The sequence below is a fragment of the Argiope bruennichi genome, chromosome 9 (assembly GCF_947563725.1).
Source record: "Argiope bruennichi chromosome 9, qqArgBrue1.1, whole genome shotgun sequence".
NCBI classification, from domain to species: Eukaryota; Metazoa; Arthropoda; class Arachnida; order Araneae; family Araneidae; genus Argiope; species Argiope bruennichi.
In genome coordinates, this window is record NC_079159.1 from 103,347,698 (window position 1) to 103,419,786 (window position 72,089).

At 31.3% G+C, this 72,089-nt stretch overlaps 1 protein-coding gene across 1 annotated transcript; it reads right to left on the minus strand.

Annotated features, from left to right (window-relative positions):
* Positions 1–13,967: 13,967 nt before the first annotated feature.
* LOC129984566 (helix-loop-helix protein 1-like) lies at positions 13,968–50,019 on the minus strand. Its single transcript, XM_056094481.1, has 2 exons — positions 49,941–50,019; positions 13,968–15,378 (listed from the first exon to the last, which is right to left on the minus strand). Exon 2 carries the CDS (start codon positions 14,556–14,558, stop codon positions 14,079–14,081), a length of 480 nt encoding a protein of 159 aa, XP_055950456.1. The 5' UTR covers positions 14,559–15,378; positions 49,941–50,019; the 3' UTR covers positions 13,968–14,078.
* Positions 50,020–72,089: the final 22,070 nt, after the last annotated feature.

The window sequence follows — 72,089 nt, forward strand, 5'->3', positions numbered from 1 at the left end:
TGATATCTTTGACGCCATGTTTCCTCTGATTGTTTTAAGAGATGCGGTGAGCTCTAGCCAGAGAATTTTTATTATTAATTTGAAGTTTCATTAATGAGCGAAGTGGATTAAGTACAGATGTAAAAATGTTTAATGAAACAGTCTGAAATTTCACATAATGATTTGTTTATATTTGATTACCGCCATTCAGCAATAAGTAATAGGAGAGATTTCTGTGCCACATGGGTAAGTATTTTATATATACAGATAGTATTTTCTCATTTCTTCGTTGTCAAAAAAAAAAAAAAAAGTCGTTAGAAGTGGCTAATAAGCGCTAATACTTTACTTCCGAGATGACTGGACCCCGGAGCATCTTAACCCTTGTCCCTTGTTTCTCCTTCATTTCCTTCTTTACGCCATATTCACATTGATGAATGGAGGCCCATCAACGCACAAACCTCGTACGTATCAATAGAAAAGTAGTAACATCTAAATTGTTAATAATAACAGAGTTCTCTACTGAATGCAGTTAGTGAGATTTTTTAAAATTCTTTTTACTTTCTCGTATATGTAGCATAAAGAAAGTATTTTCATCGTCAAAAAAATTCGAACTCAAGATTTTGACGAATCTTCATGTTTCATACCTTCTTGAGTTCCACAAATGCATTTTTAACATTATGTCTATCTATCTGTCTGCTGTAACAAAGATAACTCAAAAACGCTTAGAGCTACATAGATTAAATTTGGTATACAGTCTTTATACCAAATTTGTAGATTTCTGTCAAAATTTTGTGCAAAATCCGTTCGGACGAAGTCTATCGGTCCGGTTGTTTCAATATAAGTTAAAACAATAACTAAAAAAAAAAAAAACACAAACGAAGAGAACTGGATGGATAAAATTCGGTTCACATATTTAATATTTAAAGTGTAAAAACCTATCAAATTTTGGGCCAAATCCAACAAAAGGTTGACTATCTGTCGGTCTGTAGTAACAGAAATATGTAAATGCGATATGTTAAAAACTTAATGACTTAAATATATCAAATTTGATAGAGGATTTGTGATTACAAGTGTAGCTTGTGCCAGTGTATTGTTTCATCTGTTGGGAAAAACGAATCTAAAACAAATTCCATTTTCGGATACTATTAATCGCATGTCAGTATTAAAATCGCCAAAAAATTCACCAAGGATGATATGATAGATTCACTAAAAACGTGAAATTCACGTCAATAAATATTTCGTAGCTATTTTACACCAGGTGCATGGAAGGCGTTTTCTTGAATAACTTATTAGATTGTCTAGAAGAAAATGTTGGAGAGATCGTTCTAGGATTCTAATTTAAGCAAAGAAAAACCTTGCCAAATGCTAAATAAGAAATACATAAGAAATAAAAAAATTTATTTCATTAATGAAATTGTTCTACTTTTTTTTTATTGTTTTTATATAGAAAGCTTCAAGGTATAAATTCAGATATTTGATTTAAATGACTGTGTATAAAATGGTTTTCATACAACTGATTGTCATAATTAAATTTTAATATTAGATGTGAAAATATACAGAATTGAAAAATACCGAAATTCAGTTACAAAGAATATTTTTGAAATTAGGAAATAATTTGGAATATATTCTCATAAAGCATAATAATTAGCTTAGCAGTGTAAAGAAAATAATTAGCTGTTTAATGATAAATTTTAATTTTAATTGTTTTTACTTAAAAACGTTAATATATAAAGAATATAATTAGCTGAATTTAAAGAACGTTAATATGCAAAGAAAATAATTAGCTGTTTAATAATAAATTTTAATTGTTTTTACTTAAAAACATTAATATATATTAGTTGGGAAAATGTTATTTTAACACTCTTTCAACTGCTCTTCTAACGATATCATGTATTTTATGAAATCGAAACTTCATTAATTTAATTAATTTCATTAAATTTATAAAAGTAATTCATTTAAAAAAAACTAAGCTGATAACATGGATTAAAACTCTTACTGTTTATTTCGAATTAAAAAGAAATTTCATGAATTGAAGCTATTTTTGATTGCTACTCTTTATTTGAAAAATCATTGAATGGAGTATTAAACTTCGGTATACCAAAAACTTATATATTCATTCTTATGAAATTCATACCATTATATCTTAGGACATTGAATTTAGATAATTAAAATTTAAATTCATATTGAAATATTTACAGTGAAAAATATTCAAAACAAAATTATACATTTGTCACATTTCATCTTCCAGCGAGGGCCTCCCAATGACAAGATTGAACGCTTCCCACGAATCCACATTCGGTGTTTCTAGCTGAGACATTATATGGGAATCAGCGGAAATTTTAATTCAAAACAAATTGTATTTTCAAAAGGATTTTCGAGCTTTCGTGAATGTGTGATTTTTGTCGTAAATAATATTTTAATTGTATTTTTTGAAAAAGTTCTCTTTTTTTTAATGTTTTTTTGGCGGGGAGGGAGGGGGGAGTAGTATATATTTTGCTTTGTATTACTTGAATGGGAACAGCTCGTATATGACTGGTAAAATAGTCAGAGGCGAATTTGCCATCACCAATAAGTGTTGTACTAGTATTATAGCGGCCTACTCTTTTTCTTTTTTTTTAGAAGGCATTTTTTTTTTCATTGATTCTCACTTTAGTCATTGAGTTCTCAGTTTCCATCCATGTTCCCAAGGTTACTAAGTAAGCGTCAACTTATTATTATTTTGACTTTGCACCAAGAGAGTATTGATAACATTAAACGAAATTTAAATTTGAATCTAAAAAACATTCCAAATATATTTCAAGGTTTTTAAAAAACCATTTTGTATAAGTATTTATACGTGAAAGTATAGTAATAATCGAAAAATACGAACTCAAGATTTTGACGAATCTTAACGTTTTAGATCTCCCTGAGTTCTAAAAACACATTTTTTGAAAATGTCTTTCTATCTGTGACAAAGATAACTCAAAAACGTTTTGAGCTAGACGAATTAAATATGGTATACTGTCGTTTTACCAAATTTGTAAATTTCTATCAAATTTGGGTGTGAAATCTACTCAGTGAAAGTCTACCTGTCTTTCTGGCTGCACCAATATAATTTAACACGATAACTACAAACCGAAGAGAGCTAGATAGATAAAATTTGATACACAGAATTAACATCTATAGTCTAGACACCTATCAAATTTTGAGCCAAGTCCAGCAAGGGAATGACCGTCTGTTGGTTTGTACTTTTAGAAACAATAACTCAAAAACCTAATGATTTAAATATATCTAATTTGGTATGTGATTTTATGATTGCAAGTATAGCTCTGTATCATATTTTTGTTTTAATCACTTGGGAAAGACACGTTTTAAAACACAAATTTGATTTTTAGATACTGCTAACCGCATGCCAGAAGTTAATCGCCAAATAACTCGCCAAGGGTAATACGATAGATTCAGTAAAAGTACTGAACTCACGCCAAAGGTCAATATTTCGTAACTATTATGAGCCATTGTTATGCAGCTGTTCCCTGGGTTAATGCATTTATTAGAGTGTATGCGAGAAAGTTTTAGAGAGATCACTACCACTGGTCCTTTTCGTTATTTTGCAGTGGTTTGTAGACTGGTCAATTTCGGACGACATGGTCTCAGAAATGGATCTATACTTTGATTGCTTTCTTTTGGGAGATCCTGGATTTCGCTCTAAATTAAGTGGTTAGTTAGGAATTTATGTCATCACTGAATTAGAGAAAGTACGAGTTAATAAAGTAAATAGTACTTTTATGATTGTTGATTCATGGCATGAAAGTATAGTGCTATAAGTAATAATCAAGTTTTGTGCTTTCTGTGCATCAACTATTTTGAATTTTATCAGACTTACTCCCATAAAATCTCGATGTCTAGTCAATTCATCTGCATTGATCGAAAGCTGATATTTTTAAGAGTTGAATAGAGAAAGTATGATCGTGTTGTCTAGTATTCAGACATTCAGTAATGAATACCTCTTTCTATATTCTTCGCATCATTTATTGGTTCGTGTTTGTAAAGACGGAGTTTTCAAATCAACTTCTCAGTCTCTTCTTGATGAACTAGATTATGAAATTCTGCAGAGTTGAAGTCTGAGTTTGTGGTTTTTATTTTATTTTACAAATTTTTCGGATTTCTTAGAGTATCTCCTGCCTTTTCCTCCAAACAGTGTCCCATTTTGGTCTTACGAGTTTAGCCTAGATAATATTGTTTTACTTCAGTTAGACTCATTGCTACAACCAATAAAACACTTCTTTCTAGGCAGCACTGACATTCCGTCATGAATCTTCAAAGCCGCCTCTTTCTATCTCTCAAGGATTCCAAAGAGGGGAAAAACAAAACAGTAGATTCAACTCCGGGCGAGAAATCACAACAAAACTAATGTAATCACCAAACCTCGGTCTAAACACCGCATCACTTCCTTTCCCCAGATGGTCAATCGTCCACTCGAGCATCGGAAGAAAAACGACACCATTATCCACTCCTTTCACGTCCACTTCTTAAACCTGGTCCCCCCCCCCTTGCACCAGCTCCAGAATGTCCATTTCACGCTACAAGGATTTGATTAGACTTTGACCCTATCATCCGACGGCGTTTATTTTGTGCCTCTCACTTCCCTGTTTCACCCGCGGTCATTCGTCTTTTCCAGTGGGGAAAGGGAAAAAACGGGAGAGGGAAGATTCCCTTGGGTCCGGTCAGTGAGGGGGGAGGCATAGGAGGGTGATTACTCACCCCCATTCCCCAACAATGTACTCTCAAGGGCTATTTTATTCGTAAAGTGAGGGAAGTGAGTGGGCAAGTGGCAGTAGAGATTTTATTGAAATGCACTGGAATCGGAAGTTGGACAGTTGGAAAAGCACTGTTTCGTAATCGGTACGTTCCTGCTAGTCGAAATCATATAGAAGAAAACGACCTTCTAGTTAAAAGTGGAAATTATTTGCTGAACTGTGCTATGAAGGAGAATTTAGATTCCTAATACTAAAAAATTAAAATAAAACCTAAATTACCCAACATTTCAAAACGCTGGTATTCGTTTACATTAAAAAAATAATTCCAAACTTGATTATTAATGGATAATTTTGAGATCTATATCATGCCAAATGACTATGTTTACAAATCAGGGTGAAGGTCTTTAAATTTTAATTAGAAAAAAATGTTCAGATTCATGTATGATTGAGAATGTTACTGATAATACATCTCATAAAGGAAATTGGTTTTGATTGTTTTCTTAGCATGCTGCTCTGTTGCATGCATCAGAGAAGACTATGCATTGTCCGTAAAGCTCTTTTCTTCTGCTGCTTTCATCAGAGAAGATTGTGTATTGTTCGTAAAGCTCTGTACTTCTGTTGCATGCATTAGAGTAGACTACGCATTGTCCGTAAAGCTCTTTTCTTCTATTGCATTCATCAGAGAAGATTGTGTATTGTTCGTAAAGCTCTCTATTTCTGTTGCATGCATTGGAGAAGACTATACATTGTTTGTAAGGCTCTGTACTTCTGTAGTATTTCGATTACATCGCATTAAGAGAAAAAGGTCAATGTTAACACAGGATCCCTGACACTAATAAAAATGTATGGTTTGAACCTGGTTTGTTTGTTTCTTAGCACGCTGCTTTGTTGCATGCATCAGAGAAGACTATGCATTGTTCGCAAAGCTCTTTACTTCTGTTGTATTCATTAGAAAAGACTATGCATTGTTCGTAAGGCTCTCTACTTCTGTAATATTTCGATTACACCGCATTAAGAGAAAAAGGTCAAATGTTAACACAGGATCCCAGACACTAATAAAAATGTTTGGTTTGTACTTGGATTTTTTTTATTGATTTTGACTATATGTTTATTTCAAATATGTAAATAGTTTTTTCCCCTCCAGCTCTCTTTTTTGGGATATAATTAGATAACTTAAGAGTTTAGAATTTTATAAAGTAAATACTATCTCGAGCAAATGAAAATAAAAAGAGGCAGAGAGAGGGGTTTGTTTCTGTTCTCACATGAAATGTCTAGTAATGAATTTTAAAACGATATGATAATAAATCTTTAATAATAGAAGAAAATAAATTTATATACTGTTCAGCAACGGATTGTAAAACCCTTCGTGCTTTTGCGCATGCGTTAGGATGGGTTTAATCCGTCAAAATAGGAGTGAAAGGAAAGATGAAAGGAGATGTTTACATTTACTAGTATCTAATAGGGAAATCCAAGGTCAGAGGGAATACCGGAAATGCACTCATCGTTCTGCGTTTCACCCTTTAATGAGATGGAGTCGAAATGTGGTCGTCTCAGAATCTGTTGACGAACAGTATAATGGATTAACTGTGTGACCATTAAAATGGTTAACTAACCCTTGGTCAACAAGCTGGTCATATGCACTATCATTGCCTCTTGTCATTAAGGAATAGCAGAACAAATAATATAACTGTTTAAGAGCCTCAATATTTAACTTCAACCATACAAAGCTAAAATCAAAGACCTCCGTAAAAATTCTTGACCAATGTAGTCATTGTTTTTTGTAAACAGGACAAAAATAAAAGGTCTGAAATAAGTAGGAAATTCTTAAAATTGGAATTTTTCAGGACAAAAATCAAACGGCCCATAAACAGTCCTCATTTCGTGGATTCCTTGAATCAGACAGCGAAAAACGCGGATCCCATTCGTCTCTGCTATTAAGAATTTCCTGGGTGTATTGAAGGCTTAAAATTATTTAATTAACAGCAAATTTAACGGCTTCAGAAACCTTACTAGAAATATTAGCATGTTCTTATTCTCACAGCCATTTAGACAATTCTCTTGAAAATATGGATAGTACTGGCGAATCATTGTGAGAGAAAAAATTTAAATATTTCCCCATGGAGAACGGAGACCAAATAACAGGGAAGATAAAATAATATGTAATGGGGAATTGCTGTTATTCAACGAAAAGATTATGTAGATAAAGTTTACTTAAAAATTCCAAACTTGCTGCAAAATATTTAATAAGAAGTGAGGTGCGGTTTTTAATAATAGAGATAGGGATTACTAAGTACTGTTGCCATGATTCAGCAGTGGAGTGGTTTGACCATTGTAAAGGCAGCAGTAAGTTATGTTTGTACCAATAGAATTTGAATGATATATTTTTTTTCCATTTATTTCTAGATAACTAAGAATTGTGAAGTAGTGTGTAATTCTGTTTTCTTGATGTCAACACACTATTTTGATATTTTCATAATTCAGCAGTTCCTCGAGTCATTTAAATAAAATATTAATTTTATGCTAAAGATTTAACTAGTTCATGAATTTGAAAAAAAAAAAAATTATAACAAGGCTTGCTAATATTTAAAATGACGTATTATAAATTGAAGTCTAAAAACCAATGGTAATGGTCTCCCTAAAACTTTCTCATATATTCTCTGAAAAGACTGTTATACTAGAAAACGCCTTGTATAGTATTAGCATACCATAATTACGCAATATTAAACTTTGGCGTTAATTTATCATTTTTACTGAACTTATCGTGTGATCTTTGGCTAGTTTTATGGCGATTAAACCCTGGTAACGGTTAATAGTGTACAAAAATCGAATTTGTATTTCAGACGCATTTTCCCCAAGCAGTTGCAACAAACATTTGACATAAAAGTGTATTTTTAGTCAAAAAAATCCCATACTAAATTTAACTTATTGCCTTTTTGAATCATTACATTTACATGTTTCTAAAAATACAGACTGACAGACAGCCAGCCAACGCTTTGTTGGTTTCAGCTTAAAATTTGATAGGTGTCTATACTATAGACATTAAATATGTATACCGAAATTTTATTCATCTAGTTCTCTTTCTTCTGAAGTTACTGTGTTAACTTATATTCAAACAGCCGGATAGACAGACTTCCTCCGAAGAAGGGATTTTGTTCAAAATCTAATAGAAATCTACAAATTCGGTGTAAATACCACATACCAAATTTCATCCGTCCAGCTCAAAGACGTTTTGAGTTATCTTGGTCACAAACAGATGGAGATTTCCCAAAAATGTGTTTTTCGAACTTGGGAAGGTGTGAAACGCAAAGATTCGTCAAAATATCGAGTTTGAATTTTTTTTTGACGATTACACATTTTCCACTGTACTGCGTAAACGAGAAAGTAATTAGAAAAAATCACTTGTAACTATATATTCTCTTTTTTATGATTGGGAATACTATTTTTTTATTTAAGAATGTAGAAACTACTGCTTGAAAAATGAGGTTTTTAAGTCTATATTTATTACTCACTCCAGTTTTTTTCAGCCAGTTTGTTTAACTAAAGCCAGTATTAGTTATTGTCAATAAATCTTTTTTAATTGCAAAACATATTTAAGAAAAATATGATTTTGTAAAGCAATTTTCCCAAGATTTATGCAAGATATAAAAATTAAGAAATGTTTTAAAATCCTTTTTTACAATTCTTAGCAATGTAAGGATTGAAATTCCTAACTTCTTGTGTACTAAATTAAAATAAGCATTTTTATGAATGCACAATGTTCTTAAGCATTTGTTCCAACCTCAAACTTTTCATAAGAGTATAATAGTCTACTTTTTAGTTCTCAGAGAAAAGCGTATTTATTAAAATATTTTTTTATTGTTGTTTCTTTTTCCGTAACATTTTCTGACTTTTTTTTTTCTTTTTCTCATTGATAGTTTGATTCTTCAATTAACGATTTTATTCAATTAAAGAAAGAATTTAAGATTTAATTTTAAGATAAGATTTAATTCAATTAAAGAAAAAAACTCTCCTTTAAATCATTGCTTAACATCTTAAAACTGCTATTACTTGTGAGTTTTGAAGGAGCTATGGCATTCTGTTGCCAAAATAATACGTAAAATCGTAAGAAAAAGTATTTTTATCCCGTCTAATTAATCTTATGTAAGCCAGGATATTTCTGATTTTCGCTTACGCTGACGTAATATGGCATCTTTTCTGCTTCGTAGAACTGTGAAGAATGCCATATATGGTTTCTTGATTCCTTCAAAAGTTGATCCATATGTACATTTTTGGTCTCAAAATTGCATGTCGGGTTTTATTTTTTAAAGGCATTGAATTTTTGTGCCATCCTATTCCCATGCATTTTAATAAGTAAATCAGCAGAAGTACAACACGTTGATGATTTGGTTTGAATTTTGAAGCACATCTACTTTGTGATCATAAGTTTAATCGCTAAATCTATCTCTTGGCGCTTAGAGACAAACGGACGGAAGAGATAGTTTTTCTGTAAATGGTTTTCATCCAAAATTTGACAGAAATTTAAAATTTTGGTATTAACACTAGATTACAAAATTTTATCTCTTCAGCTCATTTTATTTTTGAATTATTATATACAATGACCCACCGACAGACAGTCATAATTTTAAAATTATTATTTGGGGGAAGCAGGGGAGTTAAAGGGTACCGAGTCTATGCCTGAAACAGAGATTAAATAAAATTTCGAATTCGGAATGTTGATTGTTACAATATTTTCTCCGTGGATATTTCGTAAACAAGAAAATAAAATAGACATTTTCTTTTTTACCCTTCGCTTAAGTCTAGTTTTCATATGGTTTTTTTTCATTAATACTTTTTTGTAGAATTCGGAAAAGAAATTATTTCACATTCAAAAAGTATTAATTTTCTTTTATTTATTTACTACCTGGTACCCGGCGCGTTGCTGTCCCCAAAGAAAAAATTTTGGAAACATCGTTAGAAATTTCAAATAGCTGTCTTGTTTAATTCGAAATGATAGAAAGAATGATAGTTGTTTTTTTATTTGCAATGAATATATTCATTGAAATGGAATGATATGTAAAGGAGAAGTACAAATAATATTTATTCTATTTTTTTTATTTCATCATTCAAGTGCTTTAAGGTAGATAATATTTTTTGTTTTATCGTCTTCAGCAAAAACAAATAAATTTCTTGGCTGTCCGACTGGTGAGCATCCAACTTACAATTGGGCATGTGAAAAACATGGATGTTCTAGGTTTAATCCGCACACTTGAAGTGATTGCACCTTGTTGATGGTCATAGAGAATGCAAGTCGAATGGGGAATTGCAGTCGTTTGGAATCAAAAGGCATGTCAGTGGGAATAATGGGAATGTGTGAAATAAGCACATCTTCTATTGTTGGCTTTCCGTTAAGAATAATTGCCTCTCTTCTCGCCGCATATTGGTCTTTTGATTCTGATGCGCGTGATCTGGTAGCATATAAACGTTGTCGTTCGATTCTTGCCGCATGTTGATTTTGAGATTCTGAAGCACGTAAATTTGCAATTCATAAACGATCTACTTTATTGCTCGCTTGACGTTCCTCGTTTGTTTGAGAAGCTCAGCTTATTTCTACGTGCTACTTTGGTAGATCTATTAAGTGACGAACATTTGGAGACATATTTTTTGTCGAAACAATCAACACTATATACACTTGTATAACCGAAATATCGTTTGTCGATTCACTGAATAAATAGAAAAATTACTGATTGCACTGGAAAATTTCCATTATATGTAACTTAACTTGATTGGCATCGATAATAATAATTCCATTTTGTATATGTCAGATAAACTTTGAATAATATGTGCGGTTTGCCGTAGATAAAATACTGTGCAAGCTGAAAGACAACATCGTGTGTAGATGACTATTCATTAATGAGAAGGGGAAAAAATAATAAATATTTTCGATTTCATTTAACTCACATTGATTGGCACAAATTATAATAATTTTATTTTGTTTGATATATATGCGATTAACTCCGAATGATATGTTTCCGGTTTACTGTTTGTCTTTTGTCAAATTTAAAATATAACCTTCGCGCAGGTGCAAGCAATAAGTTGACCAAGTTTCAGCGCAAGTGGTTGAACGGTAAGGCAGCACATAAGATACGAACAAACAAAAATTAATTTTTATATATTAAATATGATAACTGCACTATACCTATAACCTTCACGCAGGTGCAAGAAATAAGTTGACCAAGTTTCAGCGCAAGTGGTTGAAAGTATGGCAGCGCATAAGGTACGAACAAACAAAAATTAATTTTTATATATTAAATATGATAACTGCACTATACCTATAACCTTCACGCAGGTGCAAGAAATAAGTTGACCAAGTTTCAGCGCAAGTGGTTGAAAGTATGGCAGCGCATAAGGTACGAACAAACAAAAATTAATTTTTATATATTAAATATGATAACTGCACTATACCTATAACCTTCACGCAGGTGCAAGAAATAAGTTGACCAAGTTTCAGCGCAAGTGGTTGAAAGTATGGCAGCGCATAAGGTACGAACAAACAAAAATTAATTTTTATATATTAAATATGATAACTGCACTATACCTATAACCTTCACGCAGGTGCAAGAAATAAGTTGACCAAGTTTCAGCGCAAGTGGTTGAAAGTATGGCAGCGCATAAGGTACGAACAAACAAAAATTAATTTTTATATATTAAATATGATAACTGCACTATACCTATAACCTTCACGCAGGTGCAAGAAATAAGTTGACCAAGTTTCAGCGCAAGTGGTTGAAATAATGGCAGCGCATAAGGTACGAACAAACAAAAATTAATTTTTATATATTAAATATGATAACTGCACTATACCTATAACCTTCACGCAGGTGCAAGAAATAAGTTGACCAAGTTTCAGCGCAAGTGGTTGAAAGTATGGCAGCGCATAAGGTACGAACAAACAAAAATTAATTTTTATATATTAAATATGATAACTGCACTATACCTATAACCTTCACGCAGGTGCAAGAAATAAGTTGACCAAGTTTCAGCGCAAGTGGTTGAAAGTATGGCAGCGCATAAGGTACGAACAAACAAAAATTCAATTTTATATATTAGATTATATTTTATTTGTTTTGATAATGATAATTGTTTTTAGGAGGAAAACAAGAATACTACGAAGATAACTTTTACAGGAGAGGTGAAAACGAATTAATTGCTTTTTGTATTATGAGTTAAAATGCAGTACACTGACATCTTACACGAATGTTTGAATTTCGGTTTATTAAAGTCTAAAAAAAAGCAATTTTGAAGTACAGCTCTTTTTAGTATTGTTGATGCACCACTGTTTAAAATCTATTGAATCTTGAATGTTTCGTTAAGTGCATGCGTTCTTTCCGCATGAATGAATTGTTTTATTATTATGAATAAATGTAATAAATACACTTTATCAATGAAATAAAAAATAGTGTAATTTTAATTTCATATTTTTGTTTCAATATATTATTAATATCTTTCAATATTCCACATTATAGTTCCTAAATTATAATTCACTATCATAAATACTATCGAATACAAAAATCATTTTTTCCTCACATTCAAGAAACTGGTGATGCCATTTATATGCAACTAAAATTTTAAAATTAATTTCCCAAGAAGAAATGTACAAAATTTCAAAACTCTACGATTCGAAAATTTTATTTTCACTAGCATGAAATAAAATAACTTAAATAAAAGCTTTATATAATAAAGTGTTTAAAATTAGAAAATTGAGAAACGAAAATAAACCACACCAACAATATTTCGTTGTTATTCGTTTATTGCTTTGACTTGTTTCTTCAAGAGTACATGACTAGTTCTTGAAGCTGTACATTTCATATGATATGTCTGTAGATAAACAATGACTAAAGAGTTTACACAAATAGTCACCAAATGAAGCATTAAAATCTGCTCTCCTTTAAACGACAAACGTACTTACATGCAAGGAAAAATAAAAAAAAATTGTATTAAAAAAAATTTGAACATTTCATCTAGAATAAAAATGAAATCATTATATGAAACTAAGCATTATGTTTCTTTTTCATAAATTATAAAGAAACATAGATGGTCTTCTAAAAAGACAATTATAATACATTTTAAAATATCTATATACAAAAACAAAGAGAAATTTAAAAAATAAAAATTTAAATGAAAGAAAATGCAGGCCAATTTTAGAGAAAGATTTAAAATACATTGTAGTACTTAATAGATTCAAAACGTTTTTGAGCCTATTTTAGAAGTAGAATTAACTATCGAAGATAACAATAAATTAAATATTAAAATTTATTAGATAATATATCTTTTGGAAAGAGTATGCTTAGTTGTCCAAAAGCTAAAATTATATTTTTAGAAATTCTTAACAGGAAAAGATTATCTAATTTTTATTTAACAATGAATGATCATTCAAAATTGATTTAAAATTATAATAAATACTTATAAATTCATTATTATTTTAAAACTTTTAATAATATATTTCACCACAGACTAAGACAACAATAAAGAAAACTTTTTTTGATATTTAAAAATTCACATTCGAGTATTAAACTTTCTTTTGAAAAATTCAATTTTAAAGAATCATTTTTGCAAAATAAATACTTATGTAGAAAATAATATAAAGAATAAATATGCTTTTGTCTGCTTTTCAAATTATAAAATGCCAAACTAAAGACAGCGGGGGAATTATAGCTTTCACATTACTCAAAAGTTAACCAAGCGATTTATTTTATCCAACATATTTAAAATGAATTTATCTGTTTATCCAATGCGAATCCTTGCAGTTGATAAATATTCAATATAGAATTTTACTTAAATGGCTGTACTCATTATATTCTAATCTGAATGTAGGAATTTAATTAGAAGTTCAATATTTAACTTCATAGAATAAAAAAATTTCCATCAAACTGATGCTTTCTTATTGCCTAAACAGAATTACTTAATAAATATATTAAATGATTTCTTTTTTTTAAAAAAAAGGGAATAAGTTTCATAAAAAATTATAACTGCATTTAACAGATTGAATTTGAGATAAAATTCAATTTCAATTTTACTTCAAAAAGAGCTGAGATTTTCAACATGCTTCTTGTGTAAAATTTGAGATATGTTTGAAATTGATTACTCTTATTTTGATATATTGATTATACATAGTTTTTTTATAAAATAAAACAATGTTAATATAAGATAAACTTTAACTAAGTTCATTTTGCATAAATTTAAATAAAAATAATTTAATTAAATTAGAACACACACTAATATCTTTCTCCATTTAATTGGTTAATAAAAGGATTGACTGCATGGATTTTTGAGAATTTTACATACAACATTAAGCTGAGGAACTGAGGAACAAATGTCATTCCACTATCATACATCCAATACATCATTTAAGTACGCTATGTAACAAATGGCCAACCTTAAGATTTCTATTTTTGACAGCTTCTTGTCAGGGGGCAGTGTAGGCAGCAGTTTCCTCAACTCCGCAAACGCTACATTGAAAGCCTCCACCCTGATCCTCTCTCTAGTAGCATGGGCCAGACGATATTTTTGGGTGGCTCGTCTACGCCGCCGCCGCTCCTCCCTCGTTAAATGGCTCATATTCTCACCTCCACTGGCCCTTCTCCTCTGGGCTCCACTTGGAGCGACCAAGGCCCCTTCGTGGCCATCGAGGGCCCCGCAGCTCTGCTGGGGGTGGTGCGCCGATCCGTTTGTGGCTCGGCGAGTTACAGGTGGGGTGACCAGGGCAGTGGCGTGGTCCTGGTGTGGCGTCGGCAAGCCGTTGCAGACGATACCGGAATTGTCCGGAGAGCTCTCCGAGCCACTGCTATCGGGGGCGTAGACGTACATGCCGTCCCTGATTAGGTCTCTTCTTTGGAACGATTGCCCATCATTTCTGGGAAGAAGAATACCTTTGGTTGGAATTTCGCGCCAAATGGTGAAGCTTTTGTTCTTTGCAGATATTCACCGAACGTTTCCACTTCGAAAAACAAAGCAATGGTTCGTGGATTGGATTTCGATTTCTTGTAACTTTTGATGATATCTGATGTTGAAGACTTTTAGCTCACTTTTTATGAATTAATAATAAGATAGAATAACAATAGGCTCAGTTGCTTTGATATTTTGATATAATCTATCACACTTCGTTGGATTCCAGAAGAATAATGCAATCCAGGATTTATCACAATCAATAAATCTTTTTATATCAAAATCGGTGATTAGTTACTTATGAATGAAGTAATCTTTTTTCATGAATTCATTGAATTCAGTATCGAATTTCAACAGTAGAGATTTCAGAAACAAATGATAATCTTTTTTACTATACTGAGAATTCTGATTTGCCTCTTTAATTGAAAAAAAACATAGCTGCAATTCCCACGAAGTGTTCGTAGAGTTTTTAAAAATGAGTAACTAATTTGTTGACGTCTTCTTCACTTCTCTTTAATCTTCAACAGCAATCGATTTCAAGGTCATTTCATAAGTGCGTTGATAAGAAAAATTAATTGGAAAATTTCTCTCCAAAGAATAATGAGAAAATTTTCAAATGTTTGGAAATCGATTTTTGAAGTGTATTGAGTTACAATATTTTACATTTTCTTTAAACATAGATAAAAATTTTCCCCTCAAAATGGAATTCTTTCTTTTCAAATTGTTTCCGGGAAAAAAAATTCTGAAATAAAAACATAAGCTTTAATAAAAATTCTCAAAATTTACGACAAGTAAAATAACTGATTATAAATATATATAAATTCATGCAACATATTGAAAAAAAATGAATTCATTTAAAGTTATAAAATGTTTACTAATACACCAAATAAGTAGCTTATAATCAGATGAGACTTATGATGAAAATATAAATTTCAAAACTGATGTTGATACATTAGTTTTGATAGTGATATTTATTTATCACAAATTATATAGTTAAGATCTTTTTCACTTATGGAAACAACATATATTTTGAGCAGTTGAGTCTTTTCAACATTTCTATAATCTATAAATTGCAAAATGAAATTAATTTTAAGATAAAAAGAAACTTTCTAAAGCATCAAAAAATTTTCAACCCATAGAACAGTTTAAATTGTAAAATAATAAAACACTCGTGTATTTAATTTTACTCATACATGCATATTTTTTTATTTCTTATTTTTTTAAATTTTGGATTAAAAGAATTTGGTAATTGTTTACAATTGCTACATTCTTAAAATGTAATTTCTCAGGATTAAACATATAGCCGGTTACTATTACATAGAGCATTGCAAATAACGCAAAGCAAAAACAAAATTTTCATTTGGCATTTGGTATTTCTTAACTTATATTTATTATATTTGGTATGTTAATAAAAATAAATGAAACTGATTTTTCCCCATAAGTTAACGTTTTTAAAGATTTAATATAACTTAATTATAAAATATTTAAAACGTTTAAAAAACAAGTTATACCTCGAATAAAAAGAAAATCACACGAAAACAATGGTCCACCGAAACTTTCTCGCATTGTTTCCTCAAAGGCTTTAACCCCTCTCCCCCGCCTTTCTTTAATGGGAATTTCGAGTACGCCAATGTGTGCTCGTAAATCCAGATTATTATCAAAATTCCACACATGGATGTTTCCCGTTTAGTAGCCATAGTGAAGTAAACAGAATATGCATTCTGGAGACCCTTTTTGTTTATCTATCGAAATTAAAATTGGACTCATTAAGATTTTATTAATAAGATCCTTTACTAAATTACATTTTTTTAAATCCACATATTTGAGTTAACGTGTTCACACACAGTAGAGCAACAAATACACAGACTTTCTTTTAGTATTCTGCGTATGCAATCAAGCAGAAAAGTGGAAAATATTTATAATCGCATAGAATATCCTAAAATGAATGCACTAAGTGATACCATAGATTAGGTCGTTGCAATGATTATGTTTACGAATATCAATAGGTAAGTTGTAAAGACTCAAAAATGGTTAACAATCCTTTAGTCAGCAAGGGGAGACATGAAATAATTTCTTCTTCTTATGATATAACAGAAACAAATAATACCCAGATACCGGCAACACCTTTGGATAGGAAAAGAGTGACCTACGAGTACTATAGAGAACGCGGTTGCTGGAGAAATTAATTCCAATTGTGAGATCTTAATTGGATGAAGTAGAATCGTCTTATCTCTGCTTTATATAAAGTTAAGGTTAGTGAAGCAGACTCATGAAAGCTCTTCATCAGAATAGCTCTTATTTTGCATACATAAAATAATAATAAAAAAACCCAGAGGGAGAGATCCCTCCAAAGCTTTCTCGAATATTCTCTGATAAAGCTGTGATCTCATATAATGACTTGTGTAGATTAGTGATGAAATATTAACCTTTGGCATGGATTTGGCAATTTTTGAATCTGTCTTGTCATCTTTGGCGAGTATTTGGCGATAAATCTCTGGCATGTGGTTAACAATATCCGAAAATCAAATTTGTGTTTCAGGCGCGTTTTTCCCAAATGATTGAAATAAAAATGTGACACAGAACTACATTTGTAGTCACAAAATTACATGCCAAATTTGATATATTTAAGTCATTGCGTTTCTCAATTATCGCATTTACATGTTTCTAAAAGTGGAGACGGTCAACCCCTTTTCGGATTTAGTTCAAGGTTGCATATGTATCTACAATGCTAAATATGGTGCTGAATTTTATTTACTTAGTTCTCTTCTTTTTGTAGTTATCATGTTAACGTACCTTCGAACAATAGGACAGACAGACTTCCTCTAAAAGGAATTTACTTAGAATTTGATAGAAATCTACAAATTTGGTGTAAGAACTGTATAAATTTCTTGCTCAAAGCGTTTTTGAGATATCTTAGTCATAGACAGACAGACATTTTCCAAAAATTTGTTTTTGGACTCAGGGTCTAAAATGTGAAGACCTATCAAAATTTTGCGTTTGAATGTTTGGACGATCGCTAAAGTCTCTCTATACTTCGTATATGAAAAAGTAAAAATGCCTGAAATAAATGGAAAATATTCTTAAATGGTTGCAAATCAAACAGCTCATAAATGACCTTCAGTTCCTAGATTGCATGAAGAAGACAGCGAAAGACGTGGATCACAGTTGCCTTGCTGTCTAGAATTTCTGAGGGAAATACAAGGCTGAAAATTATTCTGATTTTGGAGAAAGCAAGCTTACAGAGTTTCAGAAACCTTACATGAGCATATTCATTATTAATCATAATGAATATACTCGGTATTTATTATTCTCATTATTCATTATTAATCATAATGAATATACTCGGTATTTATTATTCTCATTATTCATTATTAATCATAATGAATATACTCGGTATTTATTATTCTCATTATTCATTATTAATCATAATGAATATACTCGGTATTTATTATTCTCATTATTCATTATTAATCATAATGAATATACTCGGTATTTATTATTCTCATTATTCATTATTAATCATAATGAATATACTCGGTATTTAATATTCTCATTATTCATTATTAATCATAATGAATATACTCGGTATTTATTATTCTCATTATTCATTATTAATCATAATGAATATACTCGGTATTTATTATTCTCATTATTCATTATTAATCATAATGAATATACTCGGTATTTATTATTCTCATTATTCATTATTAATCATAATGAATATACTCGGTATTTATTATTCTCATTATTCATTATTAATCATAATGAATATACTCGGTATTTATTATTCTCATTATTCATTATTGAGCATAATGAATATTGAGTATTGAGCTATCCTGGCAATCGGGGCCTCTCTACAAAACGACTATGTATGAATGCAGGTAAACTGTTTCATGAGAACATAAAGGCTCTGAAAGATCAATACCAGATACCACGCAATAATGTTAACTAAAAAGAAAAAGCTTTCGGATTAAGCTTTTTATTTTATTTCCCTCATTTTTAATTTTTATTTAATCTATTGTAGGTTACAGGAGTGTTGTATTTTTTTACAGTTATTTAATATGTTTTAAAGAGCTTGGTATAGAAATGCATTTTTTTTAAGACCCTAGCCTAAACATAATCATTTGGATAGTTTCATGAGAAAATCTTTGCGATACTAGTTTAGAAAAAGGCGAATAATTTCACATGTGCATAAAGAAAATGGTGTATTTTCATCCAGTAACGTAACGACTTGGATGGGGGGGGGGACAACCGTATAGATGCCCTAGGCGCGTGGTTTAGAGGGAGGCATGGGAACAAGCCATTTATGTATTACTCCGACTTTAAAAAAAAAAAAAATATCACGGCAGGACAAAAGAAAAAAAAACCTGTCATGACCTGGATGTTATTTACTCGTGCTAATTTACTGATTATTGATAGATATGAAAAAGCTTGTTAAGTCCGGCATCACTTACCCTTGTCATGCCACTGTTAGTGGTACGATACATTATATAGGTTAAAAAAGTTGTACAGAATAATATCTGTTATACATTATATCCAGATCAAAATTGTTAGATGACGAGCAACAATGTTCGTAGCTGTAAGAAGCTGTTTTATTCGAATAACAGAAAGCTTGTTACGAATACAGATGTAGAATCGGAGGAACAAGACGAAGCAAAGATGCGTTGAACTTGCTATAGAGACAAAACGTGAATGATTTTCTATCATTTTTTAAAGTTAATTATGATGAAAGGGAGGAAACAGCGCGCCATGTACCGGACACATTCTTTCTATATCAATCCGCTAGTTATATTTGGGGCGAAAAAATATATCTTGTCCCAGGCGCGGTTTTTCTTTGCTACCCATTGCTTATATCACGGCAGAATGAATGGTCATTTGATTACAGATTGTTGCTGATATCTGGTAGAAAAAATTGCTTAAACAAAAGAAATTCAAAAAGCTTTCAGAATAGCTTAAAATAATTTCCCTTTGTTTCTATTTTAATTTATCTTAATTTCCCTTTGTTATAATTGGTCCTTTATTCTTTCTTTTCTGATTTTTAATTAATGTATTATAGATTTTCAGAAGATTTATTTTTTTATCCAATCATTTAAGTTGTTTCACATAATTTATTAAGAAAAAGCGTTTTTAGTTTAACGCCTATACCTTAAGTTTCATTTAATTTGCTAAATAATATTACAGGCATATTTAACAAACAAGAGCTGATAGGCAAAAATTTATATTTGTTTGCAGTTCATGAAATGCACATAAAATAAACTTTAAAGAGATGATGATGAGAAACCTTTCATAAATATATGTTTTATTCAAATAGACAAAATATAGACAAATTTTTAAATATACGTAAAAGTTTGTCTATATTGTAAATTATACTCAGAAATTGTATACCTTAAGGAATTTTTTTTCGAATATAGACAAATTTATTTTTATCGATTAAAAATACAATATATAATACATACTTTTAATAACTGCATTTGTTCTGTTATGTGTATTGCTTCTTACTTTTAAAATGTTGCTCATTTTCAGTCACTATATTTAATTACATTCATATCAGAAAGATTATTGATCTGTGCCAATTGGTAAAAATTTTTAATGTACTTATTTGGCTGTATTTTATCGTGTTCATTATTAAGAATAAGTTTTAATAAGTAAGACTGTAAAAAAAAGAAAAAGAAAAGGAAAGAAAGGGAAAATTTTTATGGCAATTAAATTGAGATCCATTAAAAATCTTTTATTTGGATTTAAATTTCTAGAATTATTTTTAAAGGATACGAAAGTCTTGAAATAAAAATATGAAGTGTGGAAGGCGCTGTTGGGGAAGTTATATAATTATAAACTTTCACTGGATTTGTAAGGATGACATTTAAGAACATTTGGTTGGCGCACGAAAGTAATCGTGTCCGTTTGCACGTTATAAGTAATATTCTTCTGTGTAAATGTATGAAAAAAATGGCTGGTAATCAAGGGCAAAACTCTTTTTTAAACTTACGGACAGCATATTTGGACAAAAAAAAAAAATATCTCTCAATCTGTAGTGATATAATGTTGCGATAGCTTGATAAGATTTTTGTAATTTTACCCTATCAAATTGGGCATTATGACAATGAATCATAAGGAAAAAAAGATTTCTACTTCGATAAAAGCGATAAATAACATAGAATCAGCCTCCATTTTGCCGGAGGCGCTGAAACTCCCACCGACGAGAGGAATCCCCTCATTTACCCATTGACGATAAAATCCAAAACAACAAAAGTCTGCCATACGGAATTGTCCCGTTCCCTGCCGATACGAAGGACCCATTTCATCACCAAATTGGGTTAGCCATGCTGCCATTTTATTTGACTAATTTTGGGTGTTGTTCATGGGACGAGGCGGTGATGACAGCTTTGCGTCCTCGAGTTTTTATGGACATTCGATGTTTCGATAAGGGTTTAGATAAAACGGTAGATATCCCAGCAAATGGCTGCTGTTATCTGATATTCAGATGGCGTGAAAAGATAAAATTTGAAGCTGTTTTTTGTAGATACTGTTGAGGTCTGACATTCCTTAATGGTGACGAAATGGAAATTCTCTAGTTAGAAAATATGACGGATTTAGCTAAATTGAATTTTTTGTAGTTTCAAGTTGTATTAATCCTCTCATTGACAGTCTCACCTCCTTCCCTCTGTACTTTGTCACTCCATTTATGGCGAAGAGATTATGCAGATATTTTATTTTCCTTTACAGATATGTCGAAGAAACAATGAAGGCATATTTATTTCATTTTTCCAAATATGGCAGAGAATGAAACCGATGGTCAAAGTGCTGTTCATTTGGTCAAGCATACATGACTTTCATGCAAATTGTTCTGAGTTGAGAAATGTATCAAGATTTTCTGTAGGACGGTAAGAAACAAAACTAGATATAAAATTGTAAGAACTGGATATTATTATACTATTTATTTTATATTTTTTAAACTATTTATTTTATAACCCTTTTCCTTGTTTCTAATTTTTCGTGATAATCATAAGTAGTAACTTAAATAATTCCAAGGATTGAAAAATAGTAAATTAATTTAAGTTTTTAATTTGAGTATATCTTCTATATAAAGGGCATAGTTATTTCACATTTACTGCTAGTTGATAAGGCAGACGATTTCTATAGTTTAAAACTATTCAACTCAATTTAAGTTTTTAATTTGAGTATATCTTCTATATAAAGGGCATAGTTATTTCACATTTACTGCTAGTTGATAAGGCAGACGATTTCTATAGTTTAAAACTATTCAACTCAATTTAAGTTTTTAATTTGAGTATATCTTCTATATAAAGGGCATAGTTATTTCACATTTACTGCTAGTTGATAAGGCAGACGATTTCTATAGTTTAAAACTATTCAACTCAATTTAAGTTTTTAATTTGAGTATATCTTCTATATAAAGGGCATAGTTATTTCACATTTACTGCTAGTTGATAAGGCAGACGATTTCTATAGTTTAAAACTATTCAACTCAATTTTAACTTTTAATTGTACAATAGTTTCTTTCTTTGTCAAGTAAACTAATCAACTGGAAGATTAATCAATAAGAAATTCAAATGGGTCTCACTTTTATCGACTTATTTTTTAAGTGTGCTTTCACAAATAGAATGCTTTAAAGAAAACAGTGCACTGTTGTCGACATGCGTCAGTTCGTAGAAGGGCTTCACAAATAAATCCTTTATTGCAAAAATCTTTATATTTAAGTACATCTGAATATAGAGACCATACGAGAAATTGAAAATATTGATACTTAAGCGTATAATATTGAAATTGTATTTAGTTAAAATTTCTTCATTATAATTATTATCATGAAATAAAGTTTTTATTATTTCCTTTCTGTGGGAAAAGTTTCAATTTGGATTTGGAATACTTTGGAGGTTCGTAAATTCGATTTCAGACACCTAATTATCTGTAAAATGTATTTAATTACGATAGTTCCTGGTTCCTGGGAAATGTTTTCGTCAACCTAGGTACACCAATGTCAACAAAACTATTTTTGCATATAATATTAATATAAATAAAAGTCATTGATTTATGCATATATGTATGTTCGTGTATGTATATAAATACATGAACTTGTATATGTATGTATATATGCTATGAATGTATATATGTATGTTCGTTTTACTGTATACTAATGTAATAAATATTAATTAATAAAGTTAGCAATCAGCCATCGGCGCCTTTTAAAAGCCATTTAGTTCAACTGATATTCTAATTTTAGTTTAAAAATAGTTCAATACGTTTAAAAGATTTTATATGTTATGATATTTGATGCAAAAGTATTCTTTTATATCAAAAAATATTATATATAAAAGGATTTTAATCTCAAGCAACGTCGGGTGTATTAATTATTCCATAAAAAAATCCCAGTTTCCACTCTAATTATTTGAAGCTGGAATATATTGTTTAAAAAATCGCGATTTAAAATCTTAATTCTCAGGGAATAAAATTAGAAATAACTCAGATTCGTCGAGTAATTTTTCGACAACATGGAATTTTTTTTCAGATTTTTAAATGTAAAAAAACAACGCTATATCAATATTTATATGATACTGATATACCTATTTCTTCGGAAAAAAAAGGCATCCCCCTCCCCGAAAAAAATATTTAAAATTAGATAAATTCTCTCCTTAACTCCCTCATCAGGAAAGTTTCGTTTATAACAAATGTCCAAAACGATGGCGTTAATATACTATGCAATCAAAAGTTTTCTATTACGACTATCAGAAGTATCTAAAAAGATCAAAATAATACCAAAATAATTAAAAGTATGCAATATAACTTTTTTGTGTTAATGATTTTTAATGATGTCTATCTGGTTAATAATTTTTTGACTTCCATAGTTAATTACAAAATTTTAGTTATAGTTATAAATATTTTGTATGCACAAATGAATGTATTTAACGCTATAAAGAATAGGGTATTCGTAAACATACTTTTTCGTAAATATTTACAAATACATGTAATATATTCTGTTAACTTGAAAGGAAAAATAAATACAATACTTAACTTATATTTAAAAATCTCTATATACCTAATTTTCCTAATGTAAGGAGTTTCTCGTTAGTTCTGAAAAGTAAAGGATTTCTATTAGAGAGATGGAAGGCAGAGATAGATTTGTTTGTCTGGAGATATAAGAAAAAAGAAAATTTAAGCGCCTCTTGCCAATTTTACCATTATTTTTTATAAAAGCTGGAAAAAAAAAGATTAAAGCAGTGGAAAAAAAAGCATCTCATGAGTGCTTTTCAGTGAGATATCATTTGGGTATGTGAGAAAAAAAAATGTTGCCAAATTTAGAGTTCGAGAAATTGAAAGGAAAGGAATTCCAAAATGAAAAAAATGAAACTACTGAAAAAAAGTTGCACAAAAAAATTTGAGAATAAGTGATGATAAATCACCTTAATTCTATCTGTAATTCGATTATTAACAGATTGCGTAAGGGTCACGAGATTTCTCGTTTTTAGAAGATCGAACGTTGTGACCGGGTCACGAGATATCTCGCTTTCATGTTTTGCCAGTGGCAAATATTTAACACGTTAAGGACCGCAAAGAAATCTGTAAGACATACGATTGGGAAAGCACGTTTTTGGGCAAACTTACATTCTAAAATCACCATAACTTTGTTATTTATGAAGCAATAACAGACGGGATATGCAACACGAGAAAACTCGTGAGTAGTCCGTAACAGATGGAATTCGAAATACGAAAAAATTCATTAGCGGTCCTTAATATCTTAAAAACAAGATGCTGCTGCAAATCGTGCCGAACACCATTGCACAAGGGAATATGCTTTACCAAATATCACACTCTAAAGCATTATTCAAGTCTGTGAAATCAATAATAGTTAAAATGTAAAAAATCTTATATAATAAATGCATATATAAAATATATAATAACATTTAAGAATATTTTATGTAAATACAGTACCAAATACAAATTAAAAATGTGCATATATGCATTTTATTGCTTGCCAAGCATGCTTCTAGAGCATTTAAAAATGTGCGGACCCTGTGAGCGCATTGAGGGCGCAGAGTGCCATACGCAATGTGTTAATATGAGGAAATGAATGTATACTATCTTACCATAATCTCCACTAACTTTGAGCTGACTGGACCATCTACAAATCTGGCAGAAAATTTACTACGCCTCTGCAATTGAACTGTAGCGCCATAAGCGCATAACTAGTGCAGCAAGTTTTACGGGGTCGTAAGCATGAGAAATATAACAGTAGCTAGAATTCTTATGAATAATCTACTTAATTATCTCAGTTTAATGGATTTTTTCAAATGATGGTAACGAATTGGCGAATTTTATCATCGCCAAACTCTTCTGAGATAACCTTTTGCAATGCGTATCTGCAGTTTTGATATAAGAACTACATTCCATATTGAATCCATCTTACTTTTCGTTTTTTCAAATTGTCATATTCACTAGCAAATGAATAGGACATGCAAAAAGGTATTTCTAATTTTTTTTTAACATATAAAATTTAAAGAATAGAGATTTATTAAAATTTCGAAATAGATATTTTGGACGTTTACAATAATACTACTAGGTATACAAGGAAATAATAAAAGTATATTTGTTGCATATATTATACATAACTACAGTGAAAGCTATAGGATGCAGCAGCGAAATTACAATCAATTGCATATCTACGAACAGACAGACGAAATGAAAAATAAATAAATAAATAAAAAGTTTGTTCTCAGTGATATCTAATACATCAATTTCGTTCGAAGTTCAGTTTTTGAGTATTCGCAATATTTCTTCTCTGCATATTTTCCTATTCAGAAAACCGACTAAGAAATAGACAAAATATTCATTAAAAAATCATATTAACCAATCCATATTAATCTCTCAATATTTCAATTCAAACAAATAACTAAAAGGTAAAGAATATTCAAAAAAATTCTCATTTCATTAATTTTATTATTATATTAAAGAGAAAAATGACAACATTAATCATTTCAAAATGAATCTGTTAGATCATATTATAAAAGCCTTTTTTTTAGAATGGATATGACCTGCATGAAAAGAGGATAGGTAGTCCCCCCCCCCAAAAAAAATGCCGAAGATTCTGTTTAGAAGGACTCTGTTTAATATCTATGTAGTTTATAAGATGAAAAGAAAAAGAGCATACCGCTAAACTTAGATGAAATGCATATTTGTGTTTTAAATAGAATTATGTAGTCACGAGACTAGTGTTCATAAGTGGCTTATTACAACAATGAACAGAATATATCGAATACAATTAAAGCAACACAATTTTAAGCCTTGACGATTTGATGAAATCATGGTCATCGAGTTATATCTAAATGATTTAGCTAATATTAATATAACCAATATCTCTGGCGAAGCAACTGATCGCAACAGGCGACTAGTTTACAATAACAAAAATGCTCCGATTTACATGAATTTTTCAGGTTATATGTTATTTATGATAAGTAAGTTTGAATGAATCTATAATAATATTATGAATGTTTCCGTCACATTTCTTAGAATCATGTTTAAGAGGTCCTGCCATGTGTGGGAAATCGATATATAGTCAGAAACATTCGATTTGATTTTTCTAAAATATTTACTCCTGCTTCTGTTTAACTTTCCCAGATTCGGAAGAGAGAGAGAGAGAGAAAAACGAGGGATCCCAGAAAACCGAACGTTTAAAGTGAAACCGATAAATGATTCGCTCTCTCTCATTCCATCCTCAGGAGCTGACCATCGCATATCGGGGAGCAGGGATCTCCCACCCGGAATCGAACAGATTTCCCGCGAGGGCCATCTCTCAGCGATTGAAAACGGCAACGTTCCCCACCCTGCTCGATCGTCGAGGGCCTCCTTTTTTCTTTTATTATTTCCACTTTTAAATCTGGAGTGGAGGGAGACACCTTCCGATTACGTGTTCGTTTTTTAACTCGGGACATTTCGGGGGGAATGCGTAGAAGTGAAGTGATATACTCCCCTCTACGCTCCGATTCACCATTCGGCTCCGCATTTAGAAGGTGAGGGGTTAAACCGAGCGTCGTAAAGTGCGTGGCACACCGCGAAGTCAAATCGGGCTTGAAGTTATGCAATCCCAAAAGGAAACGAAGTAAACTGTTTGAAATATTTATTATTTGATGCTAGCTGCTATATCCAACACCGGCTAGGGTTAACATAATTTTTATGTCTAATATTTTAATGTCAAAACATTTTTTTGTGTAAAATATTGCATACAAAATCTTTTTAGCAGTCAAAAGGTTTTTGATTAAAATGACAGAATCGAATGTACAACTTTTTTTAAAAAAACCAGCGACAGCTAATTTTTTTTTTTTTTCCTCCCCATATGTCTTTTTTTGTGTTCTTCCAGAATTCTGCTAATGAGTTCAGGCAACAGTTCTTCGTATTCTTGTTTTTTGTCACCACCAACAAAAAAAATATTTTTAGATGATTCTTAATGCCAATAAAAACATTTGTCAAGAATATTTTAAAAACAAAAATGGAAATATCAGAAAGTAGAGATAGAATAAATCAATTATTTATTAAACGTTTTTAAATCAATGCAAATTAAAGGAAAAGTTTCAAGGGAATGAAACTAATATCGTTGAAAAGGGAGGGGGGAGTGAAATTTAAAATGGTTAAAAGTATTTCTTGTAGAATAATCTACTGTGAAATTATTGAGGAATTAGTAAGAATATTAAGTTAATATAAGCAAAAAGAATAAAAATAGAATGAAAAAAGAAATTATGTATCCAGCTTGAAGACTTTCTCAAGGGTCACCCTCAGGCAGGGATTCAAACAAGGGATTTTTTCTGTGAGGGATCTGATTTTCGTCTAACAATATTGACCCTTCGTGACCCGAAAATCCCTATATATATGTGTGTGTGTGTGTGTGTGTGTGTGTGAACTGCTAACAGATCTCATATTCTGTATGGCGCCATGTTGCGTCATTAACCACATGATGCTTTCCCGCCATTATTGGGAGACGAGAGTTAAGCAGTGAGACTGTAAGACATACAGCTCACGCTCATGTATCTTTATATGTTTTATGTTAATTTAGTAATGTTTTATCCTTTGTTCTTTAATCTTAATAAATATATTTCACATATTAATGCTGGTCGCTGTCTTTTCCACACACACACACACACACACACACACACACACACACACACACAGAGAGAGAGAGAGAGAGAGAGAGAGAGAGAGAGAGAGAGAGAGAGAGAGAGAGAGAGAATATTTTTTCAACTCAAAGAACCTCATTCTCAAACATTTAATTTCTACTCTTAGGGCTGAGTCTAAACAGATTGGAAACCAAGAGAATAAAGCGTCCACTGTATATTTGTAACTAGCTAGTAGAAATTTTTAAAAAAGTCACGCTTCAAAAAGTACTGAGAAATGTACAGAAAATTTTAGCATTGCTGCCTGCTATTCATTTTTTGCCTGCCCTTTCATCATTTTTTCTTCATTAAGTAATTTGATTAAGTAATTTTCTTCATTAAGTAATTTAAGTTTTGATTTCAAGCTAGCTTCAAAGTCTTTCAGAAAGACATTCTTGGCTTGTAGCTTGCTATAAAACTTTGATATCTGTATGCAATTGTGGAAATTTTCAGATTAGCTTTTTTTATGAATGCTTTTATTATGAAATATTTCTTTTAACTTTAGAAGAAATGTTCCTTTCCGAAAGTCATTCATCTTTGGGGAAATAAATTTCAAATATCCCAAGATGGTTCAATGTATGTGCTATTTAAAGTGTTTTAAACTCAATACCACCACAATCCAATTGGTCAAAATAATTATCTTAAGCAACACCTTCTTCGAGTAAAACCTGATTCTGGATCAGAAGGTCAAATCTTCAAATGATGCGCCAATCGCTATTTGTGAAAATGTCCATATGTAAGATTTAAAAAATCAGCTTTGTAAGAAAAATAAGGCGCTATAAGCAACCATTTTATCTCTAATAATAAAGATACTGGTGTATGTATGCGCCCGTGCGTGCATGCATGTTCTATGGTGTTCTACAGGTGAGGTCGTTTGACAAGTTTGTCATATAGATAACTTGGAGAGGGGCGAGGTAATGTGCACAACGGAGCCATTTCTTTGACATTTTAATTAGAGTTTTGATTAATTAAAAATTGAGCCTGATTTTTTCCCAAGACATTTTATATATATAATTCGAAAATATTATTGCACAGAAAGGAATTTTACATCTTTTCGAAACTTGTCTTTTTAATGTTACCAATTTAAGAGTCGTATAAATTTTTCCAGCATTTTGGAAATTTTTTTTTGTCTAATTTTCAACAATATATTTCACTACTGCCCTAAAATTCAAAACGTTTTCATCGTTTCATCAAATATTTAATCACACAATTTTCTTCCATTGTTAAAAAAATAAATAAGAAGAATTCCTTTAAATATCTGCACAGTTTACAAATAAAAAAGTAAAATTACAATACTGTGAAATTTAGTTGACACATGAATCGTATATTTACGTTTTTAATAACGTACATAATGAATCATGTATTAAATAAAACAATTAAAATGATTTCACTGTCTCCCAGTTTGTCGGAAAAGTGTCTAAATGTTATAAATTGTCCAAGTCTTTGCAATTTGTACATATAGTTAAAGTGTATACAATTCATATAAATGTCACGTATGCTTACTATATCATTTCTTGATAAAACGCCCTCTGTTTGGGAACATCTGTTAGTTATTTTTCTACTTTCAGAAACAAATTCTAATACCATCATGTAGTTCTCCACACGCTCTCAAGTATTTTGGATACCTGGATAATAAACACCCTTTATTTTAAAAAAAAAAATTGGTAGAACGGTAATGTAAAAAGTTGAATGCACTTTATAATGTCTTTCTGATTTCAAGTATAGTATCAAGTGAATATCAGATATTCAAGTGAAAACGATCAGCTATTCAAAATATGAAAAGCATCAAATGAATGCCTGCAAATTACTTCACACGCTTTCACAATTTTCTATTCCTTCATAGCAATCGAAACCAGTGGAAGTGATTTTCCCCGGTATTTTTTCAAATATAATATAATAAAGATATTTTCCTTTAAAATTGTGGACTTTAATCAAGGCCGTGAATACTATTAGTGTTCAGATTTTTCTGTTCAGTGTCTCACACTTGATAGTTGTGTGCTTCGTAGTATAGTGACGAAAGCCGATAGTTGTATATTACCAAACGCCGTTGGCGATCTATAGTTATGAAAGAATTAGCGAACATTCTTTGCTGATGTTTTTGCGATTAATCGCTGTAATGTAGTTAATACACAAATATTAGAAAATCAAATATGTATTTTGGATAGTCTTTTTTTCCCAGCAGATTATAACCACAATTTGATACAGAAGTACAAATGTAGTCATTAGATTGCATACTAAATTTCTTTTATTTAAGTCATTTTGTTTTTGAATTATTGCATTAACAAGCATGCAAAAGTGCAGACAGACAGATGATAAATATTTTTCACAAATTTTGTTCCAATACAGATTTTAATTTTAAATTCTAAACCCGTGTACCAAATTTCACCTATCTACCTCTTAATATTTTGTTGTTTTCGTGCCCACTTGTACTTTAACAGCCGGGCAGATAGACTTTTGCTGAGTATATTTCGTGCAAAATTTGGCAGAAATCTGCAGACTTAGTGTAATGGCCACATATTAATTTTCATCCGCTTAGCTCAAAGAGTTTTGCATTATTATATTAATAGACAGAGCGAAAGACAGACATGAATTCAAAATCCAAAGGAGTTTTTCGGAATCAGGGCGGCATGAAACATGAAGAATCATATTAACCTCGAATTCAATTTTTTTTAAAGATTACAATGCTGTCCCTGCACACTTCGTATGCAAGAAAGCAATAATACTCATAAGCGCCAACTCCTTGAAGGCAAAGCCGCCGATCCGCTTCCCATTTCCCCGCTGAGATTTCTCCGGATCCGAGAGTAGCGTTTACGGAAAGAATTAGGCGGAGGGCCTTGTTTGACAAGCCTCCCCCGCGCGATCTCCATATCCGAGGAATGTCTGCTCTGGAGTGCGGGCCTGTTAATAAGTTTGTACACTCTCTCCCGCTGTCCCCGGGGTGGCCCTGCATATCAACAGGCCCCTAGGACGGTTGCCAACAGCAAGATGGAATGATCGAATTATTCCGAAATAGAATTAACGAAAGCCCTTTTTCTTTCAGGGTCTGTTAATTAAATAAACATTGATGAACAGGAGGTCGATATATTCGGACTATTAATGCTGGAAATAATGGATGCAGGCAAAAATCGAGTAAATCATTCTAATATTGGATTTAAATCGCATTAATGTAAATGAAAGAAACAAACATTCTAGCTTTCGGTCCAGGAATGTGAGCTTGATTTAATAATATAATCAATTAAAATAATTTTGGAACTGGTTCTTACAGGCTATATTCATATGTTATTTTTGTTTCCTGAATTGCATTCTTGTAATTATGATAATAATCTGCATATTGTAAATTCAAAAATTTAGACAACATAGAAGGACAATATAGTGTGAAAATTCAGTTATAATGTACATCCAAATAAAATGGATGTCGAAGTTTTGTGACTAAAAATTTTTTTATTGCAGGTCACGGGTAACATGACACCTTCACATAATTGCCATTATCATTGATATGTTCTCTTGGACATTCCTTTCCCACACGTAAGAACAAGGGATGGGGCCAGTACAGAGACTCTTGGATTCCCAATAATCCCAATTTCCAATGACATCATGTACTTCTAGGACACAAGTGAAATGTTGATCTTTCATTGGGTTTGAAGATATTGGCCACAAAGGGAAATATGGAGGTCTAATGGAAGGGTATTTAGAAAATTTTTCATTTAAATTCTGATAGTAAATCGTGGGTCTTCTTGATCAAACTAGTGTTATTCTGAAACGGCACTATTCCTTCATAGATGCTGCCGATGCGTTTGTTTTTAACGGAACACTTGCATTTTACGGTATCGTTCAGGGTTTATGTTTCTCGCCGTTTAGGGACTTGTCCGGAGAAAAGTCTGTACATCTCTTTTTTAGTCTTCCATGGCAAAGTTATCTTTGTCAGGTCGGAGGGGGGAGGGGTTTGGCTGTCGCTACTCCAAACTCTGTCGATTAACACTTTAACTTTCCGCGATTGGATACAGCGTCGCAAGCGCAGAAGTTATTTCGGCATTCGCTTTAAATTTTCTATCATCTAAACCAAATGACATTCGAGACTTTTGACAAATTCAAGGAGGAAATGAAAACCAGATTTGAAACTACGTCTGGTTATCAAGTCAAAGATATGTTATGGAATTCTATGAGGATTTCTTAGAAATATCCTACTTCTGAAAAAACAGCTATCAGGATACTGGTTGATAGTATTTTCTTTAATGGGATGAACACTGTGTTTTCAGAGCTACTTTGTAAGTATCGTTATCCTTGTCATTTCACTGCTAAATAATACACATGTCTTTTTTCTTCCCGAGAAACACGCGCTGATCCTAAAATTGGTCCAATTCCGAATTCAAAAACAAAGATTTTTTTTTATAGCAAACTGTCATTGTTTAGTATAGAACGGTTCTATAATTCCCCATAAAACGAAATTGTATCATCTATCATGTGTTGATTTATTGTTAGCAAATTAATTTTATGATCTGCATTTTATTTCCTGAAAAAGAAAAGAAAAAAATAATAATTTCTATACTATTTTATTAGTTTTCAAATATGAAAGAAGATGAGTCCATGTCGATTTTACTCCAAAATATATGCCTAAAACTGCATATAATATTAAAATTAAAATGTGCAATTTTTCTTAGCAGATTATATGATTCTAGTGTGATGTGTGAGAAATATATTTTAATAAAAATAGTTAAATTTGAAAACTTTAACAATTTTGTGAAATATTTCACTGTTTTGCAATAAAAATAGATTTTTAAAACTCCTTTGAAAATTAATAGATTCCTAAGAAGGTGTGGAAGTATGAAGTACTCTGCATTGGAATGTTCCAGTGCCACATATTTTTTTTTGTAGAATTTTTTTGTTGTTGTTGTTATTGAGTTTGATTGTTTTTATTTTCAACGAAAACAATCAAACCATTTTGTTGAATTTTTTCTCATACAAGGTAAGCAGGGTTTGTACAAAGGCGGAACGCGTCTGTTCGCACTAAAACACAAAAGCAAAAATATGAAATTTTTTTCCTGTAGTGCTTTTATTAATTGAATTTTTCAATAATTTCTTTGACACATGCCGATTCTGGAAAGGAAATCTTAATTATGTTGAAAGGACTGAGTAGTCATTAGGAATCTTTATCCCTTTTCTTCGAGCATAAGTATTAGAGAGTAAACAATTTTTAAAAAAGCATGTTAAAAAAATTAAATAAATAAATGGGATTTAGATCAAGAAATATGAAAAAAATGTTAGAACATTTTATAAAGTAACATGGACTAATTTAAGATAAAAAAATAGGAAATTATTTAGGATTTAAATTTTATATATATCCCAAATGCTTTCCAGACTAAATAAGTTTAAATACTTTTCCACCCTCCCTGGCATCTTCTTAACTAGTTTGCTCATCATGATTGGTTTTAATGAAGAAATCTTGACAAAAGATAAAAATTGGACTATTTCTTTAAAATTATGATAAATAAAAATCCCTAAATACTTCCCTGCTTGTTTCTTCAAAGAATTTTATAAATATATGTGCAAGAAAACAAGACTAATGGGGTTTTAATCAATGATTTTCAAAGAAATATCCAAAAAAAAAATGTATTTATTTACAAAGCTTTGTTAAATGCTATACATCCTTTTGAATTACACTTCATGATTCATACTGAAGGTCATGCACTTTGATTTTTTTTTAATCAATTGTGGCTTAAAGATATCTCTGCTCTTAACAAATAATGAATTATCATCATCTGAAGATATCATTATTCAAATATCACATTTGACCGAAAGAATATCAGATAAAAAATGTTAATGTAAAACTTTTCTCTCTCTTAGAAAACCATTCAATGCTGTACAGTGTACAGGTCAATTGCCAACAGAGCCGTTGCCAGGTGAATCATGGCAGAAGACCCTGTTTACTTAGATAATCGCGCCTCTATGGTCGCCGGGGGAATCGCTCTCTTTTCGAATAAGTTATCTTTCGGACGGGGCATCTCTCCCGCCGATGTAATATTTAAGTTTGCATATGCCTCCCGTTATGGATCTTCGAAGCGACCTGAGTCACGCCCCGGCTGATGTGAGGGCTGATCGAGTGGAAGCGGGCGGTTTGGCGATGACCATTAGAGGAGCATCGCATGAAGGCACATCATGTACCAATTTTTTTTAGTTTTCATTTTATAAGAGATTCGATACCTAGAAACTATACCATGAAATGCTCATTTTTAGTAACAAATAATTAGGGAATTATGTCTCCGTGAAAAAGCATTTAAACAAATGGGATTAGTCTGTCCTAAAACCTTTTCGCATATTCACAGTGTTATTTCCACTCCTCGCAAGAATTTGTGGATCTTTTATAAGGTAGGAATACCTTGCATGGAAATGGTGTACAGTAGTTATGAAATATTAACTTTCCATGTAAATTTAGTACTGTTACTGAATGCAATGTGTGAGCTGGTAATTTGGCGATTAATCTTTAGCTTTCATTTAATAATATCCAAAAATCAAATTTCTGTTTTAGACGCGTTTTTTCCGGCCGAATGAAACAAAAATTTGACACAAAACTGCACTTGTAGTCACAAAATCTCATACCAAATTTGATACATTTAAGTCAATGCTTTTTTGAATTATCGCGTTAACATGTTTCTGAAAGTACAGACCGACAGATAGTCAACCTGTTGTTCGATTTGGCAAAATATTTTATATATGTTTACACTATAGATGTTAAATTTGTGTACAGAGTTTTATCCACCGTTTTCCCTTCGTTTTGTAGTTATCATGCTACTTATATTCAAACAGAGAGACAAAAAACTTCCCCTGAATATATTTTGCTCAAAATTTAATAAAAATCTACAAATTTGGTGTAACGACATACACCAAATTTCGCCCGTCTTTTTCAAAGCACTTTTGAGTTTTCTTTATCGCAGATGAACATACATTTTTTTTTTAAAAGAATGTGCTTTTCGAACTCAAGAAGGTCCAAAATAAGATTTGTCAAAATTTACGAGTTCGAATTTTTTGACGATTAGAATACTTCCCCCCTACTTCGTATACTCAAAATTAAGAACTGCAAGAAAAGAAGACTACGTCCATCATTCATAGTTATTCACTATGCTACATGACGCTATCAATAAATTTGGGACAAGGTTTTAGGCCAGGTCAACGATTAAGGACAACTTTAAAAAAAAAAAAAAAAAACCAGCGAGTCCTGCAGTTAAAAGAACTATTAGGAGATACTCATCACACAAGAAGTTTAGCAATCGTTGCTGTGTTTTGCTTAGCTATGCCATTTTTCTCTGATTTTTAATCATTTTTGTAAAGTTGATACATAATATAAAAATGTTTTTATATTAAAATCATGTTTTTATTAGTCCCTTTTTTGTCGAAATATTAAATATGTTTCATTGTTTAATCACATATGCTATTCGCGTCCTTCCGCCGATGCTAATATTAAATAATTTTTCATATATTTTTACTTTTATTCTTAATATATAAAGTAAAAGCAAACATTTTAATATACAAATGCAGTAATTAAATGTCATATTTTTTTTATTGTTGCAATTTGTTTAATTGTTTGATCCAATTTTAGTTCACATTTAACATATTTAATGCATCCACTTGGTATATCATTTGTCTTTATTTTTCTTTTTTATTATTTTTACTTAGACCTGTTTTTTACCTTGATAAGTTTATTATTTTTATTGCATTTTTACATGTCACATAATGAAACTAAAATGGTTGATTATCTCAAAATCTTCGAATAGTAGTTAATTAATTATTACTAATAAGATGGTATTATTAAGGGACTGAATATAAGAATTTTAAAGCTGTTGGACATATAAGAATATGTTTTTTGCTTTTTTCACGAACAAATAGAACAAATAAACTGTGGTTATTATATAATAAGATAGATGGTCATTGCTTTGGCGAAATGATTATTCATATAAAGCGATAATCCAAATAGCAGGTGTTATTTATAGCTAGATGGATGACCACAACTAGTAAAGAATGGACAATGAAATTTGGCAAAGGTAAGAGACATTTCCTGGCCTTTAATGTTTTCTTCATAATAGTTTTTTTTCAGCATTTTTAGCTAATTAGTTTCAAAATTTTGATTTAATTAGCTTTTTTAAATTGGTTTCAAAAATTGTAACGCTTCATATGTGAACTAATTGACAATTTATCTCTATCTGAGAATACAAATGCCCAAAGAGTTAGACGGATATAATTTGACATGTTATTCTTGAATCAAAAATTGTGGTGTTTTTTATTTAATCAAATTTTGGAGAAAATTCCTCAGCAGGTTTCTGTTTTTCCGCCAGTTTGTATATGAACTCATGAATGAAAGGCACAATAACTTAGATAAATGTAATTTCATGTATTATCTTTACATCGTAAAAATAAATTAGAGTCAAATAGACGAAAGAAAAGCATACAAAATGCATACTCGGTTTTCTTTATTACAAAACAAATCACAAAACATGGCATCTTATATTCATGTACGAGAAGTTGAGTAGAGAACATTCTTTCTAAAAATTTTTTCCTTTTCCTTTTCTAAAAGGATTCGTGAGAATTAAAAATTTAATTCCTTTCATTATTTCTAATGTTTTTTTAATCATTTATTTTAAATAAACAATCATGTGCGTTCCGATTTTTAATTGATTTGGCTGACATAGACAGAATGTCTCCGATGCAGAAATGAAGAGTACTTACTGACTTCGAGATCTGATATCATACAGAAATCTGCTGTCTTCACAGACGAGATATACCAGAATCAATTAACTATCATAGTGTGAAGTTCGAAGAGGGGGATGTTTATCACTACAAATACCGTCCTTATCATCTGACCAGGTTCAAAAAGATGAAGTTCATCCTAAAACATCCCTTGCACAGTTTCAAGATTAGACGGTAATGCAGCAAATACATTTGAAGAAAAATAACTATTGAAATTAGCAATTATGTTTTGAAATATATCAATCATGTTAAATTTATTATTATGGAATTGAAACTTTTTCAAATGATACTTATGATTTTTTTAAAAATTTATCATATCCTATTATATTCTTAGATTTATTCAAAGCATTCGATGAAATCTTTAGAAATTTGGTATTAGAAATAAATATTGCAATTTCTATAAAATTAAATATAAAGGATTTATGTATGAAATATCCGGAAAAAAAAACCTGTTTATATCATGTTTTCATATTTAAAATGTTGAAATTAGGTTATTTAAAAAAAAGTTTTCATTTTTTTTCTCGAATGATTAAAATTATTATCTACGTAATTAGCTATAACTATTCCAAATTCTAAAAATATAGCAGTAAAATTGATAGTAGTATATATTCAATAACATATATCATAGTATTAGTATATATTCAATAGATATATCATAGTCAAATGTAGTAAGCCAAAAACTGAGAAAAAAATTGTTAGGAAACTACGTCAATCGTTAGGAAAGAAACTAATGAATCGAGAACTTAATACCGCAGGTCCTCTTTTGAAATTAGGTCAACTATATTGGTTTTTATACTCTTTTCTGTATACTGATTCCACCTAGTGAGTTGATATCATGTGACCATATCCCTATAAAGCCATCCATATACGGTATCCAATGACTACTGTTACAAAGCATGTAACCACTCATATTCTATTTCCCCCATATGTCGATGAATTTACAAATTATCTAATTAACTTAAAATCACAACCTTAATTTATTCACCGGGGAATCAGCGACTTCTAAAAAAAATGATAACGGAGGTGAAGCGCGGGCGTTTGTCCGGCAATTCTGATATCGACAGATGGGCACGTGCGACGGATCCGGTTAATCCCGTTAATCTAGCGGCGCCGGGACCTTAAGGGGGGGGGATCGGATCATCACGTGACTGCAGAAACACGACACCACCCCACTAGAAACAGTTCCATTCGAATGTCCCGTTCCGGGATCCTAAAGTTTGTCTTTCTCTCCATTATGGCGAGATCCGGACGGACAAAGAGGGGGGATTCAGATGCGGATCCGGGTAATGTCAGTTTGTTTAATCCTTGGGCATAGAAGGCAGGTTGTGACAGATGCGAGATTGTACGAATCGCGCCAGTTTGGGGCTTTTCTGTAGATACGGGAAGGAGAATGTCTGAAGCGAGATTTGGCAGAGACCTGCTGATGGATTGGGTTAAAATTTCGATCGGCGGAAGTGTTTAATCTCTTTGTGAAACTGGAATTATGCAAAATGGTCACGAATTGTTTGTCTCAGAACTAGATGAATTATAGAGATAGATAACATATGCGCGGTTTACTTTCATATTTTTTTTTAGAATAAGGAAGTGACTCTGGAAAATGTGTTTTGCAGAGAACTTAACGGACTAAAACATTTTTTGACGTCGTTTTATTTTCGATAATTCTGGATCATGGTCATTTTTATTTGAAAAACCAACAATTTTTCCCAGAAAATTCTAGCAAAGAGATAATTTTTGTTTTTTAATTTTATGGAATTGTTTATAATAATTTTTTTCTTCTGAACTTTTTTGTTCACAAATGCATCGATCTTTAAAGAGATTTTGTTATATTATATGCATCAATAGAAAGTTCTTGTCTCTAAATTCGTTTCAATATTATTTGTTTTTAAATCCTAATTGTAAGCATCTATTGGCAACCTATTTGCATGATATATTATAATTTGAAATGTATTAAAAAACAAAACTATCGTAGAATAACCTTTTAGTATACATTTAATAATACAGACTCAGAAATAACTCTCTCTCTCTCTCTCTCTCTCTCTCACCTATAGCTTTGAAGAGTGAAATGTGCAACTCGGTGCTATTTTTAAAATTTTTTAATTCATTAAAAATTTAGCAGAATGTTGGAATTTTTCTTCGATAACTTCCAAAAATATTATTGCCCAAAAATAAATGTTAAACCCTTTCAAAATTTTAAAAATTGTCTTTTTAATGATACCAATTTAATAATTGGACACATTTTTGCTAAACTTGGCAAATTTAAAAAAAAAAAAAATGTCCGATTTCCAATTATAGATTGCGTAGGTATCCTGAAATTCAAATCATTCTCATTGTTTCAGTAAATATTGGATTAAGCATTTTTCTTCCCATATTCAAATCTAAAGAAAAAACATTCTGCTTAATATCTGTTTAATTTATAAGATAAATTACATATTCTCTATAATAAAGATGTTATTCTCCTCACTTAGCATGAAGTTTTGAACCTTGCGTAAGGTCTCAAATAAAATAAGAATTTTTAATAAATCTATGATACAACTCATGTTGATATTTTTTTGAGATTAATCCCAGTCAAGAGATTATCGTGACGGATTTGGTTCAAATTTGATAAGTATCTACATTTTTGATATTAAATCTGTGTACCAAATTTGAATCATCTAACTCTCATCATTTTATGGTTATTGCGTTTACTTGTATTTGAACAATCACTAGATAGATTTCGCTCAAAATCTTTTAGAAATCTATAAATCTGGTGTAAAGACCATTTGCGAAATTCTGTCTAGTTCAAAGCGTTTTTGAATTATCTATATCACAGATACACAGACAGAATTCTAAAAACGTGTTATATACGAAAAACTAAAGTGACATCGTATCGAGAATATTAGAAGATAAATGAACCACACATTTACGTTTTTAATAGCGCTATAATGTTAGGGTACTATCACCATTAGAAAGGTTTATGTACACAATAAATAGAATTTAATTAAAACTATTAAAATAACACTTTTTTAATGTAAGGAAATTTGACGGAATTATGCAAATGAAATTGTAGCTAAGCTATTTAGCTGAAATTAAATGCTTCCAATATTTCTGGTGAGACAGTCAGTCGCCAAAGGCGGCTAGTAATAAAAAAAATGAGCTACTTGTTCGTTAAATTGAGGGTTCATTTATTCACTGATTATCAAGGATGAGATTTCATTGTTTTCATTTACTGAACTCTAACTTTTTAACAACTCTAACTTTTTAGGTTTGATTTCGACATTCGAAAAGAGGTTTAAAGTCTTAGCTGTTCCAGAACAAGGAAGAAAAAAATTTATCCTCTAAATCCTAATTTCTTAAATTTGAGAAGTTAAAACATTCAAAATTTAAAAGGACCTGCTTTTAATAAAATTTCAATTAATGAAATGAGTGTAAAATATATATTCAATGACGAATTTTAATCGATACAGAAATTATGAAACTGAATTTCACAACTTGGAAAATACCGAGTCATTTAATTTCTCTTACCTCAGTTAATATGTGGAATGAAAACCCAAACCATATTTTGCCAAATCTTGCGTGCCCAAAGCGACACTCAATTCTCACTCTACAAAGGAAGAAAAAAAAGTTCATGCACGCTCCATTTATCCAGATCCCCCCCCCTTCTAACCAACGCAGTGACCCCTCTCCCGTATGCCAATCTAATTACCGCCCCCTCCCCTTCTCCTCATTTGTATTCCTACACCTTTAAACTCATGCATATTTCATGCTCCTTGAATCATCGCATCTAATCGGGTTTGGTTGAGGAAGGGGAGGACAAACGATTCCGATGTGAATAGCTGGGGTGTCGGAAAGCTAATCTGGTCGAGCGGTCTGCTGTTAGGAATTGGTGGTTTCAAGAGGCACCCACGCGCGCAGCTAGTTGGAACGTTTTTAATGTCTGTGTGTTTTTTGCACCCTCATCTATTTGGGTTTATTGAGCGGCTTAAGGAGGGGGGGGGGCTGGATTGGGGCATCCAAATTTAAGTGTGAGTAGCGAATGTTGATCGATGTCTATACGAAACTGCAGGAGGAGTGAAATGAAATTTTAATTAAAAATAACGTACATTTTTTTAATGTTTCTCTTGTGATTTCGAAAGATCTGATTGATTTGCCGTACTTTTAATCATGTATATTTTTACGATTACATAAATCAAAACATCTTAAATTATGAAACTCGATCTCAAGTTGGGTTGGAACAATTTTCTTTCCTAGGATGTGAACAAATAAAGAGAAGCCTTTCATCGCAGTGACGCTATGCCTAATTTGAAGTGAGTTAATGTGTTTGCCGGTAGATTATAACACGGAAGAATCGCATCACCCAAGGAAAGATCCATCTGTCTTGAAATCCATACACATACCGCTTAGTTTGTTTGTTTTTTCAGTTAAGAAAACTTTATTTATATATTGAAGGAGCATTGGAAAACTGTTTTCACTTTATGATATTGTAACACACTGCTGTTGCTTCAACAGTCGACTAGCGAAAAAGTGAAATTTCAAGAGATATTACTGCTATAGGACAACAGCCGCCACATGTGATAAAGACTTTCAAAGTGCTAATAAAATTTCAATTAGACGTCCTCAAGCATATTCCCTTTAGCACCGATATTTCCCCATGTGACATCCACTTTTTTGTCAATTTATATAAAAAGAAAACGACAATTAAAGTAGAAGTTCCACCTATGGCAAGGGATAGTAGGGCACCGTGAAAAGCTGTATTCATCACGAACCAGGGCAGCATCATTAACTAGATTCTGCATTGAATCTTTCTCTTTAAAGTGGTGGGGAAAAAATGACCATGATTTGTTCATTAATGACAAAATAAGTTAAGTCTCGGTGTTGTAACATGTATATTGTAATTAAATGTAATGTAATTAAATGTATTGTAATTAGATGTAAATGAAAATGAGGTATCAGCAATCAGCTGTTCTATTTAAATGGATTGGATTGGGTTTCAGATTTTTATGACACAAGCCCCAGAAAAGGTCCGGCAATGAATGATCATGCCGTTTAATTTGGACACAGATTATAAATTTAATGAAAAAAAGTAAACTAAAATCGTTAAAAACTAAATTAATGAAGAAAAAGTAATAAAATTTACTGAATAGATGTTTAAATTGAATATCTGCTGTTTTATCTTTAATTATTATTAATTTTCGCTTTTGATTCCGTTTCGAGGACTTATAGAAATTTTTGCAGTCAAAAAAGGATTTACAAAAAGCGTCTTTGATATGAGATGGGTCTTGAGCATAATATTTTATCCACAGTGCAGTTCTATGTTTAACTTAGTCTAAAACCTTTGTTTTCTTATAAAAAGTGTAGCGCATTGGCGCTCTCATTTTATCTAGAATTATTTTGGAGGGCGGAAATTAAGTCCTGGAAGTGACTTTTTGAAATTTTAATTACTTATAAAGTAAACGAAATTTTGGCGTTTTTCTGCGATAACAATCGGAAAGATTATAGTACTAAAATGACTTTTGCATCATCTTAAAATTCAAAAAATGATCTTTTTAACAATATACCTCTTTTTAAAATATAAATTTAGTTTTTATTTTTAATTATTTTTTAAAATATTTTTTGCACATTTTTAAGTAATTTATTTCATACAAAATAAAAATAAAATTTAATCTGCAAGAGCGCATTACTCGTGCATGAAAAAAAAAATATCCTTTATCAACTCGTTGTTATTCTTGTTGGCAGAAACTCAAATTAAAAGATCAAATTAGAATTAAATTCAAACACTCAAAACTAAATATTCAATTGCTCAAATTAAAAGTAAAGTCTTAATGCAAATTAAATCTAGAAAAGTTTAATACGTGTCTATAAGAAATGAAATAAGCAGTGATATTTTCTAGAAAAATAAATGCAAGAAAAAGGTTCCTGTGATTTTTAAAAAATATTAATTCAATAATTTTGCAGTATTTAAGGCAAGCATGGTTTATATATATCCTGATATCCAGTTTAATCGATTCCTATCATTTTATTTCCAAACAGACATTGTTGTTGTTGTTTCTTATGGCACTTGCCATGGACAAGCCCGCTGTTATGAAGACAGCGATTTTAAGCAGGTGGGGGAGCGTCTCTTGTTTTTTAATAGCGCCAACTAGGGAAAAGAGTACGACTTAGCTATTCACGCATCACTCATTCGCTTGCACAACCCCTTTTTACACGGAGGCACATTCACACATCTCACAGATAGAACAGATGAAGAACAACCATGCCCAAAACGGGACTCGAACCCAGGACGTCCAGATCACGGGGAAGACGCGCTACCCCTCTGCCAGGATGCCGGCAGAGGCATATATATCTAATATAAAAATGATCTACATTAAATAAAGAAGATTATTTTATAAAGTTTGAGTCAATAAGTGTTGTGATGAGTAACTCATTTAATATTTTTGATTTTCTAATTTTATATTTATTACTTATATTTATATTTATTTATTACTTATATTTATATTTATTATTTATGTTTATTACTTACATTTATATTTATTATTTATGTTTATTACTTACATTTATATTTATTACTTATATTTATATTTATTATTTATGTTTACTGCTTACATTTATATTTATTTATATTTATTACTTATATTTATTATTTATATTTTATTTAATTTCTAATTCTATATTTATATTTTTAATTTTATATTTACAGACCTTTAATCCTATGAATCATATTTAGTAAAATATTCTTTAGACTCTAACATTTGAAATAAAAAGGAAGATCCACTCTGTAGTTACTAAAACAGAATGAATTATGAAAATATGAATATTTTTATTTTACGAAAGCGCATGGCTTTAATCCGTTCTATTGACCTCATTAAAAAGATAGGACTATCAGCGCCCGGACTTTCCTGAAGGCTGATCAGTTTAAAATTACGTAATTGTTGATTGCCTGTAAATAATGATATTCAAAGCTTCATAACTTGGTAAAATGTAGTAGCAAAATCGATTTTTTTTTTTGAATATTAAGAATATTTTGCTAACATGATTCTCGGGACTAAAGAATTGTATAAAACTTAGACTTCATAATCTTTTCAAAAGCACATTGATTGAAATAAAATAAAATACTATTATTATGCCGTTTAGATTCCTTTCGAAAGTAAAACTAAAAACTGACGAATCAGAGAAATTTTTATTAATTATAATTCTTTGAGATATTGCATATATTAATATATATATTCTGCAGTAAATATACAATATTCATATACAACATTTGTATCAATCAGTCCCTGACAAATCAGCTGGTTGCCAAACGCGGCTAGTATTCAAATAAAACCATAATTGTAGGGATGGTATGAAAATGTACTTTTTCTTTTCAGAAAAGACCTTTCTTTACATTACCCCATCAGTAATAAATACAATTATCTCACATAAGATAATAGGAGAAGGCAGAAAAGTTCAGTTTATCCGCAGAGTAATTTAGGCAGCATACAGATTGGTTTCATTTGGGATAGGACAAATCTTGATGGCTTAGTATAGCATCTAAAGCACTCCTCATGAAAATAAAAAGTTCTTTTAATAGATCATCTGTATATTCAATGAAGCAAAGTCTGTCTGACTACTAATTTATACGGTATCAGCAAGCGATATATATAAATACCACTGTGAATAGAACATTTGCATCGTTACATTAAAAATTGGATATAGAGAATCAATTACAGAAATTGGATATAGAGTTCACATTAGAAAAATAAAATTTATTTAGATTTTTGGGGTAGGGAGGGATGACGAAATCTCGCCTCTTAAAACTTTCAAAATTAAGAAAAGTATTATTGAAAATAGAGATTATTATGTGGTTATAATTACTAGCGCCTTCTATTAATGGCAACTTTCCTATGTTCTTTTTCGATTCTAATGAAGTTCTCGCCAATCATATTATCATAGCTTCTTTAAATTTAAAGAGAATGAGTTTAGAAAAAAATTTTAATAGTCCAGATGGATGTGATCAATTGGCATCTTTCTATAAACAGAATTACTTAATTTAGCATTGTTCTTAATTTTTTTCTCTCCCGATCAGTGAATAGTTGGATCATAAACTAGTCGCTGCAAATACGTTTTTTAAAAAATCTCATCGATAACACTTTAGTAAATTCCAAAAAAGATTCCGATTGGACATCATTTGGAATGATGTTCTGTGTGCTTGTAGGCACGAAGCACCCCAGTGGAAGCATTATTGCATGAGATTTGAATCAGAGAATATATTCCTCAATTAACTGAATAGAATTGCAATTCAATGTAGGTGATCATAACAAACGTGCCACATTTGCTGCCTCTTAAATGCCAGTCTTCAAGCTAAATGGCACACTGAACTTGTGCAACCAGCTTTATGTCGTAAATCAAGAAAAGCGAACAACATGCCAATAAATAGGTCTTCAATTAGCTACATATAAGACAGTCGCTACATGCGAATGTTTGTAGAAAAATTGAACACGTTTTTATTTCTAAAGAAGTTAATTTACCCTCTCGAATTATTTTAAAATTGAAATAAAATAAGTTCTTGCAGTTTTAAAATCTACAGATTCTTTCTAAGATTAGATTGCTGCATCCGTAATTTTCCGCTATATAATAAAATATTAATAATCTATAATAATAAAATATTAAGAACATAATAAAAAAATCTTTTCTTGTCTTGGGGAATAAAATATAAGCAATACCTTTTTTTACTAACCCCTTACAAAGAACAATTACTAAAATCAACTGTGCAGAGGCGGAAGGTCTCTTGAAAACATAGAATCACCAATTCTTATTTATGGCACTCCTAATTAACTCTATTTCTCGTTTCAAAGATATAAAAATTTCCAGCATTGATTTGGTACACACTATCTACAACTGGACACTGACATGCAATTTCGAGTTTTACATTTCAAAATAGTTATAGTTTTGGATCATCTAAAATTTAAGCTTTAAAAAATTCATCTAATTATCTGTTTTCATATAGCAAACATTTAAAAATTATCTGAGAAAGAGAACTTTAAATGGATTTTGGAATGAGCACAGCTCTTTTGAATAGCGTATACTTTTATATTTCTTTATATATTTTGCATAATTATATATATTTAATAATTGGGAGCATTTTGTTTTCTCTCAAAAATTTGTTTTATTAAAATTTTTTAAAAAAATATTTAGATTAATTTCATATAAAGATTAATTTCATTAGATTAATTTCATATAAAGATTAATTTCATTAGATTAATTTCATATAATATTTTTATAATTTCAAAAATCTGAAAGTTCCAAAATCATTTTTATTTCACTTTAAAATGTAAAAGTTATCTTTTCAATGATACACAATTTCTTTCTGCCATAGTTTTAACAGCGTTTTAAAAATATTTTTAAGTATTATGTGCAACAACACATTGTCTTCATATGAATAATGTTAAAATTCTTTCATGAAATTATAAAAAAAATTCAATTTCATTTTCTATTTTATGATTTTTTGTGTATTTTATAAATAAAGCCTTCTATAATATTTAAGAAATATATGCGATAAGCTTAATATGCTGTTATATTATAAATTACTTTTATCAGCAAGTTTTAATCTTGGTAGCATATTATCGGATGAAAAATGGGTCACACTATTTTAAAGAATCAATTGCATTTTTGCGTGAGGAATAAGAAAGTGAAGTTACCACTAGCAATGCGTAATCAGATGTTAAAATACGCAAACAATTATATTATGTGACATGATATTATTAGGAATATTTATGCGCCCACTGGACAAAAGGCTAAAAAAAAAAATAACACATTTGAAATGCCTATTTAAAAATACGTCGTTAAATGTCATAGTATCAAATTATGAACTTAGAATTATCGGAAAACAAGCCCGTCGCGAAAGGCGGCTAGTGGACAAGCAAAAATTAAAAATCACTTTCAAGTCGATTGCCACCATTTTATCAGAGATTTCGTAGTAAGTTGAATTCATAATATAATCCGTTCAATACTGGAAAAGAATTGTGTAAGTGTGTCACCATGTTAATTCTGAGATTGGTTCAAACCATTTTGAATATAAATTCTAATTTCTGATATAGATTCTTATATTCAATTTGTTTAAAATTCAATTTTTTTCAGGATGCATTTAAAACCATTGTTTATTCATTACAATCAATCTCTGTCATTCCAATCTATTTTATGACAGTATTTTTTCTCTCTTTTGTTGTTTTAAACCAATCTCAGCTTCCAATGTCCGGCAGAAAGCTGCCTAGAAGCCGTCATAAATAGAAATACAGTAAATCATGTTTCTCATTTACAAAATGTTACATCATAATCCAGTTTCAGTCATATCATCGCAAACTTCAATACAAAGCAAAAGATGGAAAACTTAGCTTTTACGTTATTTTCCCTTTCCGAATATCCTTCGTTATTTTTATTATTTCTATTTCTACACATTCTTCTTTTTTATATCCTTCATTACTATTGGTGATGGTTTGAGACTGTTTTTCTAAAAATAGAGAAAAATCTTTTTCAGCCATTTCCAAATAAAAAAAATTGGGAAGGGTAGAGCACCTGAGAACCTCCCATAGCTGGAGGCCGGGGAATAGAAAACGCGAGAGTCATTTCGTCGGATTGATTTGTCCGATAAACAAATTATTCTCAAATTACTATTCAAATACTCATGGGGTTTTCTAATTATTATTATGTTTGTTTATTATAAACTTTAAATGTTTTGAAAGCGTAAAACAGATTCATTGAAAGATATTATTGAAATTTTCAAGAAATAGGACAATAATAAAATAATTCGAAAAAAAAATGCATATCTCAGCTTTAACCTTGGAAATTACTGTCTGTGACAAAAAAAATATTAAAAAAAATCGAAGATTATGAAAATGCAGCTTATAAAAAGGCCATTTCGCAGAAACTGTATAAATATGAAGACAAATTTTCTGAAATGCAGGCCATTTTTATTAATTTTTTTAAATAATGTCATGCATATCTTTGAATGAACCCATTTTTATAGAAAAGTCTAAAGATACAAATTAAAGTATACAAATTAAACGTAAATAGTTCTTTTCATTAAATGGATGGCTTCGTAAATTCGAAATGTGGCATGTCATTTTAATTTCAAGTCAAGTGATTAACGGAAATTATAAACATATGTCTGTTGAAAAGTTGACGAATGAATCAAACACCTACCTTAAAAAACGAATGAAATTCAGATAAAAGAAGTTTACACTATCGGTGAAAGTGTCTTCTTTTATCGTCCCATTCTTACAAGAGCTCCTGCATTTTAAAATGACAATTCCTATAGTGGAAAGAATTTTAAAGGTCGATAGGAAGAAAATTTTCAAGGAATTTAAAAGTTAAATTTATTTTATTGTAGAAAAAAAGCTTTCTCCTCTCCTCTTCTCATTTTTATTATAAGAATGCTCTCGTCGTTTCATTATAAAATTGTTCTCCTTTCCATTATTTCATCGATTTGCACATGATAACGTTAAGCTTCGTAGTAGAGGGATGAGAACTGAAAATACATTTACATTTTTTTCCTCTGGTCGATTGAACAAAAACATTTGAAGAGACAAGATTTCATACCAAATTTCGTTTATTTAGCTATTGAGGTTTTGATCTATTTGAGGTTTGCCTTCAATAATAGAAGATGAAGTGACAAAACTTGACGAAAAATTTGTAGGATGATATACCCCCCCCCTTTTTTTGCTGTAATATTTTCGTAAATTATAGCTTAATTTTATCAAAATTTTACTTAGTTTTTAATTAATTAAAATTATAAATAACTTTTAAAAAACGCTCTAAGATACATATTCCTATTCTGCAAAGCATATGTGCTCTCAGTTTGGTAACTCTACTGATAAAATGGTCTGACCGGTAGAGCGGCAATACACACATTCATTTTTACTAGTAGTTAAAATAGAAATGGAGATAGAGATAAAAATATGAACCACAAAGATATTAAACTTCTTGCTTGAATTCATCTTTCTTGTCTTCAATAATAGAAGACGAATTGACGAAACTGTGAAGATGATTTAGATTTACTTTCCGAAATTATGTAAAAATAAATAACTAATAAAACAGGCGAAATTCAAAAGATTTTATTTAACAGTTAAGTTGCCATATCACAAAGACAAATTTTAAAATGGTGTAAAATTAGTTCTCCACAATAATATTTTCGAGACTATAATGAAAAAACATCACTAAAATATTGCCTGTTTTTTGATTAATTAAAATTCTAAATAAAATTTCAAAAATATTTTCCTGAATTGCTCCTGTTAAAATATTACTGGACTAATTGTGATGGTCTTAGTTTAAACGGTCTGGTCAAGCGGAGCGCTAACACACACGAACATACTCGTCTTTATTACAAGTAGAGATTTTAAATTTTCTTTTCCCTTAATTAAAAAGAATCTAAACTTAAAAGAATATGAAAGCCATCCCGAAAGAAAAAAAGAAAAAAAAATCCCTGGTTTCACCTTAAAAGTGCAGCTTAGAATTTCCCGAATGTCAATTAACGTTGATTGAAATAAATAAAAAAAAAAAAACGTTTGGTTATTTTTCTACTTCAAAATTGATGATATTAAACGAAGTAGAGACCACATTAAACATTTATTTGTGCTTCATAACGTTAAATGTACATTTGTGCTTCATTTTCACGTCACATTTTACGTCCTGAATCAACGTCATTGAATACGTTGATGCTGGAGTAAAGATTATTGACATTTTAGGACAAATGGTAGAAATATCCCCGATCACATTAAATGGCGTATACTCGATTTATTTTTAACTACTTGTGTTTTTAAATAATGGCATTCATATGCACAAGAATATACATTTTGTCCCAGAGTCAAAGTGATTATGATTTTAGTCAAATATTCGAAGCACGTCAACAGTTTTATCAACTTATTTCATCGCTATCTATAATATTAGAAATTATTATTAAGAGTATTAGAAATATTAGAAGTGTTTGCGTGTTCATACGTATCTGAACGGGCTGACAGACGGACATTTCGTAAACGGATTTCATCAATTTATTTCATCGCGCTCTATAATATTAGAAGTTATTATTAAGGATATTAGAAATATTAGAATATATTATAATATTAGATTACTATTATTATTATTAAGAACACACACCAAATGTTATCTGTCTAGTTTAGTTTGTTTTTGCGTTATCGTGTATTTACACATACACATATAATTGCAAAAGCATTTTTCTTTTCATTTTTTTTTTTTACTCGGAGAAATGAAAGATGTGAAGATACCTCCCATTTCAAGGTCGTTTTTTATTCACGTTTTAATATTTCCTCTTTAAATACTCCGTGCACAAAGTGAGGTCTATAGCCTCTGAATCATTCCAATAATAAGATTATTATACCTCATAATATTAACTAAGCATAAGAGAAAGAAACCATCACAATGCAAAATCAATGAGTTAAAAGTCACTTACAATGCAGCCGCGATGTTCTGTATCCAACCTGTTTAGAAGACTTTCGAAGCTCTCCCTCATCACCTATCGGAACCACGTGTTGGTCTGCGTTGCAGGGAAAGCGGATTTAGAGGAAGGCGTTTCGGATGACTCCGCCTACCGATCGCTCACCTCGGATTGGATAGAGACCAAAAAGGCACTGACCAATAGAAAAAGCAACAGCATTCTTATCCCTTTTAGAAACATTTTTTCGATAATCGACTGCCGCTTCCCAAGTTGAGAAAATTCAATAAAACAGTTAAATATTTTTTATATAAAATTTAAACACTAATAAAAAACATTTTTTTTTTTTTTTGCTTTCGTGTTCACGAGAAGGAAAAGTATTGAAATTATTCAGAAATTTGACTTTCATATTTAAATGTATCTTCATTTTGTAGACCTCCTTGGGTCTCGAGTGGGATGGGGGACTGTCGTGTAGAATGAGATATTTGTCTGTCAACACGAAACTCAAAAAATGCGAGGAGTTAGTTTATAATCTTCTTGCCTTTCTTTAAATAAGTTATGGTATGTCACCGAAATACAATGGATACCTGGCTTTCTCTACTAATATTAAAGATGAATGTGGGTGTGCCCATCTGTTTGTATGTGATAATGCTTTACAGGCGAGACTGTTTGATCTACACCAATCAAATGTGGTATATGTATTTTGGAGAATAGGAAAGTGCACATCAAAGTGTTTTTTTTTTTTTGAAATTTTAATTCATGAAAAATTAAGTTGAATTTGGGAGTTTATCCGTGATAACATCCTGAAATATTATCGCACATAAAGAAATTTTACCCCATCATAAAATTTAAGAAAAAAAAAACTTTTTAATGCTACCAATTTCATAATTATGAAAATAACTATGAATGAATGAATGAATATATATATATATATATATATATATATATATATATATATATATAATGATATTTTAACTCAATTTCAATTTAATTAATTTTCAAGATTTTATCTTAATTTAGCCCATAGTAACTTCATTCTAAAATATACACTCCAATTCCACTGTCTCTACTTAATTAATTCAAGAGAAGCTTTGTTAAATTGTTGAATCAGCTAAAATCTAATTTTCCCACACTACGCGTGAAGAGATAACATACCGCTGATCAAGCAAATTCTTTTTTAAAATCTCCCTGTGTTTCCCCTACCTTCTCCGCCCGTATAACGAAAATCCCTATCGAAATCTCATAATACATTAGCACTGTAAAGAAGTATTTTCCCTATCAAAATCATAGGTTATATAAGACCAGGGATAAAAGGTCCATAGGGCTTTTTCCCTCATTCCTTTTCTGTGTCGCTCTGTGTGCTCATCGCTTGTACATATGCTTGCTTCTTCACAATGAAATAAAACGACGCCACGAAATTAAAAGTATCTTCATTGTCTTCAAACTGCATCATGCTTCACAACAAATAATATTTTATATATATATATATATATATATATATATATATATATATATATAAAATTACCAAAATTTATCAACATTGATGTGATATTTTATTTTCATTGTTTCATCAAACACAGTATCCGCCAAAATATACAGTACCGAAACTCGCGCATCTCGAATACATGGTTGTGTTTGTCGGCGAGGCACACACAGCTCCAGCTACACGCGTTCGCAGTAGTGAAAAGGAAGTTGTGTTGTGTAGTTATTGTTGAAAATGGGTCTCTCGACGAGGAGGAAAAAGTATTTATAATTGAGTATTTTTTCCGCTCATACGGAAGCATGAAGGTGGACCGAGTTTGAAAAAGGTTGCTAAACAATTCCAAGAGAAGTTGAATAATACGGCACCAAGTAACACAGTTAATGCTGTCTATTGTTAAGAGATTTCGCCATTCTGGTCGTGTACTGTGTCGATGGAAGAAAAGAGTGTTCAACTTTAAAGATCCACAAGAGCTGTGCCTGCATTACGTGAAAAAAATCCCCACCTTTTGCAGGAATTTGCAGCAACCTTTGTTTGAGGATATGTTTGAGAATCTGCGTGGACGATATGAACACTGTCTACAGCGAGGCGGTGCACACTTTGAACACTTACATCACGCACACCGTGGTAAATCAACACGCTAATAGTGTGTATGTATGTATGTATGTAAATTTCTTTTGAGGAAAAATTAACTCACGGATGGCAATAATGTAGTTTTGTTCATAGTTTCTTTTCAGTGCTGTATATTTGGCGCATACTATATTTATTCGAGTGGTTTTCTTCTACTGTTAGAAATGAAAGAAAAAGGATTCTGTTTCAGATCTGTGTAGTGTACAAAACGAATCAAAATGTGAATTTACAATACCACAAAATTTTACAACACAAAGATTATTTTTGTACTATCTGAAAATACAAAAAACAGTGATATTTATTGAATATTTCATTTCGAAATTTGCCAAGTTTGTGTGTGTGTAAGCATGCAATTTTTGAGTAGTTTCGGGGCCGAAAACAGGGAAGACACTTTAAATTCTTAACTTCGTTTTATTTCATCCCGGGAGGTATGATTTATCTACGAGTATAAGCTATAAGCACATCAACACAAAGCGAAAATTAGAAAAAGATAATTAAAATTTTATCCCTGTGAATATATACTGTGAGATTTTAGTATGGATTTCCTACACGTGTCGAATTTAGGTAAGGAAATTATAGGAATCTTTTAAAAGAATTTGTTTAGGTCATCAATTTTTTATCCCTTTACTCGGAGTGTGGGAGCGCGTAATTCCATCTCAGATTTGTGGATGAGAAGTTTCCGGTGTGGTGGTTGATTTTCGCTACCCGGTAGGGTTCAGAATCAGATGAAAAAACCGGCTGCACCCATTTCTGTTGCTTTTTAAATTTTTACAAAAAGATGGACGAAAAAGAATTTTTTAGAAACAAACTGTTTTATTGCTTTTCAAAATATTCGCCTTTAAGATTTATACACTTTTCCATCCGTTCAAACCAATTCTCGAAACAGTTTTTCCACTCTGAAGTTAATATCTCAGAAACATGGTTTTGTAAGGCATTAACAACTTCTTGAGGTGATGAAAATCGCATTTTTTGTTTGGCATAAGAGAGCAAGAAAAAGTCGCTAGGTGACAAATCAGGAGAATACGAGCAATGAGACATTCATTCGATATTTTTATTCTTCAAATCATCGATTGTTTCACGTGCTGTGTGGGAGCTGGCGTTGTCGTGATGAAGAATGATGCGGCAATTTTTTTTTTTTTTCTTGATTTCGTTGGCGACTTTTGGCAAACAAGGGTAAGGTCTCGGCTTCGGAACCGGAGGGTTTCAGGTTCGTGACCCGATTCCACCGAAGAACCGTTGTGTAAGGGGGTCTGTTGCACGTTAAATCCGTCATGACCAAACGTCCTCCCCCTGGTGGACTGGTGTGGTGTGGTGTGGTGTGGAGAGGTGGTTGTCAGTTCAGATGTCGTCCTCGTCATCTGACCGTGGTTCGAAATGACGAGGTCCGTCCCAAAATAGCCTTAGTGTTGCTTCAAATGGGACGTTAATATAACTAAACCTAAACCTTTGACAAACAAATTTCTGTATACCATTTAGCGTTCACAGTTTTTCGATCCTCTAAAGGAATGGTTGCGATATAACCTGTAAGGCCGAAGAAACAAGAAATCATTTTCTTGGAAGTGCTTCGTGAACGAGCAACTTTCGTAGGATTCGGTTCATTTTGGAACACCCAAACAGTGGATTATTGTTTAGTTTTCTGCTCATATGAATATATCCAAGTTTCGTCACCTGTAACACTGTTGTATACGGATTTTGCTGTTCCCAATTTGAACTTTTTTAGCATTTCCTTTCACCAATTTTCACAAGCCTCGTTTTGAACTTCTGTCAAATTGTGCGAAATCCATCTGGAACAAATCTTTTTAACAGCTAAATGTTCGTGCAAAATCGAATGTGTTACAGTCTGTGATATTCCAAGGAATGCTTCTATCTCACATACGTGACATGCCCGATTTTCACATTCATCTTGCGCACAGCATCGATGTTCTTTGGATTGACTACTGATTTTGGTCGTCCTTCACGAGATTCATCACTGACGGACGCACGACCACGACGAAACTCTGCAAACCAATTGTAAATAGTCTTTTCTGTCGGTGCTTCATTACCAAAAGTTTCACGAAGCATTCTTGTTGAGTGAAACCTTTCTTAAAATCATAAAAAAATCACCCAACGAAAACCTTCACGAATTATTTCCATTTTTTTCACTCACTTTCTTCTTTTAAACACTCACTGTAAACAAAATACGCAGACGATTTCTAAGATGTCACTCATTCTCAAGAAAAAAAAGAATGTGAATTTAACTAATATCCTGAAGACAAATTTCAATAGCGCCTTCTATTGATGGTTTGTAAAAATTTAAAAGGCAACCCTCGCACAGTGGCCGGTGATGGCCTTTTGGACTAAATCTCAGTTCCCACCATTGCTGTCTCGGCGGTTTCGTCATTCTGTATTATCTTTGTGCTGGTCTCAGTAGTCAATTTGTGATACCAAATTTCAGCCCTCTAGATTAAAATATTTTTGAATTATTGTACAGACTGACATAATGCTAAAAATATGTTTTTCGAATCAGGGAAATCTGAAGCCTTGAGAATTCTTCAAACTCTAGGGTTCAATTTTTATATTATATATATATATATATAATTGTAATATTTTCTATATAAGAAAGTAAAAATACATCTGCGTTCATTCAAAAAGTTTTTGAATCAATTCGCTAAGGTTTATTTAATATGTCATTTTATTTCCCAACATTTGAGAGAAAATATTTAATTATATAATTTCTCAACAATAATATAAAATCATCAAGATCTCGGAAGAAAATTAAATTTTATTAATTTCATATCATTTCGAAATGTTTTCAAACAATAGGACTTGGCTAATTCGAATATTTTTAGTTCAAATTTTTCTCTGGCCCTTAAATGTCTTGTTAAAGTAATCTTTAAGATATCTTCTATAGTTATATGAATATATCTTAAACATCAATTGGGATGATTCGGAAAAACATAAAGTTGAAGAATATATATATATTTCTGAATCATGTTTTAATTAAATATGTCTGTATTATGAATTCCTAGTGAATAATTTTTAAGTTCTTTAAAATTTCCAAAAAATTTGCCTCTATACGAAATATTTAGCCATTTTTTTCTTTTAAATTCTTCCTTTTTAACAAAATAAATAAAAAACTGAATGCATCAAATGCATTTCTCGTATTTTGGAGTCTGATTCTATAGTTTTAATGTTTAAAGTACTAAACACGTTCTTTAATAAATAATTTATTTACTTTTTCTGAAATATTCTTTAAGCTATTATAATATTTTTATATATAATTATTAATACTTTACTCATTAAAATTACTCATTGTTCATTTATTATGTATTACTTATAAATTAATATATTATCTTATAATTAATATATTAGATACAAATAAATATTTACTGGCAATTTTAAGATAAGAAATGTCGCTCATTTTTTTCAGAACCACTTGTTTTTAAGATTTTTCTTTATTTAATCGAATTTTTGAATAAATCGAAATTCGTTATTAATATTTACTTCAGCCTAAGTGCCCGATTTCTTAGTGCAATAACTTTAAGGTTTGAAAAATTATCTTTTATAGTGAATTAACTGAGGTTAATAATATTTTCTGAAATCTTTGAATCTTCGGAATATATTATTCCTAGAATTTTGAGTAAAAATATATGTAAGCATGAACTATCAACTTTTAAATTTATATGAAAAACGAATAATGTTGGCGCGACCGATACAACCTCAAAGTATACAACCACCCATAAATATTTTTTTTTAGGAAAAAAAAAAAAAAAAAAAAAGATGAACATCAGAGTATTTTTAAAACATTTTAAATAGGTCTCTTCTCTACGCATTCAACGAGCATTTACGCGAAAACCCTCTATCCCCGGTTAGTGAAACAGACAGAATTTTGAATGTATGCACCTTGTGTTAGAAGCCCGAGCTTTAAACTTACAATTCGCGTCCAAGAGCTGTTCGACCCCCCCCCCCTTCATAAAAGGATGGGTGCAGGTTTTTAATTATTTAGTCGGAGAATTGTTGAATTGGATGTCTACACCGTCTACATATGGACTTTCATTATCCGACTACATAATTGGAGGAACTAAAGTCACACGTATGCGCCTGACTTAACCCTTTAAAGGGACATTTTTTCTAGTCATATTATGTTAAAATATTTTTAGGCTTGAAATTAGAATAAGAAAAGGGATTCATTTAGCTTATTAGATAAATTTAATTTGATTCATTAAATAATTTGGTTATTTAATAATTAAGTAACAAATCAAGACACAACATTTCGTTTGAAATAAAGAACTGAATCATCTAAGTTTTTGACTTACTAAAAAAATTTGTCAGACCTTATGGCAACCTACATAATTTCATACAAACATTGATAAATTTGTTGGGAAGCATACTTTCCACGGCCCTAGTAAGGGTTAAAGTAGAATTAATCAATTATTGTAATTGTTAGTCATTAGTAGCTTTTGCCTATTAGCTGGTTAACCCCGGATATGGTCGCAAGTAATTTCAATTCAATCTTTTATGCATGGCATTGGGTATAACTTATAACTTTACTTAAGAGGTTATTTTAGTTAAGGCTAAATTAGTAATCTTACATCTGTTCTATATATCAAGTACATGACCTTCTCTAATGGAGTTAAATCATATGACACCATTGTTACATAATAGTAGTAAATGGATAAAGATAAAGATTTTTAAGGTGGTAATGGAACATAAAAAGGTATTAAAACTTGTCTTAATTGTAATATTTATAACAAATAAATCATATTAGTAAAAACAAAATCAATGTAACCGCCACGAAATTGTTTTTCACTTTTAAATTTAAGTCTTTCTTTAAATTGTATTGTTTCATTGGAAAGGAACATTGGATTGAACAGACTTTCTTGTGGCATTCTAGATCTTAAACAATTTATTATTTCAATTTTGAACAAGATTTTCAAGATTCAGGAACCGTAATTGATCGGCTAATAATATTCGGAGAAACATTGAAATTTTTTTATGTGTATTTTTTCATAGTTTGGTGAATAAGATTTCTCAAAAACGAAGAAGAATCAAGGTATTAACATCTGAATCATCCTTCCTAAAAAAGAAGACTACTGGTATTTAGGTATTGGACTATTGGACTTTAGGTATTCCTAAAAAAGAAGACTAAAAAGAAGATGGTCGTTGAAGACGTCGTCTTCAGCGACCATCTGGTTCAAATGGTATATTGACTATTGTTAATTCCATTTAAATCTTTTAGATAAACTTCATGTTCATTATTCCACCAAGCTGTCAGACAATAAAACCATGTTATTTTGTCTGTTCCATATATATATGGAAGCGTGACCGAGGAAATATGACTTTTTTGTAAATTTTAAAACTCGATTTATTCCATCCCGGGAGGCATAATTTATGTACAAGAAGCAAAGACGAAATTGACGTCTGTTCACAAGCGATACAATGGAAGAAAGCGAAATTTTCCTTTCGGTAGCTTTTTACAATGAGATTCTGATAGAGGTTCTTTACCCGTGTAAACTTAGGAAAGGGAATTATACGTATTTTTAAAAAGAATTTGCGTATCTTGGTATATTTTTATCCCTTCACTTGGAGCATATAAAAGTGCTGATTAAAACAGTTTTACAGAACTTGTGTCGCATTAATTAAATAAAAAAAGGTGGAATTGGATAGGAAATAAGAAAACGTTTTCGAATTAAGTTAATATGGGTTAAATTTAGATAAAATTTGGAAATAAGTTTTAATTAGATTTGAAAATATCATTATATATATATTTAAAAAATTGCTAAAATTCAAAGTAAATGTGCATGAATTGATATCATTGAAGTGGTATTTTTTTTAAATTTTGAGATGAAGTAAAAGTCATTTTTGTACAACTGCATTTTCAGAAGTGTGTGTGTGTGTGTGAAATTGTAACTAAAATTCTATCCTATGGCTCGTCTAAAGTTATAAGCGAAATCTCATTGAATTGCAGACGAGGAATCGAACGTGAGAAAAATGCATGGGAGTCCAAAGCCCTATCCGCTACTTTATACTTCATAAGCTTATGCTGGTCATATACAGTCACATGTCAATATTTAATTATAAAAAAATGTGTGTGTTTTTTAGTGTATAAAATTTGAGCCGAATCGTTAAAGTCGTTTATGAGATACACGAAATAAATTATATATGTACAAGAATTGCTCGTTTAAAGTTATAATATAATGGATTAAGTTAATTGCCATCGCATGTACAAATGTAACTGTCCGCGTCATACAAAATCTAACTGCAAGTTGTCTAACGGGATCACTTTTTAATGCATTGACGAATTTAGATTAGCGGCCCTAGCCAGTGACCAATATAAGGCCCCGCTTTTTAGAAAATCGTCCTCGTCATCTGACCGCAGTTCAAAATTATGAAGTCCAGCCAAAATAGCCCTTGTTGCTTTAAAACGGGACTTTAATATAACTAAACTAAGCTAAAATTGTCCATATCGGGAAAAAAAAAAAAACCTAAAAATGTTTCTTTGTCATAAAAACGTCTCTCATAGTCATTTTTAACATTAGATAGGGATGACGAGCGGTTATTATGTAACCAATATCAAAAAGTCACAAATACAAGTGATCAATACTTTTCAAAGAGGGGTGTGATTCAAATCCTTGATACGATCTTACTGGTGATATTTCGATTACAGGTTTTGGATCACGATAGAAAGTAACAATCGATACGATATCACTGAAATTTGCCGGAGCGGTGACTTCAATGGAAAGTAACAATCGATACGATCTGTCCAATGGAAGCTCTCGAACATAACAAAAAAGGAGAAATCTGAACGGATTGAAAAGTAAACGGACCGGTTATTGGAATCATCGTATCACTGAATTGCATATCACTGAAATTTATCGGCGCGGTGACTTCACTGGAAAGTGTGAAGTCGCCACTCCACTTCATGAGAGTAACCGGTCTTACTGGTATTCGTATGTGTTGATGCACTGTTCCATACAAATCGTTCTTAATTGCTTGTGATTTGACTTTGCTTATATTCCATTTACTGCTGGCGCCATCTATTGGTAGAATATTGAACTAAAGTAAACAATTTAAAGAAATTACATTTATATTTAATTCAAATTTTTCAGAAAATGGTTTACTCCAATACAGAAATTAAATAAATAGTTTTGAAAAAAATCAAATTTAAGAAGTAAGCTGAAATAGATAAATTAATTCAATCACACGTTACTTAAATTAGTAAATTAAGTATTAATTACAATTAATAAATTTTATATTTAATATTAAATAATAATTTTAAATTAATAATATGATTGAAATAACAGATATTTGGAACAAATATTTAAAAATAACAATAGCAAAATTATTTGTTATTCAAAAAATCGTGGATTATGAATCTCTACTTTCAGATACTTCCAGTTACAGGTTTCTGTGGGCTAAAATTTGTCTCTTATGACAGTTTAGATAGGTTGAACTTTCTAATACATATCTGAAGAGTACCTTTACCTTTTTTAAACTGGCATAAGAGACAAATTTTAGCCTACAGAAATCCGTATCTGAAAGACGAGGTATCTCGTCGGTAGCGTTGAAAGTGTTAAGAAATTGATATGGTCATATTGGCACATTCTAATGATAACACCTAACGTTTAAGGGAAGAGTTTGTGCACGGGCTGGTGGTGGCTATTTTGTAACTAATCTTGGACTCAATTTGCTATTCACGGATGCCAGTTGTTCTGATACAATATGCAAATCTGAGATATCCACGCGAATTAATTTTTTATGACACCTTTAAGATTGAATATAGAAAGTTCTTTAACTATTCCGATGGGATGATAATTCCCCGAATTTAACTTTTGTTTTAAAAGTTTTCTTAAATCTGAAATAAAAGATTAGAAATTGCTTTTCAGTTTCCAAGATAACAGAGCATTTTGTTGAGAAACTCGTCTATTGCATTTTCTGCCAACTCTAATTTTTATGTAATTCGAGAAGGAAATCGTTTAAGGAGGATTCCTCATATTCCTGCCAAATAAATTCACGTTCACCTTCTGATTTGCTGGGAGTTTTTTTATTTTGGTCATTATTTGGGTTTTATTAATTAGATTAATGATATTCTTCATCCTCTTAATTTTTTTATTTTATTCAGTTATTAGTCCTAATTTTTCTCTCATTGTTAAAAATTTGCTAAGGTATGTATTAAAAAAATATTATCCGTTTTATTATTATTATTATTGGTTATCAAAAGATGCCAATATTCGAGCCCGTTCTTTATGATACTCTTCAAAATTATTAGCGCTGAGAATCTAATTTTATGTATATAATATAAATTTCATTCCAGATAACTATATAGATCGAAACACAGATTACAGCAATAAATCCCTTTAATTTGTTGTAACATGATCATGGAAGTATTTAATCGGGCTTTAATGATAAATGTGTTTTTAACAATTACTTTGAATTTAGTTCAAATTTAATAAAATTCTTCTGGATGTTTTTTTTTAATACTTATAAAATACTTCAATTACAATAAAAATGAATTTAGTGAACAGGGATAAATAAAAATGATAGAATTTACAAAATAACTTAAAAAAATGAAATAACTGAAACTATAAATTCATAAAAAGTTTCCTTCATTAGTTAATTTTTTGAAACTAAATACTCTTGCTACAATATATATTTATATGAGAAGAATTACTGCACAAGACACTGTGAAAGCAAAAAGAAAAAGCCATCAAGAAATAAATCGTATGTTTATTTTTATAAATCCTTTCCAATTCAAAAATAAAGAAAAAAAATCATTTGTCTTTGTCAGCAATCCCTGAAGAATATTAGAGCTTCCATCGTTTTCAAAGAGGAACTTTTGATAAAAAAATTTCCCACGATTTTGTTTCGTTTCTTATACTTCTAAGACCGGGGTTGCCCTATTTTGTGCTACTAATTTGGAATGCTTCACCCATGCGTTTTTTAACTTAATCATTTTCAAAGCATTCTTAAGAAGGCGCTGAACTTTATATCGATGGATTACATGCCATGCTAAGTGAACATATGTTTGTTCTTCTAATAAATGTTATATAAAATAAATATAGAAACAAAATTCAAACGGTTTTATAAATGAAATTTTTTAGAAGTCCAGAATAATTGATAAAGAATGTTCGATATATTTGCCGAAAATCGAATTTTTACTTGTCACCTACTAAGAGAATTTTTAAGTAAAGATTGAAACAATGAGCGGGAATTCAGATATGTTTTGAATCTGAGGCGAATAAGCGTGCGTGCACGAATACAAATATATTACTATTCGGATACGAACATTATAGAACGCAGAAAAGATATAATGATATTGTTTTTTACATTAGACATTTGCAGAGGAATTTTTCAAAGCAAGAATTAAAATTGCGGCCTTTTCCGAGGATCATATCTCTTCGAGTTCTCGTCCAACCCTCCGCGGATGACGTTTCTGAACTAACTATGGCTGCTAACCATCATCGAAAGAATGCAGAGTGACCTGTCAGGAAATGCCAGGAATGAAAGAATTACTGCTTTATTTTAAGATGAGTATAGACTGAACCTGAAAAGCAACTGATGGATTTTTTTGCAAGATATTCTCATACCATCATTTTGTACAGTTTGTGCGTCTGAATGATTGACAAAAGAAAGAGCTAATTTGATTTGACTTTTGGAAATTATTGATGCAACAACCAGGTATAGTGACGCTGTGCAAAATGCATGGTAAAATGTATTCTAAAACAGTTGTCACATCACTCATTATAAAATGACAATAAGTCAGTCAAAAATAATCCAAATTAAACTATAATTAAATAAATTCTTTGTCATTAATTCATATATTTGATGAAAAGATCCATATAGTAAAATCCGGTGTAATATAATGAAAACTTTTTTAGGAGAATTAAACTCATTGTTATATTTAAGTGTAGCCCTATCGGATATCAAAATTCAGCCAGAAAGTAATTTGACGTTAATATCGGAAATTTGCTCCAACATTAACCTGTAATGAAGTTACAGTAGTGACTTTCGACCCATTCAAGTTGAAAAAGGAAGTCTTATTTTATTTTTCAAATGATTTTTTTCTATAATATTTTTGCAATAGAAACGACGTTTTTACTCAATCAGTTAAAATTTAATATAAACCGTTTAAGATAATCTGAATATCTCCAGACTTTTTAAAAGAATAATTTAGTCATACGCTGAGATTATTTTCGTTCAATTTTATAACGTTAGAAGTAATTCCATTTCCACCACGTCATCCATCAATTACATCTTCTGCAGCTCCATCTTACCCTCTACCACAACGCCATCTTCCTCTCTACCGTAGCGCTACCTATCCATCTACTGCAGCGCCAACTTCCTCCCTACTGCAGCGCCAACTTCCTCCCATCTACCGCAGCGCCGTCTGCTGCAGAACCATCTTCCCAAACATTGTTTTTAAATTATATATTGTTTGAGCCTTATTAAATCTCTGAAATATTGATATATGAACATGAATATATGAATATAAATGAATGGGCAAATCTAATAAATCGTCATCTATGGAGTTTTCTGTGAACATGAAGAAGATTTCGATAGTAAACTAAGAACTAGAAAACCATTTTATTAATGAACCAAATTCTGCAAATGTTTAATTTTCAACCCATCAAATCATTCACTCCACTGCGTTTTTCACGTCACTCCGACGTGTTTTTGAAAAAAGCAACAATAGGTATAAAGTTTCTCAAACTTATGTTTAATTATTCGAATTAAAATAATACTTTTGCATCTAATTTTTGTGAAAAGTTTCATTCTATAACGACAATTTTAATTAAAATCTTCCCAATTTCTACATTTCTTTAACTGGGTATTTTTTTTCCTTCTAATCTTTCCCTATTCTTTTGCATTGCTTATGTAATTTAATTTAAATCAACTTTGAAAACATTGTATTAAATAAATACCCATCAGAAATGTAATGCTATTTACCTTTTTTTAACGAAGTTCATTTCTTCAATAATAATAACAATATATAAATAATTTAATTAATATTAATTTATTTATTATTTAAAATAATATATAGCTAATTTTTATCATGAATTTTAATGTTTTTGGTGGTCATGATTCTGCTTTTGTTAACTCTTACTGAAGTATCAAAATAAAGAGTGGAAGGGCAAAATTAATATATTCAGATATTTCGATTCAGAAATGCTTTTATTTTCATTTTATATTTGAATACAATATTAGCGAGAAAGCAGAGAAATATTCATTATAGAGTATCATTTCTAAAACTTATTTCCATTTAAAACTGTTCAAATGTGTTGATAAATTATTTTAAAGTTTTCTTTTTTTTTTTTTCATTTGATATACTAGTTTGAAATGTTCGTCTGGAATGTATTACTTTTCTTTTTTAAAAACGCACAGCCAAATTTATTTATAAATTTTGGATTCTGCACATAAACCCTATACAATTTTTATTAAAGATAATGAAATTTCAGAAAAAGACTTAAAATTTGCTCTCAATTTTCTTGAAGCACGAAAAAATATTTTCCGTATCTTCTACCTGAACGCCTCAGTGGCACAAAGTACCTTCTACATTTGTAGAATGTCTTTCCGGAGTTCCTGCAGGAAATCCTGCCCGTTGCACGTCAGAACATGTGGTAAATGCATGATGGTGAACCAGTACATTTTTCAGAGTGCTTAACCACCACATTCAATCCCGGAAGGTGAATTGAATGTGACTGACCGACTCTTAGCCTTCTTTAGTTTCCCGGAACTCAAGAACTTGGATTTCTTCTTCTGGGGCCACATGAAATCGCTTTTTTATCAGACGCCTTTGGGTATAGTGGAAGATCTCGTAGCGCGAATTGTCTCGTTGCTGGCAGAGGTGGCGACAGAGATTTGCCGACGGGGTGGCAAGACAAAGCCGACAGGGGGACAAGCACAATATCTCTCATTTGGCTTTTTTTTTTTTTTTTTGACATTTTCTGACATTTGCAATGATAACGGAACAAATTTTGTAGGATTCACCAATGAGTGACCCAAAATTTTAAAGACCTTATTTAATAAGAAATGTAGAAAAAATAGAGGAATTTCCTGATCCAGAGAATATTAAATGGCATTTTAAACCTCTGGTCGCCCCCGACTTTGGTGGTTTATGGGAAGCAAGGGTTAAATCGATGAAGTTTCATCTTAAGAGGGTCGTAGGAAATAATATCTTTACTCATGAGGAATTTTATACCCTGATTTCTTAGGTAGAAACTGTGCTGAATTCACGTCTTCTGTGCCGTGACCAAATGATGATTTGGCACTTAAACCAGAACATTTTTTGGTTACCTCATCATTAACATCTTTGCTTGCATATGATTGGTAGAAATTCCAATGAGTAGATTTAATATTTGGCAATGAGTGAAAAAACTCGCACAAGCATTTTGGAGATAATGGCCGTCAGATTATTTGAATCGTTTCCAATCGAACCCGAAATGGTGTAATGGTGAAAGAGTGAGGAAATTCAAAGTGAATGAAATAATTTTGGTAGAGGATTATAATAATTTAAAATTAAAATGGAATCTTGCAAAAATTATCTACATAAAAAGTTGGTGTAAATGTTTTCACTTTATATTGAACGTACAGAAGTTATTTATATTACCTTAGTGCATTAAAAAAATTAGGCATTATGCATTGTTCAATGCATTGTTTTTTGTAAATAAAGTCAACTAAAATTTATAATTGTGTACTAATATTAGTACGTCGAAAAAGTTATAAATTTGTCGTGCAGTCGGTATATTAAGTGTTATGCCTGGCCACCATTATTTTCATAGCTCTTCAGTCGCTGACGGATTTTTGTACATGTGATGCCAGGAAAAAAGTCTAGAGTTGGAAGGAGAGAGCAGCTTGGAGGTAAATAAATATGAAGAAATGACCATCCCTTTGCTGTGTATTTATTATTAACTATGACCATGAAGTTCCATACAGAGTTTTGACAAAGGTGAAAAATCTCAGCGACCTGTGTTTCAAGCAAAACAGTATTCAATTCCCAGAATACAATCTAAGAGAATGCATTACCGTATAATAGTCACGAAAAATTAACCTTTGGCCTGAATTTAGCATAAGTCTAAAAGGATATAATTAGTCAAAATCTGGAAATTTTCCACAATACCTTCGCTTTGCATACTAGAAAGTAATCAGCGGCAGTGATCTCTTCAACACTTTATCGCATGCGCTCCCATTAAAGATCTTATTCCTTTCCCTCTGCATAAAATTATCGATCTTGACCGAGAATTTCTTGCATGGCATAGTGAATAGTATTTCGGAAATGTAGATCTTTAGCGTAAATGTAGCATTTTTAATAAATCTTAATATGTATTTTGATATCATTTTCCCAAGCGAATAAAACCGAAAGTGGATGCGGAACTACACTTGCACTATGTTTTGCACTTAGCATTATAGTAACGGAACTCAAACTTTTATTTCGAATAATTTTATTGTACCGGATTAGGCCCAAAATTTGATGCATTTCTACAAATTTGGTGACAGGATTATATACAAAATTTCATTTATTTGCTAGTGTTTTTTTCCCTTCTCTCTCTCTCTTATAAGGCAAGGTCACGGCTTCGGAACCGGAGGGTTTCAGGTTCGAGACCCGATTCCACTGAAGAACCATCGTGTAAGCGGGTCTGGTGCACGTTAAATCCGTCAGAACCAAACGTCCTCCCACTGGTATAGTGTGGAAGCTTGGTGAGGGGGTGCCAACTCAAGTGTCGTCCTCGTCATCGGATCGCGGTTTAAAATTACGAGGTCCGTACCCAAATATCCTTAATGGGGCTTTAAAAACGGGACGTTAATATAACTAAAACTAAACTGAACTTTTTTTTTTATACAAAATATAGAGAAACCATTGTAATCGTAAAAAAAAGAGATTTTACGAATGTCCACCTTTCAAGCCTCTCTGAGGTCGAAAAACATACTTTTGGCACTATCCCTGTCTCTCTGCGAACACGATTACTCGAAAATTCTCAGGTAGATAGATAAAATTTGATGTAAAATTATTTGATAGGTGAAGATAGGACATTCACATTGATTTAATAATGAGGTTTCCTTTATTTTCTAGAAATCAGGTACTTTTAGCAATTCTTTGATAGATTTTACACATTTTATCCTAGATTTTGACAATTAAATAAAATTATCACTATGTAGTAAATATTAGATAAGATAATAACCCTCATTTGTACATTTCTTCGACATTATTTAGGGTATGCATTTTTCTGCTTATACAAGTTCTTTTACGATTTAAAAATTTTCTACTCCATCACATTTTTTAAAAATTCAGTTGAAATCAAATGTTTTAACTCCATTCATTTCTTAAATATATCAAGCTTATTATTTTTATCTAAGAAAACTCCTTTTTAATTATGTTTTGGCCTTAGGATTATATTATCAGAATCTTAATTACTACCCAGTATTTCTGATAACACTTATGATCTTTTCAGAACTTGTCAGTTTGATTTTTTTGGATACTTCAAATAATTTAGATTCTGATGAATTCCAAGTTACATTATTCAAGAAGTTGTTAAATACAATTAAAATAGAATCACATTCCCTTTTTGTATGCATTTATAATTCACCATAACAAAAAGAGTGGCTAGCAGTTTGCTATAACAAGGCTTGTTTCGGTATTATCCTTCGATCTGAACATTCATACACCTGGAAAGTATATAGTTGAGAAGGAATTTATCCAAAACTTTATAAATGAAGGTACAAACTGATTTCTAAAATTCATCTGTTCTAAAATCTGTAGGGTATTTTTCCAAAATATTGTTACGAATCTGTGAGGCAGCTTCCCAGACTAGTCGGTTTCATAGAAGGTCCCAGAGTTTGGCGTCAAACTTGGTGACCATTTGGCGACTTGGCGACTTTGGTGCCAAAATAGATTATACCCGAAACATCGAGAATTTTCCTGTTCCGTCCAGTAGGAACGGAGATACGCCTAGAACGTTCCTGATTGGTTGAGAGGCTTCTAGCCCCGCCTCCTGAGACCTATAAAAGGAAGCACCCGCAGCTGCCGGGCAGGGGTGAGTCGAGTGGTGAACCAGTGGTAATTTGAGTAGTCGGAAGCGACAGAGAAGAGTGGCCGTGGACCAGTGGAGTCGTCGTAGTGGTGAACGGACGGTGAATTGAGTCGTGGACCAGTGGAGTCGAAGAGTAGTCGGAAGGACGGTGAAGAACTCGTCTTCCAGGGACTAGCGGAGCAGCGACGGAGTAGAGCTGCTGTGTATACTGTTGTATGCTGCACGTATCGGCTGAAGATAATTATGTGCTGTATATAGTTGTCTTTGTGTTGTCCTGTGTGTCTTCGTGTAAATAAACGTCGTTGTTTCATTTTCTACTGCCACCTGCTGATTGAGTGTTCTCCACGCCATATAACTCCCACTATCCAAACGAACCCTGGAAATTTCGTAACAATATGTTTCGCTAATTAATAAAACATTTTAAAATTTTGTGCCCAAAGAATTCAGTATTAATTTTTCTGATATTGACATACAAATCTTTATTTGAAAAATCAAAGAAAACATATTTGCAGTTTTCAGGCCGTCAAGAGCAACTTTCAAACTGCTAGTGATCCTCTTTTTCATATCTTGTGCTGAAAATGAGCAGTTTGTATAGAAGAATGTAAAAAGGGAGATAATTTTAATCAAAGATGAGAAAAACTCTGACATAAAATATCTTTGTTGCATTTAGATTTTGGAGTTATTGATTGTCATTTCGAAAATTAATACTAAATTATTTCTCATTTCGAATACTCGAACAACAGTCATTGCGTTTTCTAAACACATGGTTCACCAGAAATTATTACAATGTTTCCCATTCTCTAAAAATGTGAAGTATAATCTTCTCTTCTCATTGGCGAGCATTTGAATAAATAATACACGTTAAATAAAAAAGAAGTCCAAAATCCCAAGCAAGCTGCAACTTTTCTACAATTCTACAAGCTACAACAAGAAAGCTCTTTTTGAATTTCGTCATTCAAAAATCAAAAGTTTCCAATTACTGATGGATTACTTATGGAAATAATTAATCTTTCTTTAATCCAGTTTTTCTGTAGAACATGGAAATCCCATAAAATATTATTGACCTTGGAATGTAATCCAGTTTTTCTATAGAACATGAAAATCTCATAAAATACTGTTGGCCCATTCAAGATGCAGCTACGTATCTAGTTTCAACCTCCTTGTTTTTCATTTTTTTTCTCCATTTCAAAACAGAAAGAGTAAATTCATTTGCCTTTCTCTTTTCTTCAAGAATTGGTTCAATGTTTACCAAGCATTAGACTATATACATTAAGATCAGCCAGCCTGAAATAAAACACCCTGAATGGCATGCATTTATATTGGACATTTTCTTTGTGTGGAAAAAAGCCAAATATAAATGCATCTTTACAAGTATTTATATAAATAATAGATATTGTAAGGATGCTTCAAAGACTTGTTCAGTTTTGTATCTAAGGTGTAACAATATTATCTGGGCCAATTAAAAATTCCTTTCTTGTGTTGCTTGCTGCACCTTCTTTCAAACAACACAGAGAGAAAAAATTGGAGATTGACAGCTCTATCATATCAACTCCTCTTTTTCTGATGATAGAATTATCCAAACAAAACTAATAGTCCAGACAAATGGTTATGAAAAGTGTCACAATGTGGGGGGGGGGGAAACATAACAGCCATCTTAAACCATAGTGGCCATTATGCTTGATTTGGTTCTTGAGAACAATCCTCTAAGTTTGTATCTAAATATGCTACTGGGTTAGAGTTGGAGAGAGTGGTGAGAAAGTCATTTTTAAATTTTAAATGAAATATAAACCTGAAAGGAAAAAATGAAAAACTCAAATGAAAAACTCTAGGTATTAAAAGAGCCTCTTCATTGAGTTGTTGAATGTAAGATAACTTAATTATATAAGGAATAAATTTGAACAAATACTTAATATATTTTTTTATTCATTCTGCAATTCTGTTTAAACAGAATGAAGTGTCTTGTAAAAATTTAAAATTGACATAAACGTTGCTTTTCTAAAAATTCACCTTTGTCAAAAAAAAAAAAAATCCTTATTAAAAAATGCCATTCTACAATTTTAGAAAAAAGTAGTAAAAAAATTATCCCTTCAGTTTTCCTCAAAGTAGGAATATTTTTTATAGAATCAAATTACTGATATTATCAGTTCTTTAGTAATGTTTACTGCTTTATTTTTATAAATCTTCAACCCTTAAGTGTATTAGATTTTGAAAATCCACTATGAAATATGCATATTTTGTCAACACACCGTAAAAGATAATTCTTTTGGAACAAAAATTACTTGAATTAAAAGTCTTTCAACAATTCACTTAAAATAATGTTGAAAAATAATACACAAATGCTTTATAAAGAAGTAAAAACTTAAGGAAAAGCAACAATAATTTGAAGTCACATAAAAACAAAAACATCACTTTTGGGAATACATAAAACTATTCTTGAATAGAAACAGTTTTTCTATATCTAGACAAGTAAATGGAGATGAAAGGAATATATTTTAACACACTAGCAGTATTTTCCTAAATTGATGTAAAACTGTTTACACCAACCTCTGGACTTAATTATGTGGTCTTTCATGACATCTAGATACCAATGCTTGTTTTGTAAAACATGTTTTTTTTTACACCCAATAACCAAAAATTTTACAGCACTAGCTATTACCCGCGACTTCGTTCGCGTGGAAATTTTGATGTATATGTATGGGAACTGACCTAGACATCTTGCGCCTCAATCAATACCTACGCTCCTTTAATTATTAGGTCATTGTGAGTGCCATCCAGCCTACGCACGATATCTTCTGATAAAGCGTCCTTATATTTATACCACAGCTGGAGGGGGTTTGATAGTCCGCAAGTGCTCACTAAAATTATGAGCAAAACGACAATGCCGCCCATCACCTGGTTGCCGCGGATGTCCTGCAGGCTGCGGTTTAACGCCTCTAATGCATGCTTGTGCGACATCGTGCACTCGTCCCATAATATTAACTTGCACTGCTGCAAAAGGATTCCCCGGCCGCTGTTTTTGGTGATGTTGCATATTAGGGTATCTTTGCCTGCAAGATTAAGCGGCAATTTGAAAACGGAATGTGCCGTCCGACTACCGTTAAGCAAAGTTGCAGAAATGCCCGACGAAGCTACAGCCATAGCTATATTGCGGTCCTTGCGGAGTTAGGTTAGCCGGAAATTCAAATCAAGTCCGTATTTTTTTAAAAGCAAGTCTATTTTATTTATCGATCGAGATTGAGATAGCTACAACAGTATAATAGACATAATTTTTAAACTTTTAATTAAAATGAAAATACAGTTGTCAACAATAAGAACAAATTGCACGAGTGAATTTTCAACACCAATTGTAGTAACGGAAAGGAGTGAATTTTCTACGCCAGTTGGGGTAATGCAATGCAGATTAGAAATTTTTAATTTCCTTTATTCTGTTTTATTTTAATTTAAAAGTAATTCAGAATGAATCCGAAAGATCGATTGATTAACAATGTTTATTATTAAATGCATCAAACACTAAGAAAATAAACAGAATCGTTTGAAACAATCGGTCGAAAACATGTTAAGCCTAACCCCGTTAGCGTAGAAAAAAGAGGCTGAAGCCTTACTCATCTGGTGGTGGGGAAATGAAAAGTTTTGGTGGGAAAGTTAGTTTTTTAATTAATAGAAAATTAACCGCTGAATTAAACGGAATAAATAGTAGCCTATGTCCTATTCTAGACTGTAATCTATCTCTGTGCTAAATTTCATAAAACTCCGTTCAGCCGTTCTGGCGTGATTGATTAACAAACAGAGGTAAACAAAAAAAAATGTATCGCCTATGCATACCACAGCTCTTGCTATTTGCGCATGCGCAATTTGAAGTTTTTGCACATGCGTGGATAAGTGTTTTACGCATGCGCGAATCGTAGTGGGAAAATAATTAAGTCGCAATTATAAAACTCCTTTTTTAATATTGATATGATTTCAATATATTAAATCCTTTTCCAATAAATACCGTACAAAATGTTACAAATATCTCCAATATCAGTTTAAAATTTCTCGAGTTTTTCGAGTTCAAACATACAGACGCTTTCAGGAGACTTCATTTTATACTATGTATAGATGAGATCCAAGAACATAGTACCTGTTGCAAAGAAATACTTGGAAATCCATTTGCTATAGAAATTATTGAATATATATGTCAATCTGAGGAGGTGTTACATTTTACATAAATATAGCAAATTGTAGGTAACTATGTTATTATTCTAAGTGTAAATATTGGAATCGTAATAAACCACACATATTAATGAAGCCAAAATAAAATTTAAAGTGGAAGTTGTGATTTCTGCAATTTTTTTAGTTAAACAGGCTGGCAGATTTCTTCCCCATCAATATACAAAATCAATGTTGATTTTGTATGTTGATTGGGAAGGCATGGTTATATCTAAGAGTATTAAACAATTTATAGAATGTATTATCAAATTACTATATGCTATACTATTACCTAGTAGGTGAGGTAAGTGACTGTAAATCTACAGAGTGATCAAGAAATAACAAGAGGTGTAGAGGGACCATAATTAACTTACGAAGAATGGTTGAAAGGTTTGAAACAACAGGAATTCTTGGTGTGCAACCAGGCCGAGGGCGCAAAGAAATCAAGAATGAAGAAGTTGAAGAAGTTACTACTGCCTTTATGGATCAGGCAATAGCTAATAAGCAAGTTATCAGCAGTGCACGTTCAATATCACGACAAACAGATACCTCGTTCCCGACGATGCAGAAGATATCGCGTAAGAACTTGAAATTTTATCCGTACAAGATAACACCCATTAACTGATGACACTGATCTGAATCTTGGCAATTTCTGGTTGTGAGGCGGTTCTGGTTCACTTGAAAGGCATTGTGTATCATGGGCATATTACTGATCAAATAACATTACATGTCAGACGAATAATTGCCGTTATGCTGCAAGCCACTGTCGAAAACCTCGTGTACGCATGCAATTATTGGAACATCAAATTGGTGGTCAACTTGAGCCTAAACTTATAAGTTGCTATAATAAACGTTTTTCATTGG

Bases quoted from the DNA above. Each gene is read 5' to 3' on its own strand.
- LOC129984566 (XM_056094481.1), bottom strand. From the start codon at position 14,558: ATGTACGTCTACGCCCCCGATAGCAGTGGCTCGGAGAGCTCTCCGGAC.